The sequence below is a fragment of the Strongylocentrotus purpuratus genome, unplaced genomic scaffold (assembly GCF_000002235.5).
Source record: "Strongylocentrotus purpuratus isolate Spur 01 unplaced genomic scaffold, Spur_5.0 spur5_scaffold_8, whole genome shotgun sequence".
Taxonomy (NCBI): Eukaryota; Metazoa; Echinodermata; class Echinoidea; order Camarodonta; family Strongylocentrotidae; genus Strongylocentrotus; species Strongylocentrotus purpuratus.
In genome coordinates, this window is record NW_022145614.1 from 15770673 (window position 1) to 15842761 (window position 72089).

At 37.9% G+C, this 72089-nt stretch overlaps 2 protein-coding genes across 4 annotated transcripts; one reads left to right on the forward strand and one right to left on the reverse strand.

The window, feature by feature from the left end:
• Positions 1-245: 245 nt before the first annotated feature.
• Positions 246-33700, reverse strand: LOC100890028 (zinc finger protein ZFPM1). Its single transcript, XM_030975722.1, has 6 exons — positions 33545-33700; positions 7883-8142; positions 6255-6396; positions 5325-5522; positions 4557-4643; positions 246-3522 (listed from the first exon to the last, which is right to left on the reverse strand). Exons 2-6 carry the CDS (start codon positions 8117-8119, stop codon positions 254-256), a joined length of 3933 nt encoding a protein of 1310 aa, XP_030831582.1. The 5' UTR covers positions 8120-8142; positions 33545-33700; the 3' UTR covers positions 246-253.
• Positions 33701-52498: 18798 nt separating this feature from the next.
• On the forward strand, positions 52499-70001 carry LOC575110 (hydroxyacid oxidase 1). Of its 3 annotated transcripts, XM_030975564.1 has the most exons (9): positions 52499-52602; positions 55870-56049; positions 62062-62213; positions 62934-63204; positions 64023-64195; positions 65531-65622; positions 66772-66933; positions 68391-68460; positions 69819-70001. In XM_030975564.1, exons 1-9 carry the CDS (start codon positions 52571-52573, stop codon positions 69935-69937), a joined length of 1251 nt encoding a protein of 416 aa, XP_030831424.1. In that variant the 5' UTR covers positions 52499-52570; the 3' UTR covers positions 69938-70001. The 3 variants fall into 3 exon arrangements, with proteins under 3 accessions (XP_030831424.1, XP_030831425.1, XP_030831426.1); XM_030975565.1 differs by lacking the exon at positions 55870-56049 and having other exon boundaries at positions 52501-52602; positions 69819-70000; XM_030975566.1 differs by lacking the exons at positions 52499-52602; positions 55870-56049 and adding an exon at positions 56629-56864 and having other exon boundaries at positions 69819-70000.
• Positions 70002-72089: the final 2088 nt, after the last annotated feature.

A 72089-nucleotide genomic window follows, 5' to 3' on the forward strand; every position in this document is an offset into this window, starting at 1 on the left:
AATCTCTAAGAGAATTTCCTATTTCATAATTTCAAATATTTAATTTTTTTAAATTCATAAAACATCACATCATCAGTACAATTGGATAAAAACATTATTTTCATAATAGATGGAACACTGAAAAAGAAAACATGGGGGAGCAGGTAATCAAAGACCATCATCGTAAAGGAAAGTAAACTAATTACCGATATCCCTATTGCCTTTTTTCTCCAATTTTTGATGAACCAAATTATGATCTTAATTATGTCTTAAATTAATGGACAGGATTCTTAGCAACATGGTGAGAAGCGCAATAGTACTTCTTGTGAGCTATGAACGTGGACAAACTCGAGAAGCTTATGTTACATGCCCTGCAGTGCTTCAACATGATCGGAGCTGGTCGTCCTGCAACCCCGGCGGTTACACCTGCACCATTATGCCGAGGCCCATTCACCCCACAAGGAGGCGAGGCCGGGGGATTTGATTCAGTACTGTCAAGTGCTTTGGGTGGTGTAAAATCTACCCCTCCTTTTGCAGACTCCGGGCCATGGCATCCATTCTGCAAAGAGGGCGCTTCAGAGGTCCCATTTTCTTGCCTGCAAGCTTTAGGGAGCAATTTTTCGGTACCGGAGCAGCAAGAGTCTCCTTCTATTTTCTCCGACTTGACATGGATCACATTGTTATTGTCTGTAATGGTACAAGTATCACTTGTATCACGTGTATCAGAGTCTTCTTCCTCCTTTTCCAACTTAATTTGAATGGTACATGCATTGTCCTTTTCCTTCCCATTCTCTTTGCATCTCACATCAATACTGGCTGCATTGTTACGCTTACTATCATCTGGGGACAAAGAAGTTCTTGATTCGTTTCCGGAATCATCACCTTTTTCTGCTCCCGGCAAGATTGCATGAACGTTGGTGTTGTTGGACTCTCCTGGAACAGCTTCTCCAACATCAGGTTTCTCTCTGGTGTCCATAGCTGCTATTGATTCATTCCTCTTGCTCGAGTGCCCTGATGGTGATTTTTTCATTGAAGGCATTGGTGCATCTTCTGAGCTTCTGCTACTAGACCTTGGCATCATGGAACCCGTTATCGGAATGGAATCGGATGGGACACTGCCCTTGACGTTGGGACTACTTCTGTCACTGTTGAGTGCTTCTTGTGAGGCCCTGCAGTAGAACTGCTGATGGGCAGACAATGACTCCAACTTCATGAAAGACACTCCACAAGCTGGACACATGTATCTCACTACAGATGGCATGTACATGGGGACAGTGTGTCCACCGGATTCACTAGAATCTCCATTCTGGCCTCCAGGATGTCTGGCTAGATTGTTTGGTGAGCCAGGAAGCATTGGAGACGTCCTTGAAGTGGAAGGACTGGATCCCTTACTTCCTAGATTCTCTGAAGTTTCTGGCGTTTTCTTAGAGTCTTTATTTTCCTTTTCCTTGGACTCATGTTGTGATGGTGAAGTAGTTTCCGATGCAGTTATACCTTCCATGGCTTCTGCACCAGAACTGGAGCTAGCTCTGCCCTTGGACAGTGATCGGCTTCCTTCAATTCCTTTACTTTCAGAAATAGCTGAGTGATTGTCTCTGAGATTAACTGTTGCGAGAGCTGGCACAAGGGCAGCACCATTGGCAGGACCGGGGTTAGTAACAATTTGATAATAGGGAAGTGCTGGCAATGTGGTATGCACAGGGATAGAAGTGCTAGAGTGAAGAACTGGTGTCTGGTTTCCACTGCCACTCTCTGACTGACAATAGAACTGCCTGTGGATATCCAGGCTTTCCAGACGATTGAATGCTATGTGGCAACCTGGACACTTGTACTGGACATGCCCTGGGAAATTTGAAAGGTTAAATGGAGGAGGGATGCTGGATGTTGATTCTGGTTGCGGTGTGGGCGATGATGAAGCGCTTTTCTGATCGACAGGCTCATTCTTGATGACTTTTGACGCACTGCCTCCTTCAGACACAATCTCCTCACATCCCTTTCGCTTGCGTACAGTCAGGTCCAGTGGCCTCTCGCCAGGAATGGGTGCACCATGCTCCCCTTTGAAGACCACCTCTCGACCCCCTGGGATGACGGTAGAGAACTGCGGGTAGGGAGCCGGAGGTATGCCCCTTGATCCAGGTTCTCCTGGTGGAGTCACATACACGTGTGAAGCTACAATGTAGACTGGTGAATTACCCTGTCTACCAATGTACGTTGGTATGTTTCCTGGGGCTAAGAGAACCGACCCTGGTGACAGGCCATTGCCGGCCATACCAGCTTGGTATAGAGGAACATTTGGAGAGACACCTCTATTTCCTGTAACACTCTGCTCATGTTCTTTATTATTTCCTGAAGCATCTTCATCAGGTTCAACTTTTACTTGAGGTTTTGCTGAAGGAGCATTTTTCGTTTTTGAACTGTCAGCGTCAGTTTTGTCTTTCTCTTCCTCGCTGTTGCCCGTCTCAGGATCATTCTTCAGACTAGGTTTGCCCTGCTGATTAGATTTGTCTGCTAGTGGTTCAGAGACTTGAGCACTGCTATTACCTGGCTTCCTACAATGACAGAAATACAAGGTGTGAACTGCCAGTTTGTCCCTACTAGGGAAAACTGCACCACAGTTACCACACTGCACCAACGGAACAGGCGGGGCGGGGACAGGAGGCACTTGCCCATGTCCCACTTGCTTCCTTTCTTTGGTGTGACCCTGGCAATAGAACTGCTTGTGAGCGACAAAATTTTTGTGACTTGAAAAGTAGATGTCACACTCAACACAAAGGAATCTTCCAACGGGTCGGGTTTGGAGTTCATTCTGAACCTTTCCTAGATCACTGGAGGATGCTGGAGGAGTTCTTCTGGTTTCTGAAGTTGATAGACTTGGCTCTGTCTCTGCATTTCTATTATCTTGTGACAGGGAACCATTTTGTTCATTGTCTCTGACAGCACTACTGGTTTTTATATCATCAGTTTGGTCCTGATCTTCATCCACTGTTGAAGTACTAGAACTGCCGCCGTCATGTGGAGGAGACAGAGCATGACCACCTGGTGCCTGGTGATGCTTCTTTCGCTTCCTCTTCTCCTCCAATCTTCTGTCTTTCATCCCATGAAAGGCCAATGGCCCCATCAGAGCACGACTACCCTGTGTTGCCATGAAAATGTTTGGGTTGATCCCACTCCCTCGAACATGAATCAGCATGTGTTCCTTGAGCAGTTTGACGTCCACGCTGATAAAGTTACAGCACTTGCATGCCTGGGAGTTCTGCTCTGTGTGCAACTTGATCATATGGCTCAGACAGTTTGTAAGGTTGGAGAACCTGGCTTTGCAGAGGATGCACACCAGGTCTTCAGGTTGTCCTGTCTCTTTGGCCAATACAGCCTGATCAGCAGCATATGCTTCTCTGGGTGTGCTTGGCTGCCGTGGAGGACGGTTCCTGGTGGAAGGAGGGACTGGCGTGGTCTCCCTTGCAGCGCAGTAGTAGAGCTGGTGAGCATTGAGATTGGCAGGATTCCGGAAAGTCACACCACATGACTGGCAGCTTACAGATGGCACTGTGAAGGAAAACAGAGGGGGAATAGTATTACACTCTGAGTCTGAGCCTTTCTTACAATTAAATACATGAAAACTGTATACCTTATTATCTAAAAGGAATAATAACACTGATCACGAATTTCACTTTTTACATCACAAATGTTAACTCTCCAATAATACTCTTATTGTAGTTTTCTTTTTTAGATCAGTATCGACTGATTAGCATTGTCAATTTTTGCTGATTTAGTCAAGGGAAGGGTGAGGTCAAAGTGAATGTGCTGGCACAGTAGTTGATGAGCCAAAAGCTCACCTTCCTATGATATGACCTTCCTCTTTGGCTGTGCTAATCAAATACTCTAAACGTCATAATATTTGTGGTGCTTTAGTTTTCACGAATTTTGCGCTAAAGTCTGTGTCCACGAATATTAGAACCCGCAAATATATAAGCATGACTTCTTATGTTTGTTTTAAACGGGCTGAATTGCGTGCAACACAAATTTAAGAACCTGTGAAAATGTTCTGGGGTCGCTCAGCGCGAAAAATTATCACACAAAAATAACAGCGTTTACAGTAGCTATTAAATGAATTTGATTTGTAAAGAAAACAGCATACATTTAAAACAATGTACATGTATACTCAATCAATTGACCCTTCTCTTAAATAAGAGTACTCTTTTTCAGTAATGTGCTTTAAAAATTAAAAATAAACTCTCTATATATCACTATACTGACTTGAAATAGGCAAATTCACAAGTTCATTCAAGCTACTGGCATACTTATGTAGGAATATATAGGAATACATCATGTATTGATGAAATACTTAAAGAATGATTCCAACATTTGATTGAATTGAACATTTCACCAATATCCAACAGGACACCGCACTAACTTTTTGAAAGGAGGGGGGGGGGGGGGGGGGGTAGGATTGATCTTTTCAGAGTCTGTATGAATGAGCCCTATGAAAAAAAAATAAAAAAATCTGAATTTCGAGGGTAAAGACCAGAGTTTCAGAGTTTTCATTACAATATTATAGCTTCTAGGATCATGTCTCTTACCTTGAACAGGCTCCTGTATGCCACTAGCTGGATCATCATGAGGGCTGGTGGCACCACCTCCTAACTCTGTTTTGGGACTGGCGCCATCTGTGGGTGTACAAAAGACATTCAGAATTACATTAACACTGTAAACATAAACAAAATGGATACAGGCAAAATGCATCACATATTTTGGGGGGGGAACCAAAAGTCTCTATGAGAAATGGAAATTGAAATTCAATTTGAAAGGTCCAATTGTCCAGGAGAAAAAAACAGTTGGAATAACTATAAAACAACAAACTTCATGTACCCCAATCTATCCTTAGACAACTAGTACATTTGTACATGGCAACTAATACCCACTGAATATTCAAGCTATATGTAATAGACATTCATTTCATTGTGGAAGGGGGGGGGGGGGTACAAATGTCTTAGAGTTACATGATTAATTGGACATGTAGAAGGGAAGCAACTATTTAAGATAGGGGGTAGAGTACCGAAGCTGTTCGTAATGTTATGAGCCAGACCAAAATAACACTTGAGTTCGTATAGGAAATCTTATTTATTCAGATGGTCATATCTCAGCCAATACTTAACATATTCAATTGGCTTTCGACATTTGGACATTATTTTTTATGCTCTTTCGGAAAATGAAAAAAAAATTGAGAAATTCTAAAAATAAATTTTTGATGACGTCACACTTCACCACTCTATTGTCCTGTGTTTTAAAAACAATTATTAAAAATTTCCTCTGAAAATGGGTTGCACTTCCCTCCTTCCCATACATACCTGAATAGCTTGGAAACCCCCCAGCTGCTATCACACCTCCGATAGCTTTCTGCACTGCTGCAGCTTTGACCTCTCTCTGGATGAGGTCATCGACCTCCTCTGACCCCGGGTGTCTGTCTTGACCCCCTTCCAAGAACACGGTGGGGATGTTGTCCTGTTCCTCTACATCCTTCAGTGTAAGTAGATACAGCTGCTTGTCTGGAGAATCATATATACAAGTGAAAACTTATGATAATAATAATAATAAAAAGGTTACTTATAAAGCTCTTACCATCGAAGTCTCTAAGCGCTATAACAAACAAAATAGACTGATAAACAATTACATATTAACAAAACAAAAATATGCCCAAAAACCTACAAATTACAATACATATATGGAATACACATCAAAGTGAACAGATTTAGTTAATCATCGAAAGCGATTTTGAATAAACGTGTCTTAAGACTAGTTTTGAATTGGTTAACAGTTTGACAGTTTTTGACATTTAAAGGTTGTCTGTTCCAAAGTTCAGCAGAAGCTTTGCAAAAAGAGCGATTACCATAACAAAGAGTTGACACAGAAGTAGACACAAGGTTAAATTGTGAAGATGACCCTAAATTGCAAGAGGGTTTTTATCCATCACACTCTGATTGTGTTACATGTTATTACATTCTTTGTTAACGGCAAAAGGGGGTCGTCAGCTCATGTTCCTTTAAAGATAGCAAGTGCCCATAAGCAGATGATATTATGATTGTGGATAATGCAATAATTACAATGGTAAAGCCGGAGTGATAATATGATTACACCGCCCTCAGGGAGAACAGTATCAATACTGATGAGGCTACCCTAGGTAAAAAAAAGACATACCATTATAATTGTTATAATTTTTTGTTTTTTATCTGCTGATAAGAAATTTGGAACCAAAAGTTGAGAATTTCCTCATACTGTACCTGGCTTATAGATGTAGACCAGTGCTGCCCTGGGTCCGTTCACATTAGCAGGTCTGATGTTGGTCTGATTAAGGATCTCTTCACAGTAGTACTCCAAGATGAAGATGCTGAACAGAGCTTTGCTTGAACCCCTCACACAGATCTAAGGGGGAGGGGGGACGATGTAAGAAAGAAATGAAAACCATTGATAAAATGTGTTTTATCTCTTACACAGAATATTTATTGTCAATAATGTTGAATATGTTCATAGAACCAGTGCCCATCTTTGACAATTGGAGGTATACCTATTCAATATCATTGATTCATTTTAAGCTTAGAATTCAACAGTGACTTTATATCTTATCTACATTTTAAATCTTGAAAGAGTTTAACAATATGGATGGAAAAGATGGAAAACTAAATTTGCAATAACCACTGATCCATTAAATGAGTCAGTTTGGAGCCAGAAGGGCATTAAAGATGAAGTTGAGTTCTGGTCATGCGATTGCATTGTGAAAGAAACGGTGTGGAATCGACCAGAAAAGGTTGATCATCTAGCATATAAGAATTTGTGTGTATTGCAAGGTTCTGGAATCATCAAAATGATAAGAAATGTGGCCAAGTCTTGGTAAAGTTACAAACACTTGCACAGAAAGATGTATATGGGACTACACGAATACGTGGCCCCCCCCCCCCCCCCCCCCCGATTTTTAAGATGTTACATGCATATTTAGAATATGAAGGCATTTGAAAAGCCAAGCTTTTCAGGGAACATGTCTTAACTGATGTTCTTCCACACTTGCATAATAAGAATGAGTAATGCTCACAAATTATTTTTCACCTCTTCCCAGAACTCAACCTTCTCTTTAAGTCACATCACTCAACACAGGTTTAACACCCTTCTTACTCTGAGCAGGATGATTGGATTTATTTCTATAACCAATGATTTAAATTTAAAAAAATGTATAAAAGCAACTTTCCTCCTGAATATTCAAAAGATTTAAAAAAAAATCAATTTCATCAATAAATGTCTTTTCTCCATAGAAACAGCTGGAAGTAGAGATTTTATCATTTTTTAATGCTGGTAATTCATCATATCTAATGCACGAAAAGGAAACTGATATCTGTTATCTAGTCAGACAGCTTAATGATTATAAGTTAAGTGCAAGAAGACAAATGTAAGAAAATACATGAAATATTTTTTTTTTATTCTTATGGATGACAACATAACATGAACCCTGAAAGGACCTAAGTAATACAGGTAATAGAGTTAACATTTTAAAGTTTTTAACATTTTTTCTAAACTGTTTTTAGGAGTAAAATAAAAGGTATATTTATATAGTACAGCTACTATATGAATATACCATACTGCGCTTGATGCAAAGTAATATTTTATCACCCCAGCTGTAGCAAAGCTGCCATGATAAGGTGCTTAAGCATTCAAGGAATTTCTTTCAACCAGCAACCTATATATTTCACCTGGGTGGAGAGTGGCAAATGTAGATTAATGTCTTATGTAGGAAGTCAAACATGTGAAGGGTCATTTCATTAATCTCTTATTGATAACCTCTGAACACTAATACAGCACGTGACTTCCTACAGAAACAGGAAACTGGAGTTATTCTATGATTAGAAAAATGATGTCTCACCGAGTTCTCCCTGACACATTCCTCTTGCACCAATTCAATCCTCGCAGAGAAGGGTCCAATGGTCGCCCCCTTCTTGACCGGCCACTCGACCCTCCTCCGGAACACCTTTTCTGAGTCACCTCCCCCCTCTGACGAAGCATCCATCTCTGCCAAGGGGGGTGAGCTGGTCCTCTTGGACGGGTCCACATCGTGGTGGTGGTCTGGAGTCGGTGATGCCGCCGCCGACGAGTCATCCATCGGCTCCTCAACATCGCTCTCTGCTGCAAGAGACAAAGGAATGAAGATAAAAAGTTAATATCAGGGTGCTGCAGACATTTTCACTGAATCTTGACTCGGTTTACTCCGATGACAAGGAAGCCCTCTCATAGGCAGATGGAAAGGGGGGGGGGGGGGGGGGGTTGGCTCAAAGGATGTTGTTGTTTTGAAGTGTTTTTTGTTTGTTGATGTTGTTATATTATATTGTCCTTTGTCAGAGATTGGTATTTTTAAATAAGCATGGAGAGAAAGTGATTGCTTTTTCTGAAGAGGGAGGGGGATTTCTCATATTTTTTTTCTCTCTAGAATTTTACCCCCACCTCTTAACAAATGATGGATCCCCCTTCCCCCTGTCCCTTTATCAAATCCTTGAATCAAATATATTTTCAATGATTTCTGAAATGTAGCGACTTGAATTGGCATGTTTAACGGGGGGGGGGGGGGGGGGGGGGGGACCTCCTTATCCAAGGAGCTATACCAATTTATAGCTTGTCTGGATAAATCAATAAATACATTTTTAGAACATGACTAGCGATAATCATCTGCTCGGAAGCAATGTAATGCAAGGGACATAGTTTATATTTAAATCAGAATCTGCTAATATAAAACAAAGAAGGGAAACGGGGGAAAACCAGGACTTTCCCTCATCTGTCTTATTTCTTGCAACTCCTTCTCACTTTATTTATCTGTCTTGATCTAACTCTTTCTGCACATCATTGACTAATTGTTACAATACTTCATAATTATTCCATGATTTCCTTTCTATCTTCGAGCACTGCAAGATTATGTTCTTTGTTTTATCACATTGTCTTTCAGTTTATTCTTAGTGCATTTTAGATATGATTGGAATGAAAATTGATGAACAGATTTCAACAGCGCTGGCAAAGGATGTGGATTTGGGGAAAATAATAAAGTTTTGTATTTCCTGTGACATCTATAATTATGGCCTAATGCAACACAGTTCATCAATAAGATTGAAATCTGTTTTGTTATTCTGTTTCTAGGATGTCTGTAAAAATGACAGTTTATAATCAATGTGCAAAAATAATCTTTTTGTATGATTGTTGGATAATTAAAACCAGTGATTCAGAACTCATTTCATGCTTTGTTTAGTTCAGTTTAGCATTTTTAGTGGTGGGGGGGGGGGGGGGGGGGCTGAATTTACTCTGTTTCTCAAAAAAATAGAAATGGTCAGAGGTACAATTAAATTAAACTCCCTTCATACCACATCTTCGGCTATCTTACACTGAATGTTTAAACTAATATTCCGTTTTTAATACAGAAACAAAGTAGTAAATAAGTAAAATAATAAGTGAATTTGGAGTACATTGGGCAACTCTCCAAGTTAGGTTCTCTTTGCCTGAATGCCTCATTGAGTGACATATAAGGATTCCATAGAAAGGGCAGGGTGGGGGGATAATCCAAAGTACACAAAGATTAGGGTCAAATTAAACAAAGAACATCATATTATTGAATGTGTTAACCGATCTGTGGATGAATGAATTCAAAACTGAAAAACAAGATTCCTAAAGAATAGAATGAGTTACAAAACGTGATTAATGTTCTGAAACATGCATGGATGGATGCTCAAATTTATCATAAAATACATAAATCAAATGAAAATAGTTGACATCAATGAACCATGCTGTAAGTCCATGTTAAGGTTAACTGCTAATTATAGAAATGACAATTGGATTAAACTGATATTATGACATGTGCAATCATTTACCTTTGAAATGAAAGACCAAAAAAAGAAGACTTCTTTCAAAATGAATTTAACCAAGAGCTCATCTTGCTTACAAAGAAAGTGCAGTGCCACACGTAGCTCAGCCCCATTTTAAGGTAAACGACGACAACTGCAGCAAATGAAATATGACATCTCCTAATCACTGTGATACAGAAGCTCATGCGAACTGAGTGAGCACACATTCAAAGATTTGTCTATTCACCCTACTAATTAACCCGCGAGCCACACCTCCCTGCCAGAGATAAGATATCACCCCTGTGCAGGCAGTGGACTATCCCCTGGGGCAATAAACTGGCTCTCAACGCCATCTCCATCGCAAATGTTTCCACTACTGCCGACTTTAGCTGCTGCAGATCGAGACAAGAATCTTCAAGACTGCCCTCCAAACTTAATCAACAGAATCCATGCATAAGGGGGGAAAAGAGAAAAAAGAAGAGATAACAAGAAAAAGGAAAAAGTGGCCGCGAGGTAGCCTCCTGCGCGATTTCCCTCGTCCAACCTCCCGCGATAAAGGGTCCTGATAATGCGCTTCCTGTTATGTAGGGCCAGCACCAAACAGACTTAATGATAAGAATTCCTTCCCCCTGAACCGTCGATAACTCCAAATTGTCATCGTTCGCAGGATAAATGTTTATTACGAGGGCTTATCAGGGTGGCGCTGTGGCGGCCCTTGATTTCTGATAAGACAGGCAGGCAGTGGCATATTGTGTCACCGTCGAAAAACCATGCCAACAAAAATGTGTCTCTTTTGGCCTCTCAATGCTAATCATTTAAAACAGGATCTGTATTTTGGCAAGCTCTTCTTACTTCATATCTGTAATAATTATTAGTAATAATATATACATACATGTATACCCATAATGATACCCAGTCTAACTCAGATTATGATGACTGACAAACTTGCACTTGAGGTTGTGCAACACATGAATTAACATGAAATATATTATAACGTTAATATCTTCAGATAATTCTCGAAAAAAGTTTAAACCAAATCATATTTAACCTTGGCCTTTAGAAGGTTCTACAATAAAAGTAAACATTTTTAATCCTATCAAAATAGATTAAACAATTCTGGCGGTACATTAATGATTTGGCTCACAAAGCCTCTTCATTACTTGACTACAGTGTTCAAGCCAATAAAATCAATTTAAATTTTAAAAAATAACACATGATAATAAACTGTATGTTTCAAAAAGTGAAACAAAGAAACTAGTGCTATGACAGATCTGAGTTGTGTCATTGTAGTTGATTTAGCTAAGAACATCACCCATCAAAAGCAAGATAATTCAATCAAAATTTAAATTTTGAGAGAGTAATGCTGCCTGTCCTGGGGCAACCCTTTTAGGAAGTAATAACTGTCTCCTGAAGGAAGTACTTCATTAAGTTCACCAGCCCAGTCCAGACACAACAAGAAATACACTAATTACTGAAGAGCCAGTGAAAAAAGGCCAGGCACGTCCTGTACTTGCGAAGGCCCTGGTCACAACAATTGAAACACAGAAAGGGTTAAATGCAAAAGAAAACAAGAAAGATATATATCATATGCATTTAGGACTTGATATCCAATTATACTTAGGGAGGAGGGGCAGAGAAAAGGAGGGTGAGGGGCAGAGAAAGGGAGGGAGAGGAGAGAGAGAGAGAGAGAGCGAACGGGGGAGAGAGGGAAGAAGTGAAAAAAAGAGTGTAGGGTGTGAGTGCATGCTCCCTCATTAATTTCATTTTCCCAAAATAAACAATAGTGGATTCACCCCCACACTGAACTAGGGTGTATCTTTTTTTTAAAATCCAACTCCATTACAGGAAAATCTCATCTTTCTAAAAAATGAATTTCCTCATGGTAAACAATGATGTGAAATTTCCACACATAAGAACTCACAAATGATTATAATCTACATCTTTCTTTTTTATCTTATTATACATTCATATTTCATAACAACATTGTTATTTCTGGACAACACAGTCATTTAGGTTGGAAAATGTCAAATTATAACAGCATAACAAAATTATCAATACTTTGTATGACAAATAAACAAATAAATAAAACAATAATAAAAATAAAACATCAAAATTCAACCCACATTTTGGGTGGGAAAACTTGTTAATTTTTGTTGACTTAAATGCAATATTTCACAAGATGAGTTTGCACTCCATTGGTTTTTATGATGATGAACTGATAAAAAGCCTTTGAAATTATAACTGTCTATCCTGTTAGTGGTTGAAGTGATCTGCATTCTTCTGCCCAATGGCTTGAAACAGCGATTACTATTTCAAAAGTAAATATTTCTTATCCAAATGATATCTTAAAATAACATCAAGCACACCTGCACAAAACAATGACCGTATTTCTGTATGGAAAATGATGGCCTTGGCGAAATGGCAGATGTCATGTAAAACAGAATTTGATGATAACAATTAGCCAAAGATTACAATATTTCTATCGTTATTTGTTTGTTTCTTGTTCCATCCAGATGGAAGCTCAAATATAGAGAACAATAAAAGTGCTTCCTGTATCATAACACTAAACAAACAAACAAAAAAAACTTCCACAACTAAAAGCATGAAATCAGCAAGTAATATTAACCCTCTAAATACTGTACCAGTAGACACTTTAAAGTTAAAACACCCACATTATGATTAATTAAATATTTAGTTTTAAGATTTAGGGAAAAATAAACCTTGCATTTGAAGATTTGGATTTGGATTCAAACATTTCCCGAACACAATTGAAATTAGACCTTGGAGCCCCTAATCACCGCCTAAAATTTTTTTTTGCATTGAGATGATCTCATCCCATTGCATAAATGAATACAAATATTGCATCATCTGGGAGGGGAGGGGGGGGGGGGGGGGTGGGGTTGTAACTTGTAAGTCTATCAGCCTTTTCACACACAGCTAAAATTCATTGTATCTAGAGATGATTAGTATTAACATATTTAACTCAACAGTTTTAAACACCTTTAAAGAAAATTTTCCCTGTTTGAACATCGTTTATACGATGTTCGGATAGATACGAAGTTGCGATTCATACGCCCCTCAAAGCAGGCTGCAGATACGAAGTTCGTATCTAGAGAGCTTGACATTTTGTGTGTGAACGGTTTAAACGTGTTTAAACTGGATGGAGCGTGTGCTTTGTTTGATATGACCTGACCTTCAATGCGCAATGGCACTACTGCGCATTTTAAGAGCAGTAGTTAATCACGATTAACGATCGCACCGAAATTTCTGTGTGTGAATGATGTCGTATGTACAGCTGATTAGTTTAAAGCCCTTTAAACTAATCATGTTTATAGAATTTCAGCTGTGTGTGAAAAGGCTGTATGATGCCCAGTAAGTCGACGACAATCAAAGACTTCCAGCAGCCTTTTCACACACAGCTAAAATTCTATAAACATGATTAGTTTAAAGGGCTTTAAACTAATCAGCTGTACATACAACATCATTCACACACAGAAATTGTCAAGCTCTCTAGATACGAACTTCGCATCTGCAGCCTGCTTTGAGGGGCGTATGAATCGCGACTTCGTATCTATCCGAACATCGTATAAACGATGTTCACACAGGGAACATTTTCTTTAAAGAGTGTTTAAAACTGTTGAGTTAAACATGTTTATACTAATCATCTCTAGATACAATGAATTTTAGCTGTGTGTGAAAAGGCTGCAGGACATGCCATGATTTGGACAACAAGTGAAACCAGTTTGAGGAGGAGCATCCAGAGAGTTCATCATCAGAGATATGCCTGGCTTCAATCAATCAATCATTCCCCATCGGACATCACTGATTAAGGCTTGCCCTCATTCTTCTTCCGTTGCTGCTTAACAATCTTTCTTGTCTCTCCTCCCCCTTTCTGCCAGCTCTCTCTCCCTTCTGTTATCTCGAAGTTTGTTAGCCTCTTTATCTCAACTGTCTCATCTCTGTCTTTTATCATATATAATGAATTTTCTTGTTTATTTTTTATGTTTTCTTCGCATTGGCCGTTTGTTGAATAAGAGCCATAATAAGGCACCATTTAGAAATACAATAGATACACATATGAAAAGTGACTACAATAGATTCCAGTGGCAAAATGACTATGTATTGACTGTATAAAAGCAATCTAAGGTAAAGGTTGCATAGTATGCCTTTGTTTAATTATCATACCAACAAAATGTTTTAAAATATTTATGCTGTTCCAAACAACAGCCTATCAAATCTACAAAGTATACATTTTCCTTCAAATAAAAACAAATATTAAAGTCTCTCCTGCATCTGCTTTGTATCATTGGGGTCAGCTCACTATTCATAAGGAACGCTATATATTCATAATTTGAGCAAAGGGTCATTATTCATGAGGACCGCTTTTTGAAATCAAAGAAGAGGGTCTCTATTCATAATACAAAATCAGGGTCGTTATTCATAGGGTCCCTATTCATAATTACAGAAGAGGGCCGCTTATTCATGCTATTTGTATTATGAATAGCGACCCTCATTGAAACACTGAATATTTGTTTTATCTTTTGCTTCAAATCCCTAGCCCAAAATATGTTTTTTGTCTACTTTTCATCATTCCATAAGAAAATACTCAAGTTTTCTATGATATACCATAAAAATATGAAGAAAATAAAAAATAGATGTTAGAAAAATGACTATACATACATGACATTTAATGTCTAATTTGCATGTTTTTTTAAATGAATTCTCTCCATTATTAAAAGGTGAAGGAGATTAAAATTTAACCAAAATAGTAGATCTGAGCTCACTCATATAGTTTTGAAAGTTATTGATAGGCCTATAATACTACAGGGTAGAAGTTTGAATAGAGCAATTGTTGCTGGAATATGAATTTAAAACTATTGTTTATTCTTGAAATGGCCTCAAAATTGTCGATCTTAATTTTCTAAAAAATAATAAAATCCATTTAAAAAAGTCACAAAGGTCTGAAAGCAAAGCTGCATTTCACTCTATGGATCTCAGTCTCTAAATTTTCTGCCCTCTTTCTCTGCCCCTCAGTTTTTGCAATCGTGGGTAAACCAACACAAAAACATTACATGCATATCATGAAATTGGATAAGATAAGATCTCTCTTTTTCCAATCTTATCAATCCAAAAAATCACATTAACATTACTCATCAAGTTTCTTTATGCAAGGCCAAATCTGAGTAATTTTCAGGGTATGATTTTATCTACATCTTTCATCTCTTGTCTTTCTGTGATGTATCTTTTCTTTCTTCATGGCATTTTCAGGGTCAAAAGAGATAAGAATCTTATCAGAGTAGTAAATTACCTGCTAGATATTTCTCTCACATATGTCCTCCCTCTTTGTGATTGGATTTTGTTGGCCAATGTCAAAGTCATGGGATATATCAATAGTCTGCAGTACAGTTACGAACTAGGTCTATTACAAACAAATACACATATATATAAACAAAAACAAAAAACTAGAGAGAGAGAGAGAGAGAGATAAAGAGTCATATCAAATGTTAATCAACATTTTCAAAAATAATTTCTCAAAAAACTTGTAGTGCAACATGTACTGTACATGAATGAGTTTGGAGTGGGAATGATATTGGATAAAGCTCTATATGTGAGACGGATAAAAGCAAAAATGAGCAGAAGAATTTTACTTCTTCAAAGTTGCAAACAGAAGCATGTGTCGTGATAAAGAAGAAAATGAAAATAAGGAAGGAGAGAGGGAATAATGAAATTATAGCAAGGCAAAGGTGGAATAGAGAATGAGGGAATTGCAAAAGAAAATAAGAAAGAGACAATATCGATGCAGACTTTAGATAATGGTTAACTTTATGAGAGCATGATCTAAACAGGTGGAAATTTTCCATTTCTGTGAATCCATGATTGGGAAGAGACTGGGCTGATCATGATCAAATCACAAATTCTAACAAGGTAGATAGAGAGAAAAGAATAGAGATTGCACACACCTGTGCAGATAGATAACACAGATTATCAACAAAAGCAACGGCATAACATAACACTGGGAGAAAAATGTTAAGAATGCTCATAAAATGTTCAAGGCCATATAATCAGTGTCAACTATATGTTTTGTCTTTAATTTGTATATAATCTCTATCTTTTTACAATCAATTACCCTAAATGAATATTTGCAGGATTTCTGGAGACTGAATGAAAGAGATGATCAATTCGAATGATGGTTAGGTCATAAGGATAATTTTCAACTCTCTGCTTTAGTTTCTATAAAATATCAGCTATGCAGCCGTTTTGGTACTCTGTGTATTGTGTGATTTATCAACTAAAATAATAGTAAAATAAAATATCTAGAACCTTGGTTTTGATTACAAAACATTGGGCTTGATCTATATGTCTACCTACTAATGCATGAAACTGAGATGTACTGCAAGATTTGCGAACATAGTTCAATCAAGAGGAATTGGGGTAGAAAGAAACAAAGAGGAAGGAGATCAAATAAATGAAACCAGAAAGGAAGACTGAGACAGTGAGAGAGGGAAAAGGCATAAACTGATCAGTGAAAAATCGTGTCAAATAAAGAGAGAAAGAGGAAAAGAGTGAGGCAGGGAGAAATATTTAACAAAATCAGAGGCTGAGAAAGTGAGTATTCCAGGGAAAAAGAAATAAGGTGTATTGTCAGACATTAACCCTATTAATCAATGCAAGGTCTGCATATTAGACTAATATATGCAGAATACATCTTTAGGATTGGCTCAAAGTCAGAAAGTCAGAGAGGGCTTTTAGAAGTATCAAACTAGAGGCTGCGTCTGCAGACTACAGAGAGTGCAAACATTTATTGAATGTAGAGATGTAACCCTCTGATTAGACTTTCTTCACAATGAAATGAATTTCAGAGATGGAAAAGGTGATTAGGAAACACCTGTAAAAGTAACAAAAGGAACAAAGAGATTAGAAACAGAGATTGAAACACGCCTACGATTCCAGTAAGAATCGGGATTATTAAGTAAATACCACATTTTAGGGGATGTAAACAGCAAAGTGGTATGTGCGTAGGAGGGATGTCATGGAACTAGAAACATAATAACACTAACGTTTCACTTCGCTGACCTATCTAATTTCAGATTTATTTCTAATTTTGCGGTGTATTTATATTTCTCCTCTGTAAATAATATGTATACATCAACAACAACATCTCAGCTTTTGCCAGTTTCAGAAAAAGTTTAAAACTGTAATTTCATATCAAAATAATACAGGTTTCTGTGTATATTGGGATGGCATATAATTTGACATTTTACACTTGTATGATCTTGCCTGAAATGTACTACTAGTATATACTAATATGGTAAAAATTGAATCCCCAAAATGTAGCATTTAGAAATGATGTACAGCAAAAACAAATATATGCCTAAGATGTCAAATTAAAAAGTGGCATTAGCAAACTTGGGTTGAAATAACTAAAACCTTGTCACGTAATGCATTTTGATAATAAATTTCTCGAGCAATACCATTCCAGTTCAAAGATTTCGTCCCAAATTCCAGTCAGGAGCGCTTTACGATTGCATACTCAACTCTGGAACAATTTACCTCAATGTATAAAACAAGCAGATTCAACAGACAAATTCAAATCCATGTTAAAAACCTACTTTTTTGTTAAATAGCCTTTTTCATTTGCATATGCACCCCCTCGATTGTCCACTATCTATTATGTATAACTTAATATTTGGCTGTAATTCCTTCTATTTCTATTTTTCTTAAGCGCTTAGAGACATATTTTGTGATAAGCGCTATACAAATGTTGTTAATTATTATTATTATTATTACTAATATCTCCATGAATCTAAAAATGACAAAAATTCAAAACACAAATAGATGTGTTGAGTATATTTGTAGGGTCAGGGCTGTTTTTCTTCTGGTGGGGGGGGGGGGGGGGGGGGGCAGGTCTTTTATGATCAAGTCATGGTCATATCACTCAACAATACACTGATAATAATACACATGCAAGAGTAACATTATCAGTGACCTGAAAAGGAATTAACTAACATCTCTCTGTGATAAATGATTACACCATACATCTGATAAATGTACCATAGAAACAAAAAATAAGATTACACAATGACCATTACAAATACCATTATCTCTGTACTTTAATATATATACCTCAGCTTATCTTTCTTTGTTATTTCTCATGATTGTGACTGTAACAAAAGTTAACTGTCTTTCTTAAGAAAAGTACAGTAATTGTTTATTTTTGAAGATAATAATCGGAAGAGGAGAAGCACTGATAGATTAGAGAGGAAGACCTATGCTAGCACATCCACACAGCAAACTATCATGAAATTGATGTCAGTGGTGTAGAATGGGTCCAGCCATTGGTGTCGGAGGGGAGGGGGGGGGGGGGGGAAGGGCATCAGCCTTTGTAAGTGAAATAGAACAAGCCTTAGAGTCAGAGGAAGGTAGTGGAGTGGGCCATATTTTTCTCTCTCCATGTTGCCTCCCCATTCTCTCTTTCATCTTTTATTCTGAGGGGGGGGGGGGGGGGGACAAGTGCTCTTTACCCCCCCCCCCCTTCTATAGCTATGCCACTGGTCAGTGGTGATCCCAACTTAGCTTTACATACCCATTGTAAAGTGTCATTTTCAATTTGAATGTCTGAAAAATTAAAATGAAGATACATGTCGTAAGATTACCCTAGAACCGCTGTAAATGTGTTTTAAGTTTGAAGCAAAAGTGAAACTATCTATACAATCTTGTGATGAGCCATGTTACATAAAAAAATAAGTTTATACCGGTAGCACATGTAGCATGCTAGAAGAACGTGAACAATCAATCATTATTAGTATAGCCTATAGGCCTATATATCTAAAAGAGGGAAACATAAACATTGATACTACTCCCCAGTATAGGCAGAGCATGTGCACTGTCATGAACAGAATAGACTGGGGTAATAATAATTACAGTGTAATGCAACTTAGAAACATAGTATTAAGCACTATAAAATTGCAACTATTAGTATCAGTATCAAGTTTTGACTCTTGATGACTCTTTATATCTGAAGTGCAGTCAAAAGAAAATTGTTCATTGATTTCAGAGCAGTGAAGACAGTGAAAATGTTTTTACACATTTTATAATCATGTTCATTCAAATCGGTCTGAATTTCATTCACATTCTAGGTTTTTTTTATATTATAAACCAATTAAACTCCCATTTTATCACAAAGGCAACAGATAGGCTGATAACTGATATAAATGGAATTCCCATGATTGACATAACATATGTCTCCTTGACATCACTTTCAGATCACATCAGATTATTTCTTTCTTTTGTTTCGATATAAAAATATATCAGCTTGTTAATCTATTTTATTTCTTTTGGGTCATCTCACCACTGATTGCATATACTGTACTTTTTATGATGTTTCATTAGGTAGATACCCTAGATAATGGAGATCCAAGTTCTCATGCCTAACTGGCTTGAATAAATATTCTTTAAATGTTATCTACATGGTATCTACAGATAGACATGGAATATCTAAATTCTAAAATAAGATATCCACTGCCCGTCTGAAACACATGTTAGATTATATAACCCAAAGTATTCTTATTGCCTGTATCAAAAGTAAGAAGAAGTAAGTTGAAATGGTCACTATGAGTGGAGCAAAAATAAAAAAAGAGTTTGAATCATTGTATTGGCTTGCTATTGTTGGTCGTAGACAACCATTTTCAAACATAAAATTTACTCTATCAATAACATGCAAACTTGCAGTTCAATGAGAATTTAAAAATATGACGTACTTGTATAAAGTGAAGATCAAAAGCATTGAAAAGCCCCCAGCCCCATCCTTATCTCCTCCCCATTTGGGAATACATGCACCCATTTCAAAACTTAGGAACATGAAAAACAAATAGTGGCTATCACTGGTGATATTAAATTAATGACTATTTCAACCAACCACATTGAACTGAAACAAGATTTCATAGGGGCTACCGGTATTCAAAATTTAACACTGAGAATTCAACGCATCTAAAAAGCGCCCCTAACCCTGACACCCCCCCCCCCCCCTCCCTCTCTCTATTCTCCCTCTTGGCATATCAACTCTAATGGGCATTCCTGAATGTAGATCAAGATAACCCAGTGACAGCATTGAAAGGTGTTACTAGACTTCCCCTCCAGACTCTTTATCGCATTAGCGGTCGGGACCAAGTCTTACATCGGTGGTGCCACGGAGTACGCAGCTGGCAGCGACTCCCACAATCCCTAGGGGTTGCGGAATCTACTCCATTTTGCCTAGTCACAGAGATGGAGGTAGGAGATAAACTGTTTAACATTTCCATGCATTTCAGAGATAAAGAAAACTTTCCCAATTTTTTTTTCAATACAGGTATTCATTTGACTGCCTCAAAGCTCCTCAATACATTTGTGAAGCAAGGAGAAAGAGTAAGAGAGAGAGAGAGAGAGAGCACAAGAGGGAGAGAAGTAAAGAGAGAGGGAGAGTGTGTGAAAGAGAGAGAGAAAGAGCGAGAGCGAGAGAGAGAGAGGGGAAAGGTAAATTTTGCATAATTACAAGTTATTTATTATTATCAGTGACAAGCATGCAGGATATTGCAAATGAATATACACAGGTAATTAAAACCAATTTTTGATTCGCTCCAGAGATACAATAAGTAGCACGTGTAGATCTATTCATGTTCGGTAATCACAGCAAAACTCAATATCTGAAAATTGGAATTAACCTATTACGACATATTGACGTCACAAATGGACTGATATCAATCCATTTTGCACGTAAGGCTTATGTACTTGTAAAGCGTAATAGGGTTACCACTACCAGAGGCTGGGGAATCATGAAGTGTTTTATATATGACACAGGTAGTAGAAAACATTACTTTATCAAAGATGCGGCCTATAAATTGTTAAAGAGAAGGTTGAGATCTGGGAAGAGGTGACAAATAATTTGTGAGCGTTATCATTCTTATTAAGCAAGTGCGGAAGAACATCAACATCCCTGAAAAGCATGGCTCTTCAAATGCCTTCATATTCTAAATATGTCATGTAACATTGTAAAACTTTTACGCCACGTGTTTGTGTAGTCCCATATACATCTTTCTGTGCACAGTGTTTGTAACTTTACCAAGACTTGGCCAAATTTCTCATCATTTTGATGATTCCAGAACCTTGCAATACACACAAAATTATATGCTAGATGATCAACCTTTTCTGGTCGATTCCACACTGTTTCTTTCACAATGCAATCGCATGACCAGAACTCAACTTCATCTTTAAATGTAAATGAATATTACTAGTAAAATTTTTGAAGGAAAGGGTATATACTGTATTAACAACTGGATGCGTTAAAGTTTGAGAAACTCTGTGATTTCTATCTTCAGAGTTTTCCCTCAACAAACAGAAACTACCCAATATTGAAATACTGTAGAGTTTTCACTGGATTTGAAACAAGAAAGTACCTTTCCAGCACACTGTCACACACACACACACAAAGAAGTATCGAAATATAACAAACTTTGGGGTGCCAAAATGAACATGTTCCTATCTTCCATTTCTATTTTTTTAATTTTCTGTTATGGTATTTCAATTATTTACAATATTTTCATTTTTTGTATTTTAATTTTTATTTATTTATTTATTTTTTTTGGGGGGGGGGGGGATGGGGTGGGGGTAGGTTGAGGGGGTGACATGTGATGGCACGTGCCAGAAAATGACGAAGCTCTCTTCATCCATGAGTTGATACAAGTGGTTGCAGTGAAATTAGAATGCCAACCTCCAAAAACCATACAGGACTTGACAGAGAATCCTAAATTCAACGGGGTCCTTGCATCTAGCTGCCCTACATCTAGCAAATGACCTCTGACCTTTGCCCTGTAACCTCAAGTTCAACTTCTGAATTAGTTCTGACCCAAAAGTCTTATCAGGTTATCTTTTGTGATGCATCCATATTATTTGGGTTGTTTGCTCATGAACTTGGTTTGCTCCAGATTTAACTTTTTGATCATCTCAACAATCTCTTCGTACCTTTCATCAATATGACCCTTGACCCAATAGGAGATTGCTTCCTCCCATAACTCGGTTAGAGAGAATAGAAAAAATTGTAAAATCTATTTTCAAGGAAATTGACAATCAGTTTTCGCACCTCTTTTCTGAATGTAAGGACTGTGTGATTTAGGAGATTTCTGATATTACTATTATGGAATCATCAGTAGAAGAACACAGAAAGAAGAAGGTGACCAAAATAAATCTAAAATGAAGAAAAAAAAAAGCTTTCCATATTTAACATATATCATCAACAAGTCAACACTGCAAAAAAGATTCCCAAACCAATCTACAGAAATGCAGTTTTATACTCATACCTCATACTAGAACTAAAAGAGTAATATCGGAAGAAAAGCATAAATGCCCCCCAAAGCATGCAGATTCTAGAGTGGGTGCAAATGTGACTGAACTATGATTTTTTTTTTTTTTTAACAAGTTACATTACTACCATGATAATCAGTAAAAGTTGAGTGAAGTGCATTTTATGTCTTCTTTATCTTAATGGGATCACTAACAGATAGAGATGTTTACAGCTCAACTAACAGAGGGCGTGTGTAGTCTCAGAGGACAGGTTAGGGGTTTTTTCAAAACCATTTCTTCTGTGTCTTAAAAATGTTTTCCCAATTTTTCTAACAAAGATCAAGATGGATATCTTCTGCTGAGAGTCAGAAGGGTGTTAGCTCTACATTATAAAACTAAAAAAAAATGACCTTACAGCTCTCAGCGGAATTTTATTACACTTGCACTGTATGTTCCATCATGTATCCCTCTTGTTAACTTCAGTATTACTGCCAGTCGATCACAGCTAGCAGCACCTACCCCTCAATTGATTTACACTACTAATCAAGTCTGATCAAAGTGTATAACTCCTTGGTCTGACTGACAGAATTTCAATTGAATGCAAAATAACTGAGAAAAGAAAGCATTAAATGAATAAATACATTGCACTTCTCTTCTATCAACTGTTATAATAGAAACATATAAGTTCCAGGCAAAATAACCCCTGCCCCTCCCCTTCTACCTGGTAGATGGAAATAAGTTGTGGCCCTTGAGATGATAGACTATCCGTACCTAAATTCCACCTCCCGGTTAGTGAGGAACTTGAAAGGGGGTAGTCTACATGGTACTGGGTTGATCATTCGATTTGAGAGAGTGGGGGTGGGGTGGGGGGGGGGGGGGAAGCAATTATTTCATGAAAGCTAGACTAAATTACAAAACACCATCCCAAACTCCCTTCCATGAGGAAGGGGGGGGGGGGGGGGGGGGTTGCTTATCATGAAGTTTTCTTCTCCCCTATCTCTTTGAGGTCATCATTGATAAGGCAAGTCTGTATGAGATTGATAACATACTTTCCCCTGCCACAGTGATTTATTCCTCCCAGATAGACATTCTTACATCTCATATCTTTTCTTTTCTTCTTGTTTCTCAGGTTTGATTATATTTTCCATATCTCATCCATCCTGTGGATATCACTTTAATGACATTTATCTTGGCATCTTGGCATACCTTTCTGTGTGGGATACAACTCATAAACAAACCATTTTTTCTGTCCTTCTTCGTCTTCCTTTGAATAGCGAGTTCCTGAATCGGACAGCTTTCTATAGCTGTGCAGAGATTAGAGATTACACTGCCATCATACTAAGGTAAACATTCTCAATGATAAAGCTTCCATCAGAGAGATATGATCAATAAGTTATGATGTCTGTCTAGCTTTGCCAATGCTAGATAACCCTATTCAGACGACCCAAATTCATTGTATGGCTAGTTGGCTACATGTATATGAGAACCATAAAGCAATATGAAAAGATATTAACATCATATAAGGAAACATAAAACAGCATACACTGAAACAGGAGTTGGGAGAAAAGAGAATTCCATTCTTGCTAAAAAAGTAAGAAAACCGTATAACTGGGCAGGGCTCAACATTAGTCCACACTGATTAATGGCCATATCATATGTCACTTCTTCAAGAGTTCAAAACTAGTGTGCTTAGATAACACTTCTCTATAATTATATAAGGTTTCGTTAACAACACTAGCGCCACTCCTTTAGAAAAATCACCTTTCGAAACGTGCAAACATTAAAAACGGCATAGTACATGTACCTTAACCGAATATTATTTCTATGGGATATGTTACAATGGGGTATTGAAACTGCCCTCGAGTTGGGTTTCTAAAGTAGTTGCGGTATTTTTATACCAGTTTTATGTACTTTTTACGTAGTCTAAATAGGGTAATATTTGTTTGTATCTTGTCTCAAGACAGGTATATGAATGATGAATGTGATTATCAAATATTTTTTTTAATTTTTAAATCCTACAAGGATTGTCATGCTGAGGATAACGCCGTTCCGGTAACAAGTGAAATAAAGTGGTCCATCTTTCATTAGACATACAGTAATACTACATCAACTAACCATAGTATCTCACCATTTACTCTTTTATTTCACACTTTTAAGTAATTGATCATAAACAAATAAGTAGTGTACTATTCTGACACAATACCTTGAGGATTCCACCAATATTTTCTTTCTTTTTTGGTACAAGTTCTAACTTCCCAGCATGTGCTAAAGTTGTATTGACAAAAAAAATTGTACACATTTCTCCAAATTGAGAAAGTTTGTAAAGGTATAATTTGTTAACTATATTTAATAAGAAAGGTCTATTGACATTGATCAACTTGGAAATTTATTTTTCTAAACATATTACAAACCAATCATTTACTGCCATAAACAATTAGGTGACACAATCTGGACTACATCTCATGTTTACAGTTGCAGCTACATGCAAGAATGCTGTACTAAGTAAGGGAGGAAAATCAATGGGGCGGGCTGCAGTCCCTCCTCTTCATTCCACGGTAATGCACTCTGTTCCTTTAGGAGGAAATAGAAATTTGTCAAGATTTTAGACAAATATCCGACTCATTTTTTTCTCTCCCTCCCTCTCCCTTCCCTGTGTTCATGCTTGAGCTGAGCTGGCCCCCTCATTTCCCACCTCCAAGCTCCTTGCCAAGATGAAATATGACCCCTTAAACTTAAAGAGGAAGGGTAATTTGTCACCAGGGCTCTATGTTGTAGATGAATCCTATTTCAATGTGTAACAGTCAATGGCAGAAAAGAAAGCACTTTCATTGCTCTCAGCACCCCCTTCCAACATCCACTTCTCTCCCCCCCCCCCCATAAATCTCTCTCTCTCTCTATCTCTAGACATTTCTTCCCCTTCTCTCTTGCTCCCTCTTTCTTTCTATTGGCAATCTGTCCCCAACCCTATTCTCCCCCCCCCCCCCATCCTCCCATCTCTCTCTCCCTCTGTCTTTCTTTATCTTTCTCTGTGACTTTCTCTGCCTTTCTGGATCTGTTCTCCTATTTTCTGCTATATATTTACCTGATAATGTACCCTATGTATTTGTTCTCATCTATTTTATAACCTCTATGAATCAATTTTCTGCTCATCTCTTTTCCTGTTTGGAATCTTCCTACACTCATCATACGCCCCACTGTCCTCCCCCCCCCCTCCCCTCCCTTCCATTCTTTTCAAACATGAAATAGTTCAATCAAAAAAAGTAATGAAATCACACAATTTTCCATTTTGAAATAGATTTGCTATATTTGGGTTGGTGTAAATATCCCTTCTCATATCTTTATCACAGCCACTACATTGAGTTTGAGTTTACCTCTACTTTTTCAAGAAAATCATACGATTGTTCAATACTAAATAGATACGTGTGGATCTAATATTCCTGCAACATCCCTTCAATAGCATTTTTTGAATACTTCATTATTTATCAACAATTCCTATCGTTAATTGTATCAATAAAGAATTAAGTTTCTAAATTACATGTTCTATCAATGCTCACTAAATTCCCAGAATTATTGCTTAGTAAGAGGGAAGGGAAAAAATTAACAAAATTTTTAATTAGCATCATGCAAATTTCCTAATTACAAGTTATCACTGATTTTCCTGCAGGCATGTTGTCTTAGATAACACCCACGTCCCATTGATAAACAGGACGATTATCAAATGCAACATGAATCAGAAAGATCGACTGAAAAGTTAAGATCTGACAGGCTGAAACAGCTGTGGAGCTTTTCCGAGTTCTCGACGCGTGAGCTCCTCGTAGTCACCGAGATTGGAGGAAAGTGCGCATGGACCTCTGCAGAGTTTGCAACCCGCTGCGGCAAGTCGCATCTTAATTCCATCTTACGTGACACATGTGACAATCATACCCGGCCTTCCCCTAGAGGGCTATTATTAACTTCCCATGATCACTTCCCATTAAGGGTTACATCTCTTTTGCGGTCGATTGGTGGGCTGCCGCTGCACGTTGCCAAGTACGACCCTTAAGTAACGAGAGGGAAAGGGTTAAGACCAAGAAGGGAAGCACTAACACTCCTACTCATGTTGAAAAACAAGATTTTAGCTTATCATCCTTCAGGTTGCATTTGGACATCGCAAGGTGACACATTCGCAGATCTCCGCCGAACTAAGGTGCTCTGGGCTAGGTTCCAGAGGGACGCTGGAATGGGAAATCAACCAATTCAAGAGTTTGGATAAGAAGATGGAAATAAAAACTGCTAAATAATTGCTTCTGGTAATTTAATCCTAAGTGGTTGAGTAGTCTTGGGTCCATGATGCATCATTAATCATCACTTCTTCTAGTATCAGCAGGAGATTTTCTGATGTATTTCAAGAGAATGCATTTTATAAACAATATCTAGACATTCTTCTGACAAATCATTAAAGAATTTGTATGTTTGTTTTATTTATTCGCCTAAGAAGTTCCGATTATAATAGTCTCTGAGGCAACAGAGTGACTCATCTCTTTTCCAACTTGTCTGTACTATGAAACTGGGGTAAGTTGTAGCTGAGATGACATGGGCTAAATTGAGTTCACCAAAGTACATCAAATGCAAAATTGCCACAAGGCGGTCCTGGCAAACGTTGTAAGCCTTTTTACTACTTCAGAGAATAAGTAACATTACTACATCATCAGGCAGTCAAGGAAGACTGCAAAATAAATCAGCCGAGACAAAGACTATTCACACATAGCTTCAACATGAACTTGAACTTGTTGGCTTAAAGCACCATTTTGTGCTTGCCAACCATTCATAAACACCGAATGATAGAATTTGGCATGCTCCAGTAGAAAGTCTAGCTCTGGACATATTCTAATTAATCATACTGACAAAGGCAAAGTTTGAGGGGCAGCCCCTCCCTGCCCAGTCCCACCCCTTCCCAGCTGTGCTACTGTTCTCATGGAGGCTGTTCACACCGGCGGCAGAGATAGCGTGCACTAGATTGCGCTATCTCGCGCTATCTCTGCGGTTTGGAAGGTAACTTCTTGGTACAACATCGTTTCGGTCCGCCCAACAGCGAGCCAAAACGGCGTGCCACTGGAGCACCTCTTGGGGGTGGTCCACGAGAGATAGCGCAGTCTAACACGCGCTAGAAAAAAGGGGGTGCTATGATAGACCGCGCTCATTGCGGTGTGAACAGCCTCCTAATCATAAAGACCATGATAACAAAGCTAATTTACAAACAACAGTAATACAAACAAAATGATTAATGATTCAAATCAAGACCAATATTGCTGCGTAATAGCAAGTCATCCCAATACAATGTGAATTCCATTTCTTTGCTGTATTATAATTATCCGAGATAAGAATCTGCTGGTTGAATCATTTTATTAGAAAAAGATAATCAGCATTGTTATCTTTGTGACCTTCTGATGTGCGATAAGAGATCAAGAGCAAATTTGTTTACACTTGGGTAGTATCAGTCAGCAATGATTAATATGTATATGCATTCAACAAGCTCGAATTATCAACATTTTTCAGGCCCTCAATGAACCTTTCTAGGCTTATAGTAGAGTTTCCATGTTCCCTTCCATACACTTAGGCCTAGTGGCAGCATGGGTAGCAAATTCTATTAAAAAAGTAGGACTACATGTACATGCATAGGATTTAAATCTTGGTCTACATATAATATCATCCAAAATTCAATAATTAGGCTTTAAGTCCAGAATTGACAATGAAATGAATGTTTATAATCCCATATTTTAGAGATTTGACTACTGAAAGATTCCATGTTTTTCTCAAGTATTGTGACATAGCATTAAGGTATAAAGTTGCTATGTAATTAATAGATTAAAAATCAAATACTGCAAGGATGGAAAATTCTAAATTCTACTTGAAGATGTTCTGCACTGACATGAAGTTGTGAGCATGAGAATACATGCATTATCTTTTTCAACTATTCATGCTGCTATACAAGAAATAAAGATATCAATGTAGCAAATTTCTAACTTATTCTGTGGACATCTTTTTCTTTACCCACTCTTCTGTAGAAGGTTCATAAATGTAAATATAAAAATTCAAGCAGAAAGGCTCCTCTTGGAAATATTCTCTCTTGACTTCTTGGCATTATGGGCTAGTCCCATCTAATGATTTTCTTCCTCCCTTCTGGGTTGGCAATGCTTTTTCATTATCACTTTGACACTTATCATGGACGCTGCACTATAATCACACTCCAAATGCATGATTCAACCAACTTATCTTGGCTTTTTATCTCTTTGACAGTCTTCATGCATCAAAGTTTTTTGCCCATTATCAGTTGAATAAAGAGACTTGTTCTGCCTTATCAGGGAAGCTTTATCTCAGCTTAAAGGGGTACCCATGTCATCTATTTCCAGAGAAAAGACATAACAACTAAACTCATGTATTTTTGGAATGACATAATGTAATGTGTATCATAGTTCAGGGGGGGGGGGGGATAACATTCTATTTACAAAAGTTATTTTGAACTTAAGCTATCCTACTCAGATCTCTTGAACTTGTTATCTGTTGACAATTGTGTCTTTCTTTTATAATGGCTATTCTTCATTCCAGAAGGCTTTTTTGGAGAGTTTGGGAGCAAATTGTTCTCAACTCCCAAGAATTCTTTTGCTGTTTCGCTGGCATCCCATTTGGGATAAAAGCATCAGCATGAGAATGGCATTTGCAATTATGAGGGTAATGATAATGATGATGATGATGATGACAGAAAAGAGGATAAAGATGATGGTAGTGATGAGAAAGAGGAAAGGAAGAAAAGGAGGAGAATCCCTCCCTCACAGAAGGAACAAAGTAGGTCAAGAGGAAAAAATGGAGTTTAGTTTGTATAGACGTAACAAAACAAAAACAAAACCCCCCCCCCAAATCACTTTAATTGTACAAATCGTAGGATACATGAGAAACCCAGTTTAACTTTGTGAGTACGGTAGTCGCTTTTCCCACTTAGAGCCCTCGCTCAAATTTCAGTAAAAAAGAAGAAAAAAAAGTTTCAAAAGACATTTAGACAAATCCTCTTCACAAAAGCAATAAAAATCAAATGTGTCGACCTGTAAAGTCTGTTCAACACCCCCAGAGAAAGAACTAAAGCTTTGAATCATTTACCAGACACCAATTCACAAGTTTATCTACCAGCCTGATCAGAATATTTTCAAGGTTGTGGTGAAAAGACCCGAACACCCCAACGAACCAGCAATTTTCGCACAAAAGCCTGTCATCTTTTCTATTCATTCTATCTCAATTCCATGGTAGAGCATGTACAAACCTTTAAAACAGGATGCATCAGAGACTATGATAAGGCTTGAAGATAAAAGAGGGTACACCCCCCCCCCCCCCCCCTCAATCTCTTCTTTTTATCTTCTTGAAGTTATCTGATAAGGGGTATAGTAAACACATCTAGGCAATGCTTTTTGGGCTTAGAGGGTGGATAGCCTTCGTACATCGTGATTTTTTCTGGGAAGAAATATACATGTACATGGAGAGGGGGGAAAAGAGGGTAGCCTTTATCAATAACTTTCCATTAATATAAAATATGAAATATATAAATATTAAATCTAATAAAAATCAATAACCAATTGATACACTTTCTAAATCTGGAGTAACCCTCCTAAAAGTTAGATTAAATTAATACCAACTTTTCGGTAATTCAGCATTTCAAAACAATAATAATTATAATAATAAATTTAACTTATATACAAAGCGCATAATCAATTAAAACTACTCCAGGCGCTTTACATACATTGTACAGCTCTCCAAGATTACTCAACTGCAAAACAAACAAATAATACATGCATGAAACTTTTGAAAAGTCAGGAACCGACCGTACACCTACAGATCTTATGTTGATTGAAAAGGTAGAAGGCCAGAAATATTTTTGAGGTTAATTACATTTAAATGAAAGAACATTATTGTTCAAAATAGCATTGTGCTTATCAAACTGCTACTGAAATGTAAGACAGAGAACAATGCAGTTTGATATTTTTAACATATAAAGACTATATTTGCTCACCAATTTAACAGTAGCAACTGAAACTGAACCCCAAAATATTTAACAGATATATCACAAAAGATAGTCATGTGGTTACATATGACAAAAGATAGTTATGTGGTTACATATCACAAAAGTGACAAACACGGTTAAAATTGAAAGGAACCTCTCAAATTTCCAAGAAACTGGGAGGGAGACTAGAGGAGGGAGAGAAGAGCTTGAGAGCCCATTAGAGCAATAACCAACTTGTTATCACCAGAGCACATCAGTGCCTGTTCCCTGATAAGATGCCATTCATATCACGCTTATCTCTCGCACCCATCTGTAGCCAGAGCTATGTGCCTGATAAGCAATCTTGCCTGCGCTGTGCAAAGTCCCTTACTTAGCTGATAGGGGAAAGATAAGGAAGCCTGTCTCTTTATTCCTCACCAAAATGCCTTACTTTGTAATCTCCAATATCTTGATTCCCCTTTGGAAATTTATTGCTTTATGGCTGCCTGTGTAGTTTCTCAAATATCTCCCCCCCCCCCCTTCTCTGTCTCTTCTTTAGTCCTTTCTTTGCTATTTTTCTCACCAATGTTCTTCAATACTTTCCCGTTTATAGCTGTCCAAAGTTGAAAAATGCAAAATTGTTCAATTAAAACACCTTAGAAAAACATTCTTGTCATCTTGCAAAAAGAAAAAAGAGACAAATTTGTTTCTTAGTGGGATCATTCTCAATTTTTGTTAATTGGTATCAACGAATCGACATAAAACATTGTTGCCTGTTCTTGCTCAAAGCCTATCAAGTAGGGTTACACATGTAGTAGGTACTCTTTAAAATGTAAATTTGAAAGTACAAAAAGAATCGGCATTATATAAATTTATGTAAAATATGAGACTAGAAGGAATTTTGTAGACATCATATTTCATTCAAATTTGTTAAAATCTGACATCATCCTAATTTTAATGAATGAGAGTTTATAATTTCTTTTAAAACTAATTCAGATTTTTAAATTTATTTAAAGGCTGGGTAAGTTTAAACACTTGACTTATATTTATTGTATTTACAGTAAAAACGGCAACAACAAGTATTCTTTTGATCTACTTCCTAATCAACCTTCTCTTTTTTTTCTTCACATTTTCTCTATAAACATTAATTAACGATCAGTGTAATATTTCGATGTTTACATGTGCTTATTTTATGATAGACAGCCCAACCCTATACTATAGTCTACCTATCAAAGCAAGTTATTTTTCTAATCATTTTATTATTTTGCTCATTTCTTTTCTTTTCTTCATCAAACTCCAAAGTTGCCTTCTCATTTGTTTAAAGAATTGTCAAGGTAAGGGGAGGGGGGGGGGGGTGCTTGTATTCTTCTTCCTTTTATTCGGTCTGCAACTATGTAAGTTTACTTTCCAGTATAGGTCTCAACCTGTAGGCAAACTACTGGATTCCCCTGACCTGAAAACATTTCTTCTCTACAATTAATTTATAGAAAATTAGAAATAGTGTAATTCTTTAGTGAAAATGTATTTGTTCTACCCTCTGAAAGAAATAGATGAATTATATTTTTTAAACATGTGAATCTATATATACTCTCTTTAAAAAAAAGAGTGAATTTTCACTCTATTTTCACTTTCTTGGAAGTGACATCCGTGATCACTTGTTTAGGAGTGAAAATCATTGATTTTAGAGTGCTCTCTAAGAAGAAAAGAGTGAATGTTCTCTCTATTTTCACTACATTTTCACTCTCCAGAGGAGTGACGTCCGTGATCACTCAATTTTTTTTAGAGAGTACATTTCTTATTCCAATTCACTTCCATTTAAAACTGAAAAGTTTTCATCTCCTTTCTTGACTAGTCTTTATGATAAATAATAATCAACAATGTCATGTGTTCAGAGCAAGAAAGGCATGAACTCATATATATTCTAACACAGAGTTTAACCATGGACCTTCGTAGTATGTCCATGATTTAACTCCCTTCTGACTCTCAACATAGGATGTATAACAAAATACATTCTAGCCTACTAGTAGGGCCTACTAGTACAGGTACTACACATCCCTCACTGCATGCATTTGATAGATCATTTTCCTTTGAACTACAAAGCACTTCCTTATCTAATACTCTCATTTCCATTCTGCAAATAATTAATATTCTAAATAATTCTAATGATTCGCTTAACTAATAAATCTTTGCAACAAGCTGCATTAAAATCTACTTTTGGGCATACCAGTGAAAGAAAGAAAATGGAACCAGAAAGTGAATCAAGTAATGACAGCTCCATGAAGAGCTTTGCATGGAAATCTTGTTTCTAACTTTCTATAATATTGTCCGTTTTTGCTACACATAGAGGCAGGTCCCCCAAAAATCTGCAAAGTTCTTCCATGTCAATTCTTCTGTAGTTTGCTCTATCCAACATTTTATTTCTACTTTTATAGCTTCCTAAGTAATATGTTGAATTCAGTTCCAACTTCCATACTAAAAAGAAATTCATTTGCCCAATCAGATGTATCAGAACCATGGGCTCTCTTATTTTTCATCACCTGCTATTTTTAAGCGGGTAGATTTTTCACGAAATTATAGTCAAGGAGAGGTAAAGAGGAGATTGTGCAATTGATAATACTATTGATAACTAAGCAAAACAGTCAGTAGAAGTAGGTTAATAACAGGTTTGGATATGGAGAAGGTCTCGATTTCATTTCGTTGCCAAGATATTTGTTATCATCAAATTTGGAAGGGCAAACAGGAATCCAGGTGTGTGAACATTCAGCAAAATCAAATTGGGGTTTCTACAGATCGTGCTGTATAATTTTTGAGTTAATATCGGATGGCATGTTTTTTCATGATACAAGCGCGGGCCAGGAGGAGAAGGGCACAAGCAAGTCATATCTGATCACCGGCCACGATAAGGAACGCGGTGTACGTACGGCGATAATAATGAAAGCTACGGATGAAAGATCGCCTAGTAAGGCGTATTACATACACGCCCCGTGTACAGGGGAACCATAAGAACAACCATGCTACCACTACGCATTTAGCCGCTCTGGAAAATCTCTTTGTGTGGGTTGATTGCGGTCGAAATTTTAAGCCAAGAGAAACCCACAAAGCCTTGAAATACATCACAAAGAAGATTTATTTTATTTCTAAATATGTGAAATGATGATATCTTTCATCTCCCACACTATTTATGAGAGAAATGTGAAGAGAAAAAAAATATTCATCTCAAGCCGAATCGCGCTAGCAAGAGCACACCGCTACCAACAAAGACCCCTTCAGTAGCCGGTTACAGTATTGAGCTTCCCCGTACCGAACTATGCTGCTCTGTCGCGAATGCAAGGCAAATCGGGTACCCAAAAGATGCATTTCACATCACAGAAAACGAAAAACTACTTACATTTCAGTGGTTTGGGTTACTCTGCTTTCTTCGGGACATCGTGATCGGCATCCTCTGAAAGGGAAGGTCAAATCAAGGTCCAAAACACAATTTCCTGGCATTCAGTGTCGTCTGCAACTTCACAATTCGTGTGTTCTTGTCTCTCTAGCTAGCCTGGCATTTCCAATGCGCGATGCTCCTTCTCAGTGCGAGCGAGATGTGATAGCGACCGACGCGCGCGGGTGCGTTGAAATTAGAGTTGGATATCCTCATAATCGAGAATCGAATGTTTAGACAGGGTGTGAGTTGTTTTTAAACTTTTTTCCATACTGAACTAAGTGAACTTCTACTTCGTTTAGTTCCTTTGAAGAAAGAGAAACCAATGAGAAACGGTGAGATTTGGAAGATGTGAGTTAATTGATCTCCCGATAGAGTAAAGTGAAGGGCTAACGAGGCGTACGTATAATGGCAGAAGAAGAAGAATAAGAGAACAAGAACAGGAACAAGAAGAGAAGAACAAGAACAAGAATGAGAAGAAAGAGAAGAAGAAGAAAAGGAAAAGAAGAATTTAAGAAGAGGAAAAGGAGAAGAAAGAGAGGGAGGAGGAGGAGGAAAGAAGAACAAAGAGGAGAAGAAGAAGAAGAGGAGGAGGAGGAGGAGGAGGAGGAGGAGGAGGTCGATCGAGGAGATTACGGGGAAGGACAAAGGGACAAAATATATGGCGCTAGTCAGGCGCGTACGCAGGGGGGGGGGGGGGGGGGTAACCCCCTTTTTGTCTTAATGTGTGTATTTTGGAGGAACCCCCCCCCTTAAGGTTTTTTTAATTTTGTTTTAAAATAAAATAACCCCCCCCCCAAAAAAAAGTCCTCTTACCCCCCCCCCCCCCGCCCCATTCAAAAGTGTTAAACCTCCCCCCCCCCCCCCCCCCTTGAAAAAAAATCCTGCGTACGCTAGTACTGGCGCTAGTTCAGAAGCCTATCCAAAATTTGACCTGTAACTCCGGCGTGGAGATACCCCTACTAAAACATACCCAAAATGAAGTAAATATTCATAAAATGTCCAAATAAAGATCATGAGTTAAAATGTGGTTATGTAATACCTGTTTCGTGTCAATGTTCTTGTTATTTTTGGAGTGTTTTTCGGAAACGTTGATATTAGTATACACTTTTTCATAGGTTTCACGCCCAAACCGCTGCACAATACAAGTGCATACCGATGATTGGTTGCGGGCGGGCATTAATAAAAACATGAATAATTATCAGGTGGTCGTATATTGAAATGCACGATTAACATCTGGTGGGCAGGATGAAATGTACTAACTATGAATGTGAGTTATGAAATTTACCAGAAATCAACAAGAAAATGATAATTCCACATTCAACTGTCAATCAACCTGGAAATTACATTGAAGCAGGATGAAATCTACAACTAATGAATTTTAATTTACTGTGAAATGTACAATCATACGATACAGTAAACAAAAAGGAATCTAGGTCATACCAGAGACATGTTCATACGTTTACCTCAAGTCATATTTGGTCAAATTTGGAAGAAGAAAAGGACGAGGACTGAAGAGGTTGAGGAAGAAGGTGAAGAACAAGAAAAAGAAGAACAAGAACAAAGTTTTTTTTTAACAAGAAAAGGAAGGCCGATGAAAAAAAGAGAAGACGAAGAAGAAGAAGAAGAAGAAGAAGAAGTAGAGAAAAGGATAACAACAAGAAGGAGGAGGATAAGAAGAAGAAGAAGAAGAAGAAGAAGAAGAAGAGAAGAAGAAGAAGAAGAAGAGAAGGAACATGAGGATGAGGACGAGGACGAGGAGAATACGGAGGAGGACGAGGGAAGGAAGAACGTTGGTATTGTAATCATCCATGATAGTATATGATTTATAGAAATGGCATTATTAAAGAAATTGATTATTCTGAAACCTAAGCATTTATTCATCTGATGATTTTTATGTGGATTTCCATCATGCACAAAACAGTCTGATTTTTTATAGCATGAACTAACAGGGTATGAAAACCCTTCATTCATATAACAATTTGATTAGTGATGTTCATTCAAGATAATAACGGGATATATCATTCGTATTTTATACATTATTTAAATCGCAGATGATCATTCCAGATAAACTTAATGTAGGCCTACATTACTTTGTGTTCTTCTTCACGATGTTCATTCGATATTAATTCTACTGAAGGCCATGCAGTAGACTAATAGCGGCTCCAGAAAATGCCGTTGGAATGGAAAAGGGCCATTAGGTTACTTTCCCAAGAATAAAAAGTTGAAACTTCTACCAGCTCTCCACATTATATCAGTGCCCGATTCAGCAAAATCTTAATTCTAAATGTTAACTTAACCCTAACCCAAATCTTAAACCTTTTGTACTACTACAATTAGGTTAATGATTGTCCTTGGGGGTAGTTTTTCCGGGGGGGTGGGGGGGGTAATTTTCCTGGGGTGATTCCCGATTGCCCAGGGGGTAATTGTTCTAGAACCCCATTTACCACCCTACGATTTAAACAAAAAAAATCGGTGGCTGCAGAGTGATATAATAATAATAATAATAATATAAAACATTACATTATAATGCGCTATAATACAATGTTTCTAAGGCGCAAGAGAAAGAAGAAAGGATAAGGAAGGAAAAGTGAGAAATACTAAAGAAACCTGTTAAAAACATTGAATTACAAGTAATGGCAAAGAAGAATGTGACCATTAACAAAATAAGGACTGCATCGGAATTGATTGAAATATATAAATAAACCAGATATGAACTCAGAATTATAAATAAACCATGTGAAATATTAAATACAACCTTAAATACCAATTATTGTATTCAATATAACAAATTATGCATCTTAAAATACATATCGTACAACATTATGCAATAGAAATTACAATATCATTAAATTGCAATATCACTAAAACTGTGAAATAAGGACTGCATCAAAATTAATTGAAATTATTAATGAACCAGATATGGAATCAGAATTATCATAAACCGTGTGAATATTCAAATACAACTTAAATACAGATTATTATATTCAATATGATAATTATGCATCTTAGATACAACATCAAGCAATGGAAATTACAATATCATTAACTGTAAGGTAGTATTAATTACTCTTCAAATAATTATAAAAATTTTTGGACAAGCAAATAAATAGAGTTTTAAAAATAGTTTTAAACAAACAAACAGAAAACAATCAAACATACATAAACAAAACAAAACAAAACAAAACAAAGTAACATACTTATCATCCTCAACATCATCATCATCATTCATCACCACCACCACCACTATCATCATTATATTCACCATCATCACCATCTTCACCACCATCATCATCATTATCACCACCATTATCATTATTATTATCATCATCATCATCATCATCATCTCCATCATCATTATTATCCTCATCATCATCTTCATCATCATCATCATCACCATTATCACCGTTAGCATCATCATCCTCTCCATCATCATTATTATCATCATCATCATTATCATCTCCATCATCATCATTATCACCATCTTCTCCGTCATCATCATTATCACCACCATCGTCATCATCATCTTCTCCATCATCATCATTATCACCACAATCATCATTTTCTCCATCATCATCATTATCACCATCATCATCATCATCCTCTCCATCATCATCATTATCACCACCATCATCATCATCTTCCTTATCATCATCATTATCATCACCATCATCATCATCATTTTCTCCATCATCATCATTAATACCGCCATCATCATCATCATCCTCTTTATCATCATCATTAATACCACCATCATCATCATCATCCTCTCCATCATCATCATTATCACCATCATCATCATCATCTTCTCCATCATCATCATTATCACCATCATCATCATCATCTTCTCCATCATCATTATCACCACCACCATCATCTTCTCCATCATCATCATTATCACCACCATCATCATCTTCTACATCATCATTATTATCACCATCATCATCATCATCTTCTCCATCATCATCATTATCACCACCATCATCATCATCCTCATCATATTTATCATCATTGTCACCATCTTCTCCATCATCATCATTATCACCACCACCATCATCTTCTACATCATCATCATTATCAACACCATCATCATCATCTTCCTTATCATCATCATTATCACCACCATCATCATCATTCTCTCCATCATCATTATCACCACCATCATCATCATCTTCTCCATCATCATTATTATCACCACCATCATCATCCTCCTCTCCATCATCATCATCATATCATCACCACCATCATCATCATCATCATCTTCTCCATCATCATCATTATCATCATCATCATCATCATCCTCTCCATCATCATCATTATCACCACCATCATCATCATCCTCTCCATCATCATCATCATCATCATCATCATCCTCTCCATCATCATTATCACCACCATCATCATCATCCTCTCCATCATCATCATTATCACCATCATCATCATATTCATCACCACCACCACCACTATCATCATCATCCTCTCCATCATCATTATAACCACCATCATCATCATCTTCTCCATCATCATCATTATCACCACCATCATCATCATCCTCTCCATCATCATCATCATCATCATCATCCTCTCCATCATCATTATCACCACCATCATCATCATCCTCTCCATCATCATCATTATCACCATCATCATCATATTCATCACCACCACCACCACTATCATCATCATCCTCTCCATCATCATTATCATCAGCATCATATTCATCACCACCACCACCACCACCACTATCATCATTATCATCATCCTTTCTATCATCATTATCATATTCATCATTATTATCATCATCACCATCATCATCATCATCTATATCACCATAGTAATTACCATCGTCTGAATAACTTTTGATCATGCCTTTATGGCACGCCTTTAGGGAAACAAATAATATATGCGACACTTTCAAAAAATATATTTCACTCAAATGTATATATTCGACACTTTCAGAAAATATTTGACAAGTTTTATTTGACAAGAATTTTATTCGACATAAATTTCATTCGACACATTGTTCGTCAAAAATTGTATTTGTCAACAAATTTATTCGACAAAAATTTTATTCGACAAAATTTCATTCGACAAAAATTTCATTCGACACAAATTTCATTCGACAAAAATTGTGTTCGACAAAATTTCATTCGACAAAAATTTCATTCGACACAAATTTTATTCGACACAAATTTTATTCGACACAAATTTTATTCGACACAAATTTCATTCGACAAAAATTTCATTCGACAAAAATTTCATTCGACACAAATTTTATTCAACCAGAATACATGCGATACTTCACACAACTTAAGGCCCGGTCACACAGCCTTTCGCGTCTGTATCGCGGGTAAAATTTGGCGATTTTTTTTTTGCCCGCGGTTGCCCGTGGTGGAAAATGTGCAAAATTGGCTTACCCGCGGTTTACCCGTGGTATGCCCGCGGAACAGACGCCGGCGACTGTTCCGCGTCCTTATCGCGGGTGAAGCGCGGCGGTACCGCGGCCTACCACGCTTACACGCGGTACACACGCTAATGCACGTGATAACAACGCGGTACAGACGCGGAACAAACGTGCTATGACCGTGCTCCACCCGCGATTACCCGCTAAAATTTCGCGTCCAATTCCGCGTGTAACCACGTCTTAACCGCGGCCGTAGCACGTCCTAGCACGTTCGTTCCGCGTCTGTACCGCGTCTTTACCGCGTGTGTACCACGTGTACCGCCCGCGATTACCCGCGGTCTAAATTTTTGGGCAGCCCAAAACTTTTTCGCGCGGCCAACCGCGTGTGAATTTCTTACCGCGTGTAACGACGGGTAAAGTACGGCTGTATCGCGTCTTTATCGCGACCTCAAAGCGTCCAACAGCGTCTGCTTCACGGGCAGAAACTTTGGCCGTGATTCGGCCGCGATACGCCCGTGGAGGGCTGTGTGACCGGGCCTTAAACCTGTACCGTGCACACCCGCGCAACAGGCGCGTTTACGATACGAAGACTATAGATCCACGTCGCGGCCTAAGCCTCTGGTCAATGAACAGTGGGTTTGGATTGTTTGAATGAGGGTGATGAGAGATGAGAAGAGGGAGGGCAAAGTCATGTAGCCTGGATGGTTAGGGGCTTGTTGGAGGGGGGGGGGGGGGGGGGGGGGGGGGGGGCGGGAGGTACGTGGAAACGAAGTAGGTAATATACACTCCTTTATATTCCAATAACGCCACCCCCACCGCCACCACTATCCCCTATCCATTCAATTCCAGTCTACATCACTATGCCCTCCCTCTTCTCATCGTCCTCATGCAAACAATCCTACCCATTGTTAATATTAATAAAGTAGGTAATATACTCATACATATACTGTATACATACTCTTTTGAAAGCAGGCCATTGAACTTCAATGCAATTCAATGTATTTCTCCACAAATGCCAAACATAGGAAAATACATTAAATCAAATACATACATGCAATAGAACGACTCTAAGGTATGTTTGAAATAGAAACAAATCAGCAAAGGTAGAAAGGGTAGTCGGACTACCCCCCCCCCCCCAAATAATAATAACAAATTATACAATCAAAGGTAAATATAAAGTCAAATAATGAGGTGGTACCAATAACGAGAAAGAAGCGGGAGAAAATATCAAAGACGGGGGGGGGGGGGGGAGGGGGGGGGGAGGGGGGGGGGGGGGGGGGGGGGAGTGCTTCCGTGAATGTTTAAAAAAATTAATGATGGCCTTACTTGAGTATCAGGAATAACCCTAACTTAGCCTCAATGAATACGATGATGAACAATTTATATCAGGTGGAACATGACTCCATAACATATAGGCCAATTGAAGGCTTTCCGTTTTTGTAAGAAAGTCTGAGCTATACTTTCATTTCTTGCCATAGAAGAGTTCTGTATAAAAAGGTCATCATAGACAGGTGGCAAGTTGTTATGTTTGTACTGGAACATGAATTGACCGAGCTGCATTAACATTAAAAATATTCATCCGTTTTAATAGAGGTGCAGTATGTGCACAACCCCCCCCCCCCCACAAAAGTAGGTCTGTAGATTCAATAACCAGTGTGTCACTTTAACACCCGCACGTGCATATACACATGTGTATGTAGAGCTGTTGACTGTATAGTTAGGAACTAGAAATAATAAAAACATTTCTTTTTTAAACATCACTTTATTGTTCAAACTTGCACAACAAAGGAGAAGATACAAAAGCCCCGGACAATTCCATTTTACTGGAAATGCAGGGCATTAAAAGTACATACAGTGTATAATGTTATATAACATCAACAAAACAAAAGTATAGGATAAATTGATGGCCTGTCTGAGCCAGCTAGCACAGCTACATGTAGCTATGTAGCCGCGCTGCATGCCTAGACTACCTACATGCCGGTGCGTGGGTCCGACCAGAGGCTATAGGCTGGGCTAGGCTTCTCTCAAGACACAATTATTTGTTAATAAAGTGTTAAATTAGGGTCTGTGCTTGCAGACTACCTGTTGCGCGCGTGTGTACTACTGCACGGTTCAGGTGGTTGTGTAAAGTATCGCATGTATTCTGGTTGAATCAAATTTGTGTCGAATCAAATTTGTGTCGAATGAAATTTTTGAGACGAATACTTTTTCGTGGCATGCATTATGTATGGAACGCTGAATAGCTCCTTTGTTGAATACATCTTTTTCATTGAATACCTTTATTATCGAATAAAAAGTAAAATAATTCCTTGAATAATATTTTTGCAGAACAAAACAAAATGTGCCAAATAAGATTTTGTCGAATAAAATTTGTGTCGAATAAAATTTTTGTCGAATGAAATTTGTGTCGAATAAAATTTGTGTCGAATAAAATTTGTGTCGAATAAAATTTGTGTCGAATGAAATTTTTGTCGAATGAAATTTTTGTCGAATACAATTTTTGTCGAATGAAATTTGTGTCGAATGAAATTTTTGTCGAATGAAATTTTGTCGAATAAAATTTTTGTCGAATAAATTTGTTGACAAATACAATTTTTGACGAACAATGTGTCGAATGAAATTTATGTCGAATAAAATTCTTGTCAAATAAAACTTGTCAAATATTTTCTGAAAGTGTCGAATATATACATTTGAGTTAAATATATTTTTTGAAAGTGTCGCATATATTTATTTGTTTCCCTAAAGGCGTGCCATATGCCTTGGCAACGCTCAATTCCCCTTGTCCCACTTGTAGGCCTGCTATATAATCGAAACCATGTGATGGCGCGCTCCTCAAAAGCCTCTTGCCACAGCATTGATGCACGTACACACTCCACGCATTTGGACTGCCCACATTATAAAGGGTGTCCCTCAAAAAGGAAACCAAAGTTTACGGGTAAATTACTCGATTAATCCAAATCATTTTTGGTTAATGTATACATGATTGGAATACGGATCCCGGAAGGGACATGTGAAAAATATTTTTTATCTCATTAAAACGAGATAATATTTCATTTTAATAAGATAATCTCATTGAAACGACATATATCTCATTTATCCCTGGCTCATGACGCGCCTGATGTCAACTGTCAAGACTCAAGTACATTTGATTGAGACTAATTCAGCCAGTGAAAAGGTCTTAATGATAAAGCTTAGTGTTTTAATCAGCAGCAAAAGGATCACATACTGACATAGCACTTACCTTTCCACACGTACATCAGCGTCATATGACCATGTGGATGTGCAAAGTCGAAGTGGTAGCTATCATCTATATAGCCTGGTATATAATGGTGCACAAATTCGCCAATTCAGAATTTTCTCGTTTTAATGAGATAAATATGTCGTTTTATTGAGAAAATTATCTTATTAAAATGAGATATTATCTCGTTTTAATGAGATACAAAATATGTTTCACATGTCCCTTCCCGGGCTCCGTATTGGAAAGCTTATTTTCCATTATTTAATACGACATCAATACGTCACGCATAATCAGTTTCAAACAACAAGTAGTTCCAAACGACATGAAATGGAGCAAAATTTCCTGAAATATTAATCAAAATTAATCGATTGGGCATTATTTTGTAGGCCCTAATCTGACATATAACATCATAAAGAACTGTACTTGAACAAATTCGATCGGAAAAGTGTCAAATTGCAGAGTTTGGATTGTATTATTTTGCCATTGTTCACAAATTAAAATAATGATATGATTCAAAGCACTAGCTGACATTAAAAGGCAGACGTGGTTTATTTCAAAACGCTCCAGAAATGCCTGAAATACAGGCGCGGATCCAGGGGTCCGAGCGTGCCTCGCCGACATTTCCAAAATGATACTTTGTTCAAATTTTCCAACCACAGAAAGAACTTTGTGGAGCATGGTCGTATGGCCACACCTCAAAAACGGCTTTCAGGTCATTTCCCATAACTTCAGATGACTCGTATGTCCCTCTTTGTATGTGACCAAAGCATGACATTAAATGTCATTTACAGGCATCATTAATTTAAGAATAGACTGCCGAACAACTAAAATTGAATATCATTCCAGGTGCGGTTACGTGCTTCCGACAAGGTTGCAAAGAACCTGAAAAGAAGGGACGGCCAATCCCATGAAAAAAGAAGAATAAAAGGCGGAGGGGATCGAGCCAATAACAAATACCACATGAATGGCAGCAAGTAAACAAACGAACAAATAAATAAATAAGTCAGAAAATAAAACGAAATCGGTGAGATGACCTCCACTTATAATAATAATAATATATATGACCATGAAAGGTTAGATTGAACTTGACCCAATACTATTAACCATGGAGTTACTAGCCCAATGACCCGATATACACAGGGGCGTCGCCAAAGGGGGGGGGGCACCCCCACCTGTCAGGATATTGTCGGTAAAATTGCGCTGCCGTCGGAAAAAAGAGAAAAGAGGGAGGGAAAAAAGATAGGGAAAAAAGAGAGGGGAAAAGAGAGGGAAAAAAGAGAGGGAAAGGGAAAGAAAAGAAAAAAGAAAGGAAAAGAAAAGAAAGAAAGGAAAGAAAGGAAAAAAAAAAAAAAGAAAGGAAAAAAGGAAAAGAAAGGAAAGAAAAGAGAAGAAAGAAAGAGAAAAAAGAAAAAGAGGGGAGGAGAGGAAAGAAAGGAAAGGACAAAAAAAAGGAAAAAAAGAGTAAAAGGGTAACAAAAGAAACGGGGGATGAAAGAGAGGAGAGGTAAGAGTCTAAGAAAGAGGAGGTGTGGGAGTAAAAGAGAAGGGGGTTGTTGGGTGGAGTCGTCTCGTCGAGGGAGCAAGAAAGACACGGGTAAATATGGTGCTGTGTCGGGTCAGCTGTGTCGGTATTCTTGCTCGATCCTCGTGTACATCAATGCAGAAGTTTGAAGTCGGTGAGATGTATATTGTCGGTCGGCCGACAAGTTTTTTTTCCTACGAACTGTGACTTCTTATCCGCTGTGACGACTTCGAGAGTGACTACAAGTACAATACTTGTATTTTCTCGAAGTTTCACTTTCCTATAATATGAGCTAAAGATATCAGAGGTTTAAAATTTTCGGGAAACTAAATTCAAACAAGGTTTAAGAGTCAACAACGGTACGACGAATCGTCTTCCTTTTTCTATATTGTGATGAAACGCCAAAAATTCCGCGCTTCGTGCAAAGGGGAAAACTTCATTAAGACGAGTCGAGAACGGTACAACGAATCGTCTTCTTTCTCTAATAATTTAAGGAAACGTCAAAGCTTCCGCGCTTCGCGCTATAGGGGGAAACTGAATTCAGACAATTAGGGCTTATTAAGAGTCGAAAACGGTACAACGAATCGTCTTCTATCTGTCATAATTTAATGAAACGTCAAAACTTTCGCGCTTCGCGCGAGAAGGGGGAAGTTTCATTCAGACAAGGATTAAGAGTCGAGCATGGTTCAACGAATCGTCTACTTTCTCTTATAATTTTTATGAAACGTCAAAGCTTCCGCGCTTCACGCTAAAGGGGGAAACTGAATTCAGACAATTAGGGCTTATTAAGAGTCGAAAACGGTACAACGAATCGTCTTCTATCTGTCATAATTTAATGAAACGTCAAAACTTTCGCGCTTCGCGCGAGAAGGGGGAAGTTTCATTCAGACAAGGATTAAGAGTCGAGCATGGTTCAACGAATCGTCTACTTTCTCTTATAATTTTTATGAAACGTCGAAGCTTCCGCACTTTGCGCGGTAGGGGGAGAAACTAAATTCAGACAAGGATTAAGAGTCGAAAACGGTACAACGAATCGTCTTCTTTCTCTAATAATTTAAGGAAACGTCAAAGCTTTCGCGCTAAAGGGGAAACTGAATTCAGATAATTAGGGCTTATTAAGAGTCGAAAACGTATTTTCTCGAAGTTTCACTTTCCTATAATATGAGCTAAAGATATCAGAGGTTTAAAATTTTCGGGAAACTAAATTCAAACAAGGTTTAAGAGTCAACAACGGTACGACGAATCGTCTTCCTTTTTCTATATTGTGATGAAACGCCAAAAATTCCGCGCTTCGTGCAAAGGGGAAAACTTCATTAAGACGAGTCGAGAACGGTACAACGAATCGTCTTCTTTCTCTAATAATTTAAGGAAACGTCAAAGCTTCCGCGCTTCGCGCTAAAGGGGGAACTGAATTCAGACAAATTAATAGGGCTTATTAAGAGTCGAAAACGGTACAACGAATCGTCTTCTTTCTCTAATAATTTAAGGAAACGTCAAAGCTTCCGCGCTTCGCGCTAAAGGGGGAAACTGAATTCAGACAATTAGGGCTTATTAAGAGTCAAAAACGGTACAACGAATCGTCTTCTTTCTGTCATAATTTAATGAAAAGTCAAAACTTTCGCGCTTCGCGCGAGAAGGGGGAAGTTTCATTCAGACAAGGATTAAGAGTCGAGCATGGTTCAACGAATCGTCTACTTTCTCTTATAATTTTTATGAAACGTCGAAGCTTCCGCGCTTCGCGCGGTAGGGGGAGAAACTAAATTCAGACAAGGATAAAGAGTCGAAAACGGTACAACGAATCGTCTTCTTTCTCTAATAATTTAAGGAAACGTCAAAGCTTTCGCGCTAAAGGGGGAAACTGAATTCAGATAATTAGGGCTTATTAAGAGTCGAAAACGGTACAACGAATCGTTTCTTTCTGTAATAATTTAATTAAACGTCAAAGCTTCCGCGCTTTGCGCGGGAGGGGGAGAAACTGAATTCAGACAAACATTAACAGTCAAGAACGGTACAACAAATCGTCTTCTTTTTATAATAATTTTTGAAACGTCAAAGCTATCGCGCTTTGCGCGGGAGGGGGGAGGAACTGAATTCGGACAAGGATTAAAGTAGATATTCATTGATTTTAAAAACTAACTTAATTTCATTATTGCAAAGTTGAAACTTTGATTCGACAATGTTATCAAAATTCAATGCTTGGAAACATTCGAAGTAATGATTATTATAAATTATAAAACGCTCAAATAAAACCCCGGCATAGCACCTGAAGAGCTCTCCGAACGCTGCGGAGATGTGTGAGATCACAGTATGGACACGTTTTGCACAAGCAGACGATGTCCCATGACATCTCACACATTTCCAGTGCCTGTGTTTTCATCTTCTCCTGAGTTCTTTCCCTTACTTCACTACCGTCAGGCTAAATGTATAATATATTGCCTCACTCTAAACCCCGCACATGGTTTTATTTTGATGACAAATGCAGCGATACAAAGAATAAAGGAATCTATCGCTTGTAGACAAAATAAGACGCCATAGAATATTCAGCTGCACACATCGGTATGTTCGGCGTTTCAAGAGGGAACAAATGCCGTCCTTAATATCATTCCGGGGGGGGGGGGGGGGGGGGGTTTCAATTCGAAAGTCTGGTTTCTTTGATTGTTAATTAACCCCTATCCTGTGTATTTACAAGCAAAAGATTTTAGTTATCAGAATCGGGTCATATCCCCTTTTGAATGGTTTGACATGCCATCACATTTATATACACTAAACTCATTATAATTTGAAAAATAAAAGCTTTGCAATTATGCTCATTCTTTATGGGATGTCGTCTGCTTGGGCAGTATTGGTCCATATAGTGACGTCATTAAAACATCGTTATTTTTTCGAATCGAATCTTTTGTATATCCCAGCTGCTATGCAGGTGGTTGTATTTGTATTTTTATAAATCACCCGATATGGATTTGACCTAAAGCTTGTACGATGGCCATCTGTTAGCTAACCAGTTTCTAGTCATACAGTTCATTAGTTGACATATTTTCTTTGAATTTCACCTTTAACAGTCGAGAACGGTACAGCAAATCGTCTTCTTTTTATAATAATTTAATGAAACGTCAAAGCTTTCGCGGGAGGGGGGGGGGAAACTTCCTTCAGACAAGGATTAACAGTCGAGAACGGTACAATAAATCGTCTTCTTTTCCTAATAATTTAAGGAAACGTCTAAGCTTCCGCGCTTCGCGCGGGAGGCCTATTACCCACTCCCCCCTAATGAGCGCGCGAAGTGATTCGCTTGCTCACTATCGCCCCTCCCTAAAATAAGATCCTAGCTCCGCGCCTGCATTAAAATATGTAGCTATGATGCTGACTAAGTTGACGAAATAATTCGTATATTTATGTCGTCGAGGAAAATGACCATTTGCGCATACGCAAGTACCAGGCGCGTACACAGGGGGGGGGGGGGGGGGGGGGGGGGGGGGGGGGGGGGGGGGGGGGGGGGGGGGGGGGGGGGGGGGGGTTTAGGGGGTTAAACCCCCCCTTTGGTAAATTTTTGTGTGTAAACCCCCCCTAAATTTCTCTAAACCCCCCCCCCCCTTTTGGTTTTTTTTTGTTTTTTTTTTTTTGGTCCTCTTACCCCCCCCCCCCCCACTGAGCGACTTTTCGGTTGGCTGAGTCGTTGCGATTTTTTTTTGGACTACCCCCCCCCAAAAAAAAATGTCCGCTTACCCCCCCCCCCCCCCCCCCCCCCCCACTGAGCGACTTTTCGGCCGGCGCGATTTTCAAATTTTCGGGAGCAAAATATTTTGGGCCAGATTTTAAACCCCCCCCCCCCCCCCCTTGAAAAAATCCTGCGTACGCCCCTGGCAAGTACTATAGATAGTCTATAGGAAAAACAATTTAGCCTTCGGCCCAAGGTTTATAGGGTTGAATTTGTAGATATTGGACATTTAATTTTGTCGGTAATTGGTGGCTAGTTTTGTCGGTAATCGTTGGACATACATCGACAGGATCCATCATAATCAGGATATCGATACGTCAAGGTTGATGGCAAGGTGATCTTGTGCAGTGCAGTCATAGAGCTATATATTAAAGTCACTGAGTAGTCGGCTCTCATGGGGAATTCGACACCGTTCGGGTGTTTACCCAATAACAGGTGTTGTCAATCACCAGGGTTAGCCTTGAGTTTTATGACCATTGGACCTTATGTAATGCTTTGAATTGCCCGAAGACTCTCGAGCTCTCCGAGAGATTAGGGGGTAATTCTTGACTGGACTATGGGTTTGCTGTGTGCAAATTTGTACCCCCATTAATGGTATTTCCACCAAGTCTGGTGTCAGCGAATTATGGCCTTCTGCACATGGAAACTGGCGATCCACCCCCTTTAACAAGGCTCTATGAGTGCAGTTCAGTGCAGTAAATGTGTGCATTAATTATGTGTCGTTGAGCTGTGTTTTGTCTCTCTTGGATTATTTTTGGACAAGCCAATGTTGTAAGTGTTTATACTAGTCTATATCTGTATTTCTATTAGACTCTCTAAGTAACATTTGAAGAATAACCATACGGCTAAGCAAGTGCACTTGCAGGAACGATTGAATGGATTTTTGTTTGCCTCGGTCGCATATTTTGCTTTGCCGTTCGGGTTTGAATTTTATAGCCTTTGTTTGATTTGAGTGAATAGACCCATTGGCGTTGTTATAAATATGGCAAATGAAGAAGGGGTCATAGAAAGTTGGTCAGGTGAATTCTGTCGTGTAAAGCTATGATAAACACATAGAAATACAAGTTTAAGTCAGGAATCAGATAACTATATTTTACTCAAGAAAGTTTTGGAAAGAAGTTAATTTGATACATATTAATGAAGAATAAAATATATGGTCTTAGTTTTGGTACTACATAAGTGATTTAAAGACGAGGCATTTGATTTAATTATTTGATTTGAGTTGATTTGATTTATTGGTTTCTGCATCTTTTTTTTTTTTTTCATCATACATTTTCATGAACATAATATGATTTGATACAATATTTTAAGTGTATATAATTTTATACAGATAATAAAAGAAATTAAACAGATATATTGAATGCATAATTAACATACATTAGATGCAGGAGGGATACAGAAATAAGCAAAGTAGCTTGACGTGCCCGTAGCCCTTAACATTACACGGAATACACGGAAAGGTAGAGCAGATTTTCAAGAACTAATATCGGATATTTTTATTGGAACTTTATGGTGGATTTTATATTGTGTACGATAATTGTGTGGATACGTATACATTTGACGCCTGGACCAATTGGTGAATTTTGCGGACTGATTCTTCTCATGTTTTAGGACTGTTAAAATAAAGTTTACCTGCAAAGATCAACTCGACATTATATATCACAGTCCCACCAATGGCTCACGGAATTAAGACAAACAGGTATAAGGGAGAACCTGGTTCATCCTCCTTTAAATACAAACTACCGAAAGGACTGACTATGAAATGCATTTTACATGCCCTAGACTTAATTGAATGTGCACGAAAAAAGAATACATGAAGGTGATGTTCCTATTGATACTGCACATGATGAACTAACTAAGATTTATCCCCAGTTAAACCCTGATGTTTGTCGCCATTTTGCTGTTATCCGAACTAACACGGAAAATGCCGAAGGTGTCGAAGAAGCCGACTACGAAGTACCGTCACCGCCCTACGTTCGTTCGTTCGTTCGTGTCTCCTTAGATCAAGATTAATGTAATCTTGATCTTCGGAGTAGTCGCTACAACCGGCCGTGTCAGACACGTTGCCCCGGGGTGCGAGATAGGACTCTTGTAGCGTGCCCCCATTTAAAACAATTATACAATAACAGTTAACATTACATTTAATTAATAGTATGAAACTATTAAAATTACTCTCATGTTACGGGAAAAAATATTGCATATATATTATGAATCAATTGATTTGGTCGATCCAGTTCGATGGCACAAACACGTACGGCACTACTGGACAGAGATCCTAATAATTACAGAGCTTGGTCTTGTTGCTCTGTTCGCCAGATAGCTTGGACAGTATATCATGATTCAAAATGTTTAACAATGATATAGATTCTAATAAATGCTGTCTATTGTGTCTCCAAATAATATTATTAAAGATCCCCAGAAATCCTACAAATGTTGCTTGACATATGGACATACAGTACTATAATAATATAAATAGTGTTTACAGTATATAGCTATGGCAACAAAGTAGTTAAAGGGAAGCAGGCGCGTACGCAGGGGGGGGGGGGTGTTTGGGGGGTTAAACCCCCCCCCCTTTGGTATTTTTATGTGTGTAAACCCCCTAAAAAATCCCTAAACCCCCCCCCCCCCTTTGGTGTTTTTTTTTTTTTTTTTTTTAATTATTTAAAAAAAAAAAAAAAAAAAAAAAAAAATCACCCCCATGGCTGACCTAAGAAAGGTGACCTTACCCCCCCCCCCCACAACGGAGCAAAATGTCAATTTTTCAAATTTTGAGACAAAAAAAAAAAAAAAAAAGTGTCCTCTTACCAAAACTACCAATTTGAAATTCGTATAGACCTAGTGATATCATATTCCAAACTTTCATAACTTTCCCATTATTGGTCTGATATATTTCAAACTTTTTCCATTCTTGTTTGTCGTATTTTCGTGCTTATTTCATGCAAATGAACTTATCACAAGGGCGGGATTGCCCTTCAATAATTTACATGAACATGGGATTAAAGTTAAAAATGATGCAGCAAATTTACAGATGGTATGATTACATGTGTACTAAAAAAATATGACTGAATCTACAAAATTCACTTGTATTATCTCTACCACAATAGAACGCTGTGAATTCACAGATAAATGAGTTAGAAATGTGAATGAATAACATGGGTGTAATGAGATATAACCGGATATATGATCACATTAACTGGATAATCATCTTAACGGAGTATACAGCATGATCACATAACCATGTATATGATCACATTAACCGGGTAAATGATCACAGTAACCCAGCAATCAGACTACCAGAATTTATTGTATAGCTAAATTCATATGGTTATGATGGGTAAAACCGTCTTCCTATTTGTTTAAAGGGTTTATTTGGATCACAATTGTTAATTAAAAAAATCATGCTTAGGATACCTGAAAGCCCATACAGTATGTACATGTACATCACAGTATGTATGTGTAACCAGGCGCGTACGCAGGGGGGTTTAATAAACCCCCCCCCTTTGGTATTTTTATGTGTATAAACCCCCCTAAAAAAGCCCAAACCCCCCCCTTTGTTTGTTTGTTTTTTGTTTTTAATAATAAAAAACAAAAACAAAATTATTCCCATGGCTGACCTAAAAAAGGTGACCCAACGGAGCAAAATGTCAAATTTTCAAATTTCGAGACCAAAAAAAAAAAAAAAAAAGGGTCCTCTTACCCCCCCCCCCCCCGCTTATTCAGCGGGCGGCTGAGTCGTTGCGATTTTTTGGGGACAAAAAAAAGAAAAAAAGTGTCCTCTTACCCCCCCCCCCCCCCGCTTATTCAGCCGATGCAAAATGTTCGGCCCGATTTAAAAATGTTAACCCCCCCCCCCCTTGAAAAAATCCTGCGTACGCGCCTGTGTGTAACTACTGAATATAATAAAAAGTACTGCCTTCCTGTAGAGTATGTACCTTGATTACAATCTTAAAAGATCAGCAAACAAATAAAACTTGTAAAATTACCATACTTCTTAATAAGTTGCATAAAGATTATTGAAAAACATACTTCCATATCCTTTAATCTTATGAGTTCATCGTCTTAAATTGTACACTGACGGCTCAAAAAACTTCCATAAATACAAATAATGACTATATATACAAGTTCACTATAGATTACAAACAGACATTAAATACATACCAGGAAGTCCATAATAACATATCTGAATAGGCACTAATTACAATCCTACAATCCTAGATGCACATGTACGTGGTCTCTATATATTTGTATCTTGACTTCATGAGTATTTTAACAATTCTCATTATATATGTATGATTATTCTGTTTTGATGTTTTAGTGTAAGCTTTTAATATTCAGGACCAGGATGTAAACCAGTCCTTTCTGATTTTGTTATCCTGATGAAATATGTTCAAATAAATAAAAAATAATAAATAAACTTAGATACAACAATAAAAAAATATAAATAAAAAAAGAGTGTGACTTGCAGAGAAGAAAAGGAAAGGGGAGAGAAGGAGCGTTGGCAATAATACAATAAATCTCATACATCTGCTGATTGAATGCAGGTTCATTCATGAATGGATAAACGATGCTAGGTCATGGACACATCATTGTTAAATATACACTCAATGTACACACGAACATGAATACAGTAAAGCTTTAATGCCAGTTTACAAATATAGATCTACTTGTATAGGGTATAGTGGTATATTTATGGCATGTACATGTATGATATATTGATATGTGCAGAATATAAAGAATACAGTAGTTGTTTATGCGGATTGCTGAATATTTACACTGTTTGGGATGAAAGATAATAAAGACACATCTGTTGACGGTGGCAAAGATATTTTAGAAGATAGACATATATAACAGGTATTACTGACATACTATAATATGTACATTTAGTGTGTAATAATGCAATGCTTACGGTGTTTATTTGTTCTGTTTATTAAATACAGATTGAACGGTTGGTTGGTTATTTCAAGGAGTTACTACACTCTGAACACTAGGTGGTGAGATGAAAGAGCGCATAAAATTTCAAGATTTAGAATGCCTACATCAGCAAATGTTATAACTCCTTGGTTATTTTCACAACAACTCGTCTCGTAACTGGCTCATGATCTGTCCACATGTAGATGAAAACCGTCATCCATATAAAACATACAAGGTATGCACATTTCTTGACACAATTAGGCTTTTGTATCCACATTACGAAAATTCCTCGTTGTAGCGATTCCCACTTGTATTGAGGGCCCTTTACTCGGATATTGTCTCTCGCTATTGTTTTCGCTTCTTTCGATCTCCCGCGATCTGTCTCTCTTTATATTGCCCAAGCACTTATTGTTATATTGGCATTCATTTTCTTCATTCATTTCTTTCTTTCCGTTGCTTACTTTTTGTCATGATAGACGGTAGTAATATCAGCCAAATTGAATTGTTTTCGCTTCTCTCGATCTCCCGTAATCTGTCTCTCTTCATAATTCTCAAGCGCTGGTGATATTGGCATTCATTTTCTTCATTCATTTCTTTCTTTCCGTTGCTTACTTTTTGTCATGATAGACGGTAGTAATATCAGCCAAATTGAATTGTTTTCGCTTCTCTCGATCTCCCGTAATCTGTCTCTCTTCATAATTCTCAAGCGCTGGTGATATTGGCATTCATTTTCTTCATTCATTTCTTTCTTTCCGTTGCTTACTTTTTGTCATAATAGACGGTAACATCAGCTAAATTGAATTGTTTTCGCTTCTCTCGATCTCCCGCAATCTGTCTCTCTTCATAATTCTCAAGCGCTGGTGATATTGACATTCATTTTCTTCATTCATTTCTTTCATTCCGTTGCTTACTTTTTGTCATGAAGCCGGTATTAACATCAGCGACATTGAATTGTTTTCGCTTCTTCCGATCTCCCGCGATCTGTCTCTCTTTAATTTTCAAGCGCTGGTGATATTGGCATTCATTTCCTTCACTCATTTCTTTCTTTCCGTTTGTTTACTTTTTGTAATAAAGCCGGTAACATCAGCGTCATAATAGACGGTAACATCAGCTAAATTGAATTGTTTTCGCTTCTCTCGATCTCCCGCAATCTGTCTCTCTATATAATTCTCAAGCGCTTAATTGATATTGGCATTCATTATTTTGATTCATTCACTTTGTTCTTTCCGTTGCTTACTTTTTGTCATGAAGCCGGTATTAACATCAGCGACACTGAATTGTTTTCGATTCTCTCGATCGCCAGCGATCTGTCTCTAATAATTCTCAAGCGCTGGTGATATTGGCATTCATTTCCTTCACTCATTTCTTTCTTTCCGTTTGTTTACTTTTTGTAATAAAGCCGGTAACATCAGCGATATTTAATTGTTTTCGTATCTCTCTCTCCCGCGATCTGTCTCTTTTTAAATTTATTAGCGCTTAATTGTGATATTGACATTCCTTTTCTTCATTCATTTCTTTCTTTCCGTTGCTTACTTTTTGTCATGAAGCCGGTATTATCATCAGCGACATTGAATTGTTTTCGATTCTCTCGATCGCCAGCGATCTGTCTCTAATAATTCTCAAGCGCTGGTGATATTGGCATTCATTTTCTTCATTCATTTCTTTCTTTCCGTTGCTTACTTTTTGTCATGAAGCCGGTATTAACATCAACGACATTGAATTGTTTTCGCTTCTCTCGATCGCCAGCGATCTGTCTCTAATAATTCTCAAGCGCTAGTGATATTGGCATTCATTTCCTTTACTCATTTCTTTTTTTCTGTTGGTTTACTTTTTGTAATAAAGCCGGTAACATCAGCGGTATTTAATTGTTTTCGCTTCTCTCTCTCTCCCGCGATCTGTCTCTCTATATAATTCTCAAGCGCTTAATTGATATTGGCATTCATTATTTTGATTCATTCACTTTGTTCTTTCCGTTGCTTACTTTTTGTCATGAAGCCGGTATTAACATCAGCGACACTGAATTGTTTTCGCTTCTTTCGATCTCCCGCGATCTGTCTCTCTTTATATTGCCCAACCACTTAATTGTTATATTGGCATTCATTTTCTTCATTCATTTCTTTCTTTCCGTTGCTTACTTTTTGTCATGAAGCCGGTATTAACATCAGCGAAATCGAATTGTTTTCGCTTCTCGATCTCCTGCGACATGTCTCTCTTTATATTTCTCTAACGCTGGTGATGTAGGCATTCATTTCCTTCATTCATTTTTTCCGTTGGCATAATTTTTGTAATAAAAGCCGGTAACAGCGATATTGAATTGTTTTGCTTCTTTCTCTCCTGCGATCTGCATTCATTTTCTTCATTTATTTCTTTCTTTCTGTTGGCTTACTATAAGTCATATCAAATCCGGTAACATCAGCTAAATTGAATTGTTTTCGGTTCTCAATCTCCTGCGACATGTCTCTCTTTATATTTCTCAAGCGCTGGTGATGTAGGCATTCATTTCCCTTATTCATTTATTTTTTACGTTGGCATAATTTCGGTGTATAAATAAAAGCCAGTAAACAGCGATATTGAATTGTTTTTGCTTCTATCTCTCCCGCGATCTGTCTCAAGCGCCGGTGATATTGGCATTTATTTCATTCATTCATTTCTTTCTTTCGGAATGCAGCGTCTTGTAAATATGCTATTTACACTTGTTGTTCGACTTGAGTTCTTAAGTTGCCAGTTGCTGGTACCACATCTAATAGAGAGCAGGTCCATGCTGAAATCAATTGTCTGAATTCTAGACTAACCCAACGCTCTAGGCTCACCTAACGGTACGCAAGCTCTGTTGATACAGGGATTAAGTCCTTAATAGCCTTGCGTTGACAGAGGGATAAGTTCACCAGCAGATAAAGGAAGGGTTTTGTTTACTTAATGATAATGAATATATCAAAGTGCTTTTAAGCCCAAACTAAAGTCTATGAGACAATTCACTGATTTTCTCTAACGGGGAGTTTTCGTCATGCATATTTTATCATCTGTTCGATTTTCCCCTTGTTAGTTCAAATAAAAGGTGCAATATTAACAATATTTCTTTGTGAACAAAACCTCTAATAATAAATTTAATGCTCAAGTCTTTGAGAAGTGCCTCAATACAAATTATTTCATTCACCTGATAAGAATAATAGTATTTCAATAGACAGAATACGAACTGCATACATTAATTGTTGCCAGGTAGGACAAACATTATGCACTATGAACATGACAGACAAAGAAAGCGGACAAAATATACAGTTTCTCAGGTAGACAAAGGAACATCCCTTCACTGCTATTTTGTGAAAAGGTGAATATGAATGTGACACCTGTTCTACACATTTTTACATAATAGCAGTGAAGGGATGTTCCTTTGTCTACCTGGGGAACTGTATATTTTGTCCGCTTTCTTTGTCAGTCATGTTCATATTGATGGCTTGACCTACCTAGCAAAGACGTTGGTTTTTGGTAACTATTATTCATTTAGCATATTGGCGTCTACCGTGACGGACGGCGGAATGATCAAGTCAAGCGATTTGCGAAGTCTATCTCTGGAAGACTTTGAAACGAAAGCGAAGGAAATCATTGAAAAGGAGGGATGGGACTATTACGATTATGCAGCAGGACGCAAGTGGACGTACAATGATAGCTTTAAGGCATTTGGCAGGTAATACAGTTTGATGTGACCCAGTTCAGTTGTTTGAGTGAGTATATATTTCTGGCAATGGAATTACACTTTCAGCAGAGAGGAACCGACTAATATGGCTACATTCAATATACCTTTGGCTTATTTGTAAGAGCATTAAATTGCCCATTTGCCATGTATTCTTATGGTCATCCCCAAAAGTTCCCGATTATATAATTCAGCTGATGAAATGAAGGGTTTAAAAGCACCACTAAACACCTCCAGTGGCAAATGAGGATATGTATTGCCAAAGGATGTTAGTTCCCGACATGCATGTGTACATTTTTTTTTCAAGTGATGGCGTTATCTTTTGTTTAAATATTCACTTAAATATAATGCATATAAGGTTGTATTATTTCTACGATTGTTTAAAATATAAATCTAGATACAATGAAAATCCATTGTGTTATGATTACAGGTGATAACTGTCACTCTTCAAATCTTAATTAGAACTTGTAATTATACATGTATATCTCATAAGTCTAAAGTTAATAACTCCACCTTGTGGTGATATGTCAGGCATGCATAACACATAACACATTTTTGGAATGTGACTATCAAATGAACGCACGCACGTCTGTTATACTCTATATTCTGCTATATTCCGTCTATTTATACTGTTGTATTGTTTCGCAAAGTGAAATATCGCCGTGGAAACGCCAAATTAACTTGGATGCAGATGTGCTACTGTTATTTTGTGTTTTCTTGTGCAATGTGTGATGTTGTGAACCCGGTGCATATAGACAGTTTGATGCCGGACTAGAGTCTTGGTCCCACCTGTGACATTTTATGATGGGGTGAGCTTATATATGCATGTACATTGTGATCACTGTATTTTCTTAAAAGACTTTTATCGAGAGACTTATTATTATGTACTAGTATATCAACACTGTAGGACGCAATGACACAATTAAAGTCGAATACCCACTCTGGCAATCCAGGAGCTAAGAGTTTTCGTTACAAACTTCCGAAATATATGACTACTGCTAGTCTACGTATAGCCATACAACATCTTCACATTTCATACGAACGCTATGGAAAACACGGTGGAGAAAACCGTATAGACTATGTTACAGATTTATTGTGTCATATTTTACCTCATCTTGACAAGTTTATCTGTGAGCATTTTTTTACCATATATGAATACCCGGTACCAAGTGACACACAGGCCCAAGATGGCGCGGGTAACCCCCAATTTTCCCGCCAAGGCGTCCCAAACAAATCTACTCAAACAGGAGAAGGGAGGATTGAAGATAATCAGAATGAAAACAATTGCAAGACCTGTGGTACAATCACAACTACTTTGGAATCTGTTCAAAACCAACTCCAGGTTTTGAATGAAACCGCCAATGGCATCATCTCGTCAACAAAAGGCTCTAAATCAGCTAATCAGACGACAACAGATAAAGCTCAAATCGATTCCGACGCAAGCACGGAGAAAGATCAGCATTGTAATGAACCTAATAGCCTTACAATAGATGATCAATTACGAGACTACAAAGCAAAACATCAGCTCCTGAGAGCATCAATGGTCACGCAGAATGCCCATTCAACCGATGTTTTGATTGTTGGTGATTCCATGGTAAAGGACATCAACCCTTCGAGGCTATCAAGAAGACCCGTTAAGTGCAAAACATTCAGAGGCGCTCGTATTGGAGATGTTTGTGACATTGTTTGTGAGCAAGCTATTCAGCAAAATGCTAAAGAAGTAATCCTTCATCTAGGTTCGAACGATGTCACTTCACACGACGCAGATGAAATTGTTGCAAAACTTGAGTCCCTGGCAGAACAAATTGTCAAACTAACACCAGCCAAGAAAATAAGTGTCTCGACAATAATCCATCGTCGCGGAGAATCAGCAAGCGATTTCGAGAAAGTGCGCAGTGTAAATGAAATGTTGAAACTTCTAGCCAATCGCCGCAGCTGGGGAGTCGTGGACAATGAAAACATCACTCCTGACACACATCTCGCCGCTGATGGCGTACACTTAAACGGCTACGGAGTACGTGTATTGGCACAGAATATCATCGCATATCTTCGAGGATCCCGCCCAGCGTTTCATCGTGACCAGTTTCCATCAGCTACTGTTTATGTTTCTGATCCGGCTAGTTTGGATAACAAATATCCTCGGCTCCAATCTCAATATCCTGATGCTCCGTCTTTTCAGATGACGAGCAAAGCGAAATTCCGCAAGAAAGCGTCCGACCGTGTTTTCCCACGAGACTGGCTAGATTGTCTACAAACAGCCCGGAGACTCCTCAACAGTCACATAGATTAGACAATAGTCATGAAGACATTGATGACTTCAATCGATCAAGTGATTCAGTTCGAAATAGTGACAATGCAGACAGTAATAGCAATCAAGAAGCCTATCTTGAACTTGCTGATGATGGAAGTATACCAGTTATTTCAAAACGAGGATTACGTATGTGTCATTTGAATGTTAATTCCTTACCAAATAAACTTGAAGACCTAAGGTATTTGTTAAGAAATTCTCCCTTCGACATCATTGGCCTTACTGAGACTCATTGTGGTAACACGGTTAGTGACAACGAACTGCATATTGATGGTTATGATTTACTAAGGAAAGATAGAAGTAGGCATGGTGGGGGCGTGATGATTTATTTGAAGAACACCCTCCACTTTCAACATGTGAAAGGTACGGAACGTGAAATCATTTTTAATTTGTGTTATGTACCGTCCGCCGAACTCTTCAGTTGATTATTTTTATTTAATGTCTGCTATGATGAGTAATGCTCTAGATTTTGATTGTGAACTGATTATATTGGGGGACCTCAACTGTGACCTACTTTCTGACAATGTCGATTCATCGACACGATCTCTTATGACTGTAATGCAGGGATCACTTTTGTCACAGTTGATTGAGATTCCTACTCGTGTGACCCAGCATTCTAAAACACTTATTGACCATATTTATACAACATGTCCGGACGATCACAGTATTTCAGGTGTCATAAAAACTCACATTAGTGATCATTTTTTGATATTCACATGTTTACATTCTAGAAGTGCTGGGAATGTTCATAACGATATCAAATTCAGAAACTTAAAAGAATTTAAGCAGGAAAATTTTGTCAACGATCTCTTTAACTTAATGTTTAGAGAATTAGCTTGTGTTAGCAACGTTGACACAGCTTGGAAATTGTGGTACAATCAAGTAATGTCAGTTATTAATAAACATATGCCATATAAACGCAAAAGAAAGAGGAAAAAACCCTCTCCTTGGATCACAGGTGAAATTATTACATTGATAAATAAAAGAAAGTATCTCCATAACAAGGCTTTAAAGTTTAACTCCTCAGGATTATGGAAAGAATATCGTAGAATACGTAACATGGTAACAAGTTTAACTAAAAAATCTAAACAAAAGTATATACAGGGTTTATTGCAAGATAAGTCTGGTGACCCCGGTGCATTATGGTCTATTCTAAAGCAACTGTCCTCTAGCACTGGTCAGCTTTCCATAAAATTGAATATTAATGATGTTGAAATTTATCAGCCTGAAATTGTTGCCGAAAAACTGAACGACTACTTTATTGATAGTGTTTCAGAACTCCTGGGAAAAACAGATTGGAGAGCTAGTGAAACCACAAGTCCAGATGTAATTGTCAGTTGTCCATTGCCACAGGAGAATTGTGAGGACCTTGATCATGTTGATCGTCAAATTTTTGATATTCCTTCAATCACCTTCGATTTTGTTGTAAAAGAAATTGATAGCCATTCTGTAAAAAAAGCGCCAGGGCCTGATTACATCTCTGTTAAAATGTTGAAAATGATGAAATATGCCACAAATGTAATAAATGGTCTTATTTATATTTTCAACCTTTCTTTGTCAAAAGGGCATTTTCCAAAAGCATGGTGCTTGGCCAAAATTCGCCCTATTTTTAAGGGCGGTGATCGATTATGTATAGAAAATTATCGACCAATATCCTTATTGTCAATTGTTTCAAAATTTTTGGAGAAATGGGTACAAAAGCATTTACAGACATACTTATTAAATAGCGATTTCTTCAGTGAAAGTCAATTTGGCTTTAGACCAAAGCATTCATGTGAAAGTGCTCTATTGTGTATGGTTGATGACTGGGCAACTGAAGTTGATAGGAGTAAATTTTGTGGGGTAGCGTTTATTGATATGCGTAAAGCCTTTGATTCTGTTAACTACGATGTATTGCTGAACAAACTTTCTATGATAGGATGCTCTGAGAATGCATTGGCATGGTTTAAATCCTACTTTTGCTTTAGGGATCAATTGACAGAAATAGGGGGTAAATTATCCAATACAAGGTCAACTATCTCTGGGGTACCACAAGGCTCGGTTTTAGGGCCCCTGTTGTTTACAATATATATTAACGATTTGGTTTCCAGTATAAAGTCAGGAAAAGTTGTCATGTTTGCTGACGATGCAACTCTGTATGTTAGTGTTAGTAATCTTGAATCGGTTGAAAGTCAACTAAATTCTGCAATGAATGAAGTCTACAAGTGGACATCTAAAGATAGATTGGTACTAAATGATAAAAAAACGAAAGTGATGCTTCTTGGTTCTCGACAACGATTGAATACCTTGCAGGATAAAAAAAATATCTGTTATAATTAATGGTACCTTACTAGAATGTGTATCTGAATATAAGTGTCTTGGGGTGTCGATTGATGATACTCTGACATTCAAATCTCATGTTACTTCTATTGCAAAAGTCATGAAACAAAAACTTGGCCTAATTAGAAGAAACAAGTATATATTTAATGTTGATCAACTCAAAAGATTATATTGGGGATTTGTTCTCCCCCATGCATTATATTGTTCAACCGTCTGGTCATCTTCATCCGAATCTAACTACAAAATATTAAACACGCTACACAAGCGCGCAGCATATATTGTAAGTGGATATACTTGGGAAACCTCATCGGAAACAGTTTTTCGAATACTAGCCTGGCCTACTCTAAAAGAACTGTTTAACAAGTCAATATCATGCATGGTGTATAAATGTGTAAGTGGGGTAGCACCATCCCAGTTAAGTAGTAAATTTGTTCTAAATGACAATGTCTCTACACGTGTAACACGAAGCACCAACAGGTTGTTATTACGTATCCCTCAATGCAAAACTCAATTTTATCGGAGGACATTTGTACCAGTTAGTGTAAATGAATGGAACTGTTTGTCTGATGAATGCCGATCTGCCCAGTCCTTAGCCATTTTCAAAAAATGTATCAAACCTTGCAATAAATAGCTTTTTTTTAAATGAAGGTGGAGGAGGGGGTTGCAGTGAGGTCAAATTCATTTTATGCTTGATTTTAATGTAATTTTTAGTTTGTAAACAGGTGGTAAACAGGTGTGTGTGTTAGCTTTCGTTACCCCTGTCATTTCTATAATATTGTTCATTGTCATTTTTATGTTGCTTTTTAAACAGAGCCCTGTTGTAAACCAGCCTATTTTAATGTTTTTAATAATGTTTTGTAATGATTTTTAGCTGAACATGTTACTCTGTATAAAGATGCGAAATAAATAAATAAAAAAATAAATAAATAAAAAATAAGGTACATCTCTGTATACATGCTACAGCGGGAGCGGTCTCGTGTACTGATATTATGTTTCTTTTGAGTTTATAACTCGATGTCGAGCATAATTATTACAGAACCCACTATTAATCATTTCTGTATTGTTTACCATAACCCGCTCAAATCATTATTTTGTTCTACAACAAAATAAAATTACAAAATGTTTTCACAATCGGTATTGTTAAAATTTGCTGAAATTGGATTTATATTTGTATTTCTTGATTCTGTATATATTCATTCCAATTCTGCTATTGTATATAATTTTTTCTTCTATTTTATGACCTGTAAAACATGACAATTCAGCCATCCGGTTGCAAAAATATGTTTTAATAAATCTTGAATCTTGAAACTTTAACATTTTGAAATTTAATAAACCGCTGTATCGCGTCATAGTATGTCTCTTTTGCGTTACTTTATTAGGTATATTATTCGTCCTCGTATAATGCGGGATGTCGGTGAGCGTGACCTTGCAACAACAGTACTCGGCCACCCCATCAGCATACCCGTTTGTGCTGCTCCCACAGCTTTACACGTTTATTCTCATCCCGACGGGGAAAAGGAGACAGCGAAAGGTAATAATGACTTTAGTGTTTTCATATAACGAAGAGCTTAAGCGGGACTGCAATATTTGTAGCTACCTGCGCCCTCTATATAGCAAACACTGCCTCAGCGGTACCCGTTTGTCCCCGGGCCTATGTTAATTGAGAGTTGATTTGATGATCGAGATAACCACCTGTCCGTGACCATGCAGGAAGGTGTAATCCCTCCTGGCCTAACTAGTGCAGATAGGCTTTAAAACATTGACATCCTCAAAAAGCGTAGTAAGGTTTGGATTTCGTTTACCCCTTTATATGGGAAGGGAATGTACAGCTATACCCGTCCGGACGAGAGAGTCGATGTTTAAGCACGAGGGTAGGAAAGTTTGCACCCTCTTAAGTTGGAATTTACTGTGTATGCAGTATTGATTATAGTCTTCAGATAAACATGCTTCACCAACCCAGATGAACGGATGGTTTTACGACAGATACCTCCAGCAATCTTGCTTCGCCGTCAATTTCCTTAAACCTTATCGCTGACTTCAGCCCTCATACACAAACGAATACCTAACCCTATTTCTAAACCTACATCCAACATGACATAAAGCCTTGGATAATTATGGGAATCTATGTAAATGGATTTACTTGATCGACGCTCGGCCTCACATCCATGCCCCCCTCCTGTTGCGACGTACTCCACCCTTTTCCACCCCATCATATTTAGTCTAAATTATGTTATTTGTTGGTGCTTTTCAGGTGTGAAGGAAGCAGGGAGTTTAATGATTCTATCAAGTGAGGCTTCGACCACCATCGCAGACGTAGCAGGAGCGGCACCAGGAGCGCTGCGGTGGATGCAGACCTACATCTTCAAGAATCGAAAGCACACCGAGCACATCGTGAGGCAAGCGGAGAGGGCGGGCTTCAAAGCAATCGTACTCACCGTTGATTCGCCCGTGACTGTCAATTGGGATGATTTGGACGATAGCTTCCTTGCAGAGGGACATGGCAAAACTGATCCAAAGTACAGGTAGGTTGTCCAAATCACTTCTCATCTACATCATAAACCATGGTTATTCTCTATTGTGAAGTAAACATGCATAATAATTCATGCTCTGCCCAAAGAAAGAGAGTGGACATTCTTTTTTATTCAAAATTTAATATAAACAATCAATGAAATAATAATAAAAATTGATGTATATAATTATTTCTTCGAAATTTGAAACTTGTCATTTTGCTCGGGGGGGGGGGGGGGGGGGTAGGTCACTTTTTTTAGGTCAGCCATTGGTATAATGTTTTTGTGTTTTTTTTTCAACAAAAAAAAATACACAAAAGGGAGGGGGGGGTTCAAAAATACACACATAAAAAAACCTCAAGGGGGGGGGGGGGGTTTAACCCCAACCCCCCCCCCTTGCGTACGCGCCTGTAATACGCCATTGTAATATTCACACATTGATACTAATAACTGTATATACTGTAATACAGTATTAATATTACCAGTCACTTGATTCAATTACTATCCTGCACATTATAGTGCACATTCTCCACTCCAGCTATAGTTGCCTCTTTACGGGAACGCACATGCCAATCCAATCCCACTGACCTTTGCATCATACCGGGTACACATTTAGCACGCGGGTGAATCGAATTGAATCGAATTTATTAATTCATCTTTCATTCAACATACATTCAATACATGTCACAGCAGAATTATACATAACAAAGAAGTGAACAGTGACAAATACACATTATGTGGTCGAGAGGATCAATGTACAGTAGATAAATGCATTGTTCAAGGATAAGGAATTAGTATCTTCTTGCGATTGCCACTGTTTATCTTGGTTTTAGGTGTATAAATCTGGACATCGATCTTCCAGAAGTTCATGCCGCCAAAGCGTCGGGGGACACCAACCTCACGGGATATCTCCCAGAACAACATAACTCACCGATCACATGGGACGATTTCAAGTGGCTGAAATCGATAACATCATTGCCAGTCGTCTGCAAGGGAATCCTCACAGGTAAAGTACGGAGAATTTCTGCTGTTCAGATGTATAAAGGTAGCCCTAATACTACTACATCTAGCTGCTGCTACTACTACTACATCTAGCTGCTACTACTATTACTACTACTACTACTACTACTACTACTACTACTTCCACTACCACTACCACTACCACTACCACCACCACCACCACCACCTCCAACACCACCTCCACCACCACCACCACCAACTCCGTCACCACCACCACCACCTCCGTCACCACCACCACCACCACCACCACCACCACTAACACTACTACTACTGCTAATATTACTACTACTACTACTAAATGAAAATAATAATGATGATGAAATATTAAAATTAATGATAACCATTAGACTTGATTGTGTGTTGCGACTATCATCATGGTCAAAAAGACAAAATCAGCTCTGCATTATGTAAATAAAATGCTTGATTATGATAATAATTACAATAATAAAGATTATAAAAAATAAGGATAATAATGATATAATAATAATGAAGATGGTGGTAGTAATGATAATTGTTATAATGATAAGATTAATGATAATGATGTGTGATAGAGTGAATAATGTAGATTTAATGTCTAGCCCAAAGATCGTAGTGCTCGAACCCTCGACCCGTCCATATCCAGTTAATCCAGTAATAAAAGTAACTAACCGCTAGACCACGATACCAGTCCACCTCTTTACAACCGCTTTTTATACGTTGTGTATGTGTATATTTCTTACGCTCATGGCGCTTTCAGCATTGTACATGTATGCTAAACGCTCAAGTTTCAGCGATTCCCTCCATTTATTTGTTAAAATCCATGTTAGTAAAATGGTAATAGGTCAGCAAGATGTTTCAAGCCTTCGACTAAATGAAATTTCTGCAATGAAGAGGACAGAGATGACAATAAAAGATAAAGACCAGTTATAGTCATGCAATTGCATTGTGAAAGAAACGATGCGGAATCGATCAGAAAAGGTTGATCATCTAGCATATAATTATTGGTGTGTACTGCACGGTTCTGGAATCATAAACGTAATAAGAAATTTGGCCCAGTCTTGGTAAAGTTACAAGCCCTGTACACAGAAAGATATATATGGGACTACGCAACACGTGCACGATATCTATCCAATCCACATAGATATAATAATTTACCAAATATATCAATTAGTAGGCGGTTTCTCTGCAAAATTTGTATAATCACGTATTAGTCACAAGATATTCTTTCACATGATTGGTAATAAGAGCTTCCATTTCATTTTTTGAGAGGGAGGCATTTCCAAAACTGGTCTTTACCTTTAATTATTTCATTCCAACACACGGTATTGATGTATTCTTTCAGCTGAAGGAGCTAGAGAGGCAGCAGACGCCGGAGCAGCAGGCATCATTGTGTCAGCACATGGTGGAAGACAGCTTGATGGTGCACCAGCTCCAGTAATATTCTTTCTTATACAGTGGCGTTTCCAAGGGCAGGGCGGGGGGGGGGGGGCACAGGATGGTTCGGCATTGTTATACTATGATTTTGATTTTATTCTAGTTTTCTTTTTTTCTTTTGAAGAAGTAGAAGAAGAAGAAGAAAAAGAAAAAGATTTTAGATATACCTATGCCCCTTTGACATATAAATACGTTTTTTTATTGATTTTATTTTATTTTATTTTATTAGATAGATCCCCAGTCCATTTTAGATTGTGTGCCTCAAAATCAATATTGCCAAGACAGAGTTTCATGTCATCAGCACACAGCAGCAAGAAATTAACATCAGCATATAGGTGGAACCAAACTACTACAGGTGGAAAAGTTTGTGTTTACCTGGACGTACCATCACTCAATCAGGAAAACAGGAGGACATTTAGGATAGGGTTGGAAAAGCCCTGGGTGCTGTTCAAAGTCTTCACTTCATATTGACAGCCAAAGACATTACATATGTTACAAAACTTGAATTATGTAAGATACTCATCCTATCCTGTATGGATCAGAAACATAGATACTGAAAAAAAGAAGATGAGAACAAGCTCCTTACCTTCGAAATGATCTGCCTCCGAAAAATCTGGGGTGTAACCAGACTAGATAAAATAAGAAATACAACAATTTGGGAGACTCTTGACTGGATGAAACCATTCTGTACAAAATAGCCCCCCAAACGGCTGCAATTATCTGGCCATCACGATACCCAAAGATACTCCTAACTTCTAATATTCATGGTGATAGATCCCGGGGCAGACCAGCCAAGTAATGGTTAGATTGTGTAAAGGCTGATTGTGCTACTAGATGTCTAGGATCCCTCACAGAAGCGACCCGAACGTCACAATATAGGAAGATCTGGCTTGAGGTCATGAAGCAGAAGCCATTACACATCTCCCAGATGATGTGGAAGGCTTAGGTCAAGGCTTTGCTTTGCTTGTTTTTGTTTTTTGTTTTTTTCGGATCGGAGGGGGAGCGCCACCTTCCACCCACAGAAAAATGAACAGGGTACACCACTGAATGTGAAATGCCAGTTAACAATGTATGAATGAATTCATGGAAGAGCTCACATGGCTTCATTTTGTCATATTTAAAAATTTCATTATTGATTTATCTTCGCAGATTGATGCGTTATCTGAAGTCGTAGACGCTGTTAGAGGTAGCGATGTGGAGGTATACTTAGACGGTGGTGTTAGGTCAGGCAACGATGTCTTCAAGGCATTGGGGAGAGGTGCGAGAGCTGTCTTTATTGGTAGACCAATCCTCTGGGGTCTTGCTTGTGGTGTAAGTATTAAACAGAAGGCCATCGTTTAAGAGGGATTAACGTTTAGAGAAAGTGTATATCAATACATCACCAATGTATTTTCTTTTTCATCTCATCTTAAAAATCATAATTTTGACTGGCGTGAAGAAGTGGTCTGCATTGTTGTTTCTAATTTTTTTATGCGTTTGTGTTAAATAAATCTATATATAAGACATCTGCTTGTTATCTGTTTCGATCGCAAGTTTGATTTGTTAAAGAGCGCCACCATATTATAATCCTATGCTTAGGCGGGGAAAAAAAAACATATGGACAATAACATCCTGGAAAGTCTAACTTTCTTTCTCGCAATCGTTCCTTTTTTAACGAACTGTTTGTTTTTCATTTGCTATATAATTAGGCTCATCTTTAGAGAATCATTCTATTTTTTTTTTTAAATCTCTGTGTTTCATTGAAGCACATCATGAAATATTATGCAAGTTTTTACACATTATTTTTAGTTGTATCATGTAACCCGGGCGCGTCTTATTTTTTCGTACTACGGCGAGCCCAGATTGAGCTCTCGAGGGAAACCTGCGCATGCGCACGCGGAATCCGGTAGGGTGGTCAATAGGGTGATAGTAATTATACAAATCAATCTTTCATCAACTCATCGTTAGCTCAATCGGCAAGGACAGCGTGTTACTTATAGAACCTTGGAGTTGCCGTGAGGGTTCAAATCTCAGTTTATTTAGTTTTTACCTTTTAAATAGTGAGGCAAAGCAATACATAATCAAACTCTAATTGTTTGTGACCTCTTCGCAAGCTTGAACTATATAAGGTACTCACACTTATTATGTATGAAAATGAGTTCATACTGGAATCCGGGCTCGCCGTGGTACGAAAAATCAGACGCAACCCAGGCTTGGTGTTTTTGCAACCGTGGAGGAAAATCCATAACCAGCTAGTACTGGAAGATTTTAAGTCCTTGGTCTCGCTCGAGGCATGAGGGTCTCAGTCTGAGCTGTGTTATTCCCTACATTCAGTGGACACAAAAACAAATCACATGTCCCTCTCAGAGAGATGATAGAATAAGTAATACGGGCTCAAAATATGTAATTTATTTCTAAAAGTAGGCTTACATCCTGGCCTCTATAGTAAGAGTTTTGCTGGTTCCCGACATTTACATTGTATTCTGTTGAAGATACTGCTATACCTTCCTGTTATTAATGATTGATTTTTCTTCAATAAAGATTTGACATCCTATTTCGCCTATATTTTAAAACTGAGTTTATTATTGCTTTGTCATTGATTGATTCATCATTATTTGTATATTGATTACTTGTAATCATACGTAATGAACTTTCAACTAGCGAAATTCAACATTCCATGTGTAAACCTGTTTTGATTCTCCTCTTGTTATTACATGTACCTGTATATTAATGGTATTCGAAAGTGGTAGATTTTATTTCAATAAATTTATTTTTGATTCATTTGCCAGGGTGCCGATGGGGTCAAGAGGATCCTTACCATGTTAGGCAATGAGCTTAGTGACGTCGTGGCTCTTTCGGGTAAGATATCAAATCATACGAATATGCATGTATAGTTTAGGTTTCATCCTTGCGTCCTACTTCTGAGATTCTGACACCCCTCTTTTCGCCAGATACACACGAGGTGTCGTGTCATCTGCGTTACAAGGGACTTTTAGATTTACACAACGAGAACGTGGACCGCCACATGTGACATCCTTTTAAGGCACTGCCGGGCACGGCCCAGTGCCTTAACACAATGTCACACGCGGCAGTCCACGCTCTCGTCGTGTAAATCTAAAAGTCCCTATTATTATTTTCATGACGACTGTTAGTGGGTGTGCCAGCAATCCAATGCAGTGTTTGCATTGATCATTTTTTGCATTTAAAAATTTGAACACAATGTCAACCTTATATACGTGGTGCGTCAAAGACAGTGCTAATCCCTGACGGACTCCTACGCCAGCAATAGACGCATTGTACGCAATATTATATATTCGATGGGGAGGGGGGGGGGGGGGGAGGTGCCCAATCCTTTAAAAGAAAATATTTTGCTCGGTAGGCTCTTTCAAAATATCAACATATAAACTGTCTGTCCGAAAGAAAGAAAATCCATATTTTGAAGAAGGAAATTACAGGGATTGCATTGGAAAGGATGGGCGAGTATTTGACATGTGGAAAGATTGATCGCCATGATCATGAATCTCCTGATGTTTTGAATTCTGCATGTGAAAATAGAGAGAGAGAGAGAGAGAGAGAGAGAGAAAGGAAAGAACTAAAATGACATGGGTAGGATAAAAGGGGATGTGAGGCGTAGATGAAACGACCACTCGCATTTACAGACTTTCACAAAGGTGAAATATTTTTGGGTCAAGCTCTTATCATTTCGTCAGGTTTTTTAAAATTTTAGCTGAAACATGGAAAGAAGTTATCGGAAATTTGACAAATTTAAGGATATTATTGAAATTATTTTTCTAAATGAAGTTGATCCCCAGCTGTAATCAAAGGACTGACATTTTATTTCTAGTTTCCTATTTTGTGTAACGATTCTCATACTTATACACAAATTAGTCATAGATGTCCGAACTACTAATTGATAAGAATAAATGCTTTTCCGTCCATATATATATATATATATATATATATATATATGATGATGTATTTAAGTTCTATTTTATATAGTTTGAATTTGAATTTAAAACGATATCATGGATGTGCTTTTTTCTTAAGCTACGGTCACAAAGGTTCGTACGAACGCTGCGTTTGTACGAATCTCCCTGTTTTTCCATTGTCTTCCCGAATTTCCATTGTCTGAAAATCGTTCGTACGGTGTTCGTAGCCGTTCGTAATGGCATTTGTGACCGAGGCTTTAGACATTGTGATTGTTTTTTTATTTCCAGGATGCTGTAGTACACGAGACATCCCGCCAGACATGATCGTACACAAGTCTTACTATGCAAGCAAAGAACGTGTCGGAAAAGCCTCCAAGATTTGCCCGAATTGTAGTTGCAAACTATGACGATATTATTCAATACATTCATTTTTTCAATAAATTCTTTCCATAGTAAGGAGGGGGGGGGGGGGGGGGGGGGGGGAAGGGGTTCATCTATGATATTTTGCGTGTGTTTTTAATGATATGTAGAATATTGTTTTATTCTTTAAAAATTGTTGAGATGTTTAACTATTATTTTAAAGATCATCGGTCACACAATTTCGCTTGTTTGAGCAAGAACGTAAAACGTTTATCGTACATTTTGTTTGAATAGTAATCTATCATGGCATATTCCTTGATTATCACTGAAAAAGAAATATTTAACAATGCTTTATCTTTCACAAAAACTCCTTATTTTGACTTAATTGTTTTGTAAGGATTTTCTAATGAAGAAGGTGATTCATGTCATGTCTAAATACATGTAGTTGTGCAACATTTTCAACTTAGGTTTGAACAAGGCGTTGCACATGATGACCTGAATTTGCCAAGATAATTACATGTATTAAAGAAAGGACCAAATACATATTTTCAAATTACCGACCATTTCATTACTTCCACTATTCTAGAAGAATTAACCACGATATTCTCGGTTCAAAACTTTTCAATGGCATGTCTTTATGTATTCATATTTTCATTTACCTTTACCGGATTTCTTGTTGGTTACATCTTTTAGAGCGACAAATATATTCATAGATATAATACCAGGATTTCAACAGACACTCATGTAATTTATGGCCACGATTATTCCTTTCCAAATAATTTCTTCTTATGCAAAGGACCCCCCAGACAACTACCCCCCATACAACCATCCTTCCAGACAACTATCCTAGGGGGTAGTTGTCCAGGGCTAGTTGTCCGCGGGGTAGATGTCCTATACGTGTAGTTGACTGGGGGGTGGTAATCCGGGGGGGGGGGTTGGATGTCCAGGGGGTCGGTGTCCGGATACGCAAAATAATAACTTGACAGGCTGACCCATTAGAGAAGAAAAGCACATTCTCAATAAATTGCTACGTCACGCTCTTATTACCAACACTTTTAATTTTATAAATGGACAGATGAGAGCAAAAGATATCAGAGAGAGGGAGCAGGGTTTTGATAAAAGAGGCTGTGGAGAGGGGGTGGGGGAGGAAGAAGAAATAGTGAGAGTGTGAGAGAGGGAGAGATAATTAACACTAATGTGTCAGGGGGCATTTGGGGCTGCAAGCAAGCCCCCTAAACGCGCGGACTCCCTCCCTCCGAAAGGGGGGGGGGGGTGAATGTTCCTTGGCGACCAACGATTTGAAAATAAATGTGAGTCGCACATTTCTGTTATTTCATATAAATCATACAGTATTGCTCCATGGGAAACAACAACAAAATTTGTAGGTAAAATTGATAGGCCGGATGTTTAGTTTAATACTGGCGATCCGGGAGACAGGAACATTGTAACACTTATCAATTGTCAAGTAAGTGTAAGCACAATAATGTGAATGAAGTGAGATAAAATTGGCATCCAATTTCTTCAATTTTTGATATCCTGTCTCTATCTGTGCTTATAACAAACACTACAAACAATAAGTTAAACATTGTATAACATAATTTTTAGGCAAAACTTGTCTGAAAAGTTGAAGAAACATTATGCAAGGAGAGGCGTTTTCGGGTCTCTTCAAAAATAAATACACAGGAACTTCCACGGGGCTCAACGCCTTTACGCTAAGCTAGCTTCTCTCTCCTTTAACTTAAAACATCGTTTCAGCCAATCATCACAGTCTAGTACAGATACTAACCATTTATTTTTTTTGTCTATTCCTCCTGAATCGTCTATGTTCTCCTCCCTTACACACATCCCGCAATAATCGCGCGACTCCTGAAAATACACCTGTCGAGGTACCGGGTTACGATTAGGGACTTTTAGATATGCACTTCAAAAGAGAGAGAGAGAGAGAGAGAGAGAGAGAAGGGAAAGGGAAAGAGGAGAGAAAGGGAAAGAAAGAAGAGGAAGAAAAAAAAGAGGGAAAGAAGGAGATCGGGGGGGGGGGCCGAAAGGGCCTTGCCTCCCAGCTGTTATCTACCCCCCCCCCCCCCCGTCAAAAATAAGAGAGAATGAAGGAAAGGGAAAGAACAAAGGAAAAGAGGAGATAAAGGGAAGGAACAAAGAGGAAGAAGAAAAGAAAAGAAGGGGGATATCAATCGGGGGATC

What these genes read in the sequence shown, in the direction of transcription:
- LOC575110 (XM_030975564.1), top strand. Translation starts at nt 52,571, where the DNA reads ATGAAAACCGTCATCCATATAAAACATACAAG. An exon ending in ATCCATATAAAACATACAAG is followed by an intron (nt 52,603 to 55,869) that starts GTATGCACATTT and finishes TTATTCATTTAG; the next exon opens with CATATTGGCGTCTACCGTGA. An exon ending in GGAAAAGGAGACAGCGAAAG is followed by an intron (nt 62,214 to 62,933) that starts GTAATAATGACT and finishes GGTGCTTTTCAG; the next exon opens with GTGTGAAGGAAGCAGGGAGT.
- LOC100890028 (XM_030975722.1), bottom strand. Translation starts at nt 8,119, where the DNA reads ATGGATGACTCGTCGGCGGCGGCATCACCGACTCCAGACCACCACCAC. An exon ending in GGTCTACATCTATAAGCCAG is followed by an intron (nt 5,523 to 6,254) that starts GTACAGTATGAG and finishes ATGATTCTCCAG; the next exon opens with ACAAGCAGCTGTATCTACTT. An exon ending in CATACAGGAGCCTGTTCAAG is followed by an intron (nt 3,523 to 4,556) that starts GTAAGAGACATG and finishes TTTCCTTCACAG; the next exon opens with TGCCATCTGTAAGCTGCCAG.